General features: G+C 36.8%; 1 protein-coding gene across 1 annotated transcript; it reads left to right on the forward strand.

The window, feature by feature from the left end:
- Positions 1-26086: 26086 nt before the first annotated feature.
- Positions 26087-35412, forward strand: LOC102582917 (probable adenylate kinase 6, chloroplastic). The gene is made up of 4 exons (XM_006340490.2): positions 26087-26565; positions 28875-29015; positions 34020-34292; positions 34987-35412. Exons 1-4 carry the CDS (start codon positions 26314-26316, stop codon positions 35131-35133), a joined length of 813 nt encoding a protein of 270 aa, XP_006340552.1. The 5' UTR covers positions 26087-26313; the 3' UTR covers positions 35134-35412.
- The last annotated feature ends 36677 nt before the right edge of the window (positions 35413-72089 follow it).

Consider the following 72089-nt stretch of genomic DNA (forward strand, 5'->3'; position numbering starts at 1 on the left):
TCTTGTGCAAATTTGAGTGTCAGTTGCGATCAATACCGATGACTTAAATAGTGCTCTCAATCGAACAAACATGAATGTGCGGCTACGATAAGGACAAATGAAGTTGCATAGGCAATATGTGAACTCTTTGCATCTCGTTGTGACTAGTCGATTATCAAATTGAGTCTCTTGTGATGAACGTTGCACACTAGCGAAAGTGTGGAGTCTTGTTTGACATTGGTCGTCAATGCCTTGTGTGATAAGCTTACCGTGAACCTTGTGTGATGACACCTAGAATTTGCCCCGTTGGTCTGGTCGACTAAGTGATGCAAGCTCTTGAAATGATCTTAGGCAACAATTTTAAAGAGTGAAATAATTTGACATTATACCTCTTTTGTGGCATACCTTGTGAATGTGTGAACTTTGCTGGAACACCCTTTGAGCCTTGCTTTTTTCTTGGAAGAAACTTGATGAAATTGTGACCTTTCTTTATCCCTTCAGCCATAATCCTCATGAGATGTGGTTTGTTGGAATAGCCGACTTAGGCCAAAAGCTTAAGTTGGGGGTGTGGTGAAAAGAGAAGGTAAGTCAAGAAGTGCAAAGAAGTCCCATTTGATCTATAGTTGTGAAAAAGATGGAACCCCTCCATACAGAAAAAAAGAGAAAAAGAAAAGAAGAATGAAAAAGAAAAAGAATGAAAAAGTTTTGAAATAAATTTGTGAAAGTGCAATAGAAATGGGGTGTCCGGTATTCCATGGAAAGTGAATAATGGGGTGAATTTTGAGCATGAATAAGAATGATAAAGAAAAGGAAAAAAAGTATTGTTCATACCACATTTCATGAGGATAGCAGCCACTGAGCCTAAATGACCATACCTTTACACTCAGCCCCGTTAGAAGCCTTGAAAAGACCTTTTTGATATTGAGTGAGCTGAAACAAGTGTTGATTGGAAAATAAGGGCAAACCTATGGGTGAAGTCATATATATGTTCATATTTGTGAGTGTGAGAGTTGCATGTGATTCTGGAACTATAAATTGTTGGACCATTGTGTGTGAATATGGAATCATTCTTTGTATGAGCATTTGAGTACCTTTGTTGAGCTTGAACTTGCATTTGAAGCAAGTATGGTGAACTTGAGAATCTTTGATAATGGGGAGTCACAACTTGAATCTTTGAGTGCACAATTGATCCTTGCATGAGTAAGTTGAGTCTTGTCGTGTGCATTCATGATTGAGTCTTGTGTAACATTGTTTGAGACATCATTTTTGAACTGCTGAACTTGAGTTTTACTTGAGGACAAGCAAAAATTTAAGTTGGGGCTTGATTTCCAGGTATATGGATTGAGGAACAAAACATGGACACTAATTTGCAAAAAGGAACGAAGCGAGCTGAAAGAAAGAAGAAAAGAGAGCCTGGTGATCGCCAAGTCCATTTGGTGAGTCGCCGAGTGGCCATTAGACCGCCTAACGTTCCAGTGTACCAAGCCCTGAAAGAGAAAATCAAGTTGGCGAGAGAAATAAGCAGTCATCGAATCGCTGAGTGGTTCCGTGATGCAGTGTTGGATCGCCCAAAGTTACAGAACTTGAGAAAGCTGAAGGCCAAGGCAAAAAGGCGAGGACATTGACCAAAGGGCAGATCGCCGAGCTGATCGGCGAGCCCGACTTACTGCGCCGAATGGTCTTTCACAGCAAATTTTTGGCGATTATAAACATGTATTTGAACATTTAGTTTAAGAGTTTTTGGGACATCATATTATTCATTAGAGTAATTTTTCAGTTTGAACTCTGAGTATTGAGACAAGTTTTCCTTAGCTTTGAAGAATTGAAGTTTTCCATTTTTTAAGAAATTGGAAGTGGGTCTTTGAGATTCTTTAATTTGGACTTTGTAAAGATGAAATCAATCGTACCTAGTTGATGGAAACACAATTTGGTAACAATTTTTATCTTTTTAGGATGTCTAGCTAAAACCCCAATTCTTGGGGTGTGATTATGGGCTAATTTAGTTTATGGATATTGCTAATTGTTAGTCTGAGTGCTGTTTACAAGTGATTTCAATCAGTAATTGTGGTTTAATTTAAAGAATTGTAGTTGCAGATGCAGTTCTACCTTCGTGTTTTTGGCTTGCTCGAGAGAGAGGTTTTAAAACCAAGATTATTGATTGATGTTTTGTGGGTATTGGGTTGGCATGGGTTCAGTTCGAGAGAGTGAATCCTAAACCCTTTTCCACACATTCAGCTCGAGAGAGTGAATGGACTAAGGCGTAGGTTGTGCTTATTTGCATGCTTGTTGATGTTCGAGAGAAATTGACTTGATTCGGGGTAAATTGTTCGAGAGAAAATTTACCTCCTCTATAGTTTAGCTTATTCACTAATTTACAACTATTTCCTAATAGTTGCAAGTACCCATTTGTCTACATTAGCCTATAATTGAATCACTTCCGAAGAACCTGTCTCATTATTATTAATTTTGTGTTAATTGTTGCTGTTGTAGTTGATAACTAAAACCAAACCCCCTGTTATTTGACATTCGTGTCACCCCTTAATTTGAATTATGTTTTTATTCGTAAATGTTTATTCCTATGATTGACTTGAACATTTTCATACTTTCCTATTGAATCTTAAGCATGTACCACTCCCTGTGGGATTCGACCCCAACTCATTTAGTTGAACCCCCTGTTATTTGACATTCGTGTCACCCCTTAATTTGAATTATGTTTTTATTCGTAAATGTCTATTCCTATGACTGATTTGAGCATATTCACACTTTACTCTTGAATCTTAAACACGTACCACTCCCTGTGGAATTCGACCCCAACTCATTTAGTTGGGTTATTATACTGACTAACGATCCTTGATGCTTAGAACTGGATTAAGTATCCTTGAAACGTTAATCATTACTCTTCAACTCACGACTTAAGTTATTCCCCAGAAAACTAAGGTCAAAATGGAGTGGTCATTTCGAAGTGGCGAGGATGACGCAACATGATCCTGTTGAGCGTAAAGGTAAAAATGCCCCGTCGTTCTTGGTAAATGGGCAAAGGGTCAAGCACTACTTTGGTGAAGATGTGGATCGTGATCGAGAGGCTCTTAAGCTTAATGATGAATGATCCAAGCTGAGTCAAGTTGCGATGTTAAACCAAGAGCTCCACGGGAGGCAACCCGTGAACGATATGTAATAGATAGTTAGCTTGTTTAATTTTGATCTTTTTTGTAACTTAGTTTCAATTCCTAGAATCTAGTGAAGTTTTATTATTTTTAGCATTAGATAGTTAGGATTTCAATTATTTGTAATGTATTTTGTAATAGATATGTTCACCAAAAAATAAAAAAATTGGTGTAGGCGTATTGACTGGCGCGCCGTGCTAGGACGGAAACTACAGATAAAGTTTCATAGCGCACTGAGTGACGCGTCGCGCCAGGATGATAACTACAACGCTCCTCTCCTAGCGCAATGAAGGCGCAAGGTGCCCTATCGCGCCTGAACGCAGATTTTCGAATGGGTTGGCCCAAATACCAGATTAAACCCAACCTACCCCATTCCACCCTTTTAATTTCCCAAAACCCATTCTTCCCCTTTCTCTTTAAATCCCCAACTTATATTCCCTTCAACTTCTCTCAAATCCTCTTCTTCTTCTTCACTTATTCTCCTAAATTCCTCCATAAAAACCCCCCACTTCCCCATTATTCCTTCCCACAAAACTCTTTCACTCTTTCCTTCTCCATTTTTTTTTCTTCCTTCTTACCATCACTGCCAACCGACAACCCTCTTCTTTTTCCATATTTTTTTTCTTTTTTTCTTTTTTTTCTTCATCTTGCTAGTTATAATGGCACATAAGGGTAAGAATGTGGAATGGGGAGCAGGTTCTAAGCGTGCTAGGAAGGGTGATGCTGTCGGGTCTTCTAGTAGTTGCACTCTATTTCAAAATTTTGGCAAGAAAGTGGTGGAACAATATGTCAAAGAATTGTTTGAATGCCAAAAATAAGACAAATATCTCGGCGATGAACTTGTCAATGTGGTTCACTTACAATCTGAATTTTTGTTGATTCATGATACTGTGTGTAATTTGGGGTTACACTTTATGTTTGAGAATCAAGGGGATTGTAATATCACCTTGGTGAGAGATTTCTATGCCAATTGGATATTGAGACCTGGTACAATAAGTCGGTTCTAATTTGGGATAAGACTGTACGCTTTACTTATAAAGTGTTGAACATGTTTTTGGGTACTCCTCATTGTGATGCGGATTATTAAAATAGACTGAAAGAAACCCCTCCATATAGAGACATTAGACATACTCTGTGTGGGGTAGATTCCACGGCTTGGTGGGACCGCAGTAAGTATACGGTAGACACCCCACTCTCCACTATGCCAATTTGAACCAAATGGCGAGAGTTTGGCTCAAAATCGTGTGTAGTGTCTTCTTATCGGGTAAGAACACCTCAGACGTTATTAGGGAGCGGGTAGTATTGGTGTATATGTTGATGCAAGATATGCCAATTAATGTTGGAGCAGTGTTGCGGCAAAACATGATAAAGTTTCGCAACAATAAGCGGTGGAGGTTTTGCTATAGTGGTTTGATAACCCAATTTCTCTGGGCTGAGGGTATTGAGTAAGAAGAGATTGATATGACTGTCTCTAGAGCCCTCGTACCTTGTCTGTAATATGGTGGATGTCACACGCACCAAGGCTCTCGACACGTCCTATTGACCTATCTTATCAGCTCAGGAGAGGCGAGCACGAGATGACAGCTAGATGGCTTGCATGTTTGGCATGGCAGAGTTGCAGCTTAGGATCAGGGGTCACCCCGTTACTGATGATGAGATGGGGATCTTAGCTGAGCGCTACCTGCTGACGGATAGTAAAACCTATTTGTGTAGAATGGGTTCGGTATTTTAGGAACCTCTTGATGATGATGAGGCCACCGTTGATGAGGCAATGGATGAGGATGACGATGATGCTAATTTGGATGAGAATGTTATTGCATTGATGGTGTTTGATGGAGCCACTGATATGGCGGGTGGTCGTAATGATGACGACGAGGCCAAGATGTCTAAGAGAGTATCTCTAACACCATACTTTGTGTTATTTGTGCTCCCTGGGGACAATGCTATCTTTAAGTGTGGGGTGGGAGATGACTCTCTTTGTATATATTTTTACTACTATTAGAGTATTTTTTCTATTTAGGTTCCTCGGCTTGTGTTTTTAGTACTTTTCATGAGGATAGTCTTATTGAACCGACTAGGACTAGTTTTGTTTTTCTGTTGAGTCTTAGAGTTTTCATAGGAGTGATAGTTTCCAATTATGGATGGATGACGATCGTGTTAAGGGAAAATTAGTCACTAGGAGTAGAGAAGTAGGAAACCAACATGTTGGCATTTTGAAACCTTGTCCTAGAAAGTTAGCCAGACATCTTGGGTAGTCACAATTGTGTATGCAACCTTGGAATGGTAACCTTGAAACAAACATGTGTTCGTTGTTTTGACTCGGAATGAATCTAAGTGGGCATAATTGAGTGGAAAAACCGTAATGCAATTTATATGAGCATGCTAGAAATGATGTTTTCCTTATGTGTGTCGTGATGCCATGTGTGGTGAGTAATTGCTTGGTTCTTGCTTTGATAGTTATCTAGAACTTGCCCCATGTGTGTTAAATGAGTAGCTTGTATGACTTAGGGAAGGTGATTGAGGAATTTCTTTGAAAAAACCAATTCTTGACTCTATTGTATGCCTCACAAAGAATTATCCCTAGTAAATCCCCATTGAGCCCTTAGCCTTGATTTTTTTGTTAAGTCACATGACTAAGACGAATCCCTTTCTATTGATATCAATGTATTTGATCCTAATGTAATCCTTAATGCACTATGTTGAGAAGAAAAGTTGAAAACATTGGTAGAAGTGGAAAAAGGGTGAAAATTCTTAATGTATGAAAAAGAAAAATGTGAAAACTCTGTTTTGGCCCTGGTCCCTAGTGGATATTGTGCACCTCAACTAAGTCAAGGGTGACTATTTCAAATTTATGCTTAAAACATTGGCCCTGGTCCTACCAAGGATATTGTGTACCTCACTAGAGCCTCAATGCCTTGAGTTGGGGTGGCCAGTGCAAATGCATAAGAAAAGAAAAAGAAAAATATAAGAATAATAAAGAGCAAAAGGGGCAAATCTTGAAATGTAAGAGGGAAAAAATTCATGAAGCTGTACTTAGAAAATAAAAGAAAGCTAGCGAAAATGTGTGACCGGTAAGTGATAGCATGTGCATTAGGGAGGTGTAGTCACTAAATATATCCAAAATATTCCATCCCTTACCTTAAGCCGGCATTACATCCAAATAGAAGTCCTCTTGATTCCTTGGGAAATCCGTAGTGAAAGTGAAAATACACTATGGCATGTTATGAGAAGTAAGAACTTCATTTGTGAGAGTGAGTGAAATGTTTGAAAAATAGGCCTTGTCTAAAACATAATGTGAAATTGCTTAAGTGAAAGGCTATACTAAATACAAATGTGTGAGTTTGCATTCCTTGTCTAAAAATAGGCCTTCATCTATTTGGTGTGTTTGTATAAGTTTGCATTGGCTCGGAAATATAATAAAAGAGTCATTCTTTGAGCATATGTGTTGTTAATTGGTATATCATGGTGAGAAAGTAAATTGTTAAGTGTTGTATACAATGTGAGCTACAAAAGAATGATTAAATGTGCTTGGTTAATTTTGAGGTGGGTTGATAAGTCCAAAGGCAAGAAAAATGAGTTGATGGTTTAAAAATTGTTCGAGGACGAACAAAGGTTCAAGTGTGGGGTGGTGATCTTAGGCGTATTTATATGCCAAAGTTTCCAATAAATGCCTATGTTGGGATTGAATATAAGAATAATCTTGAGACAATTGTGCACTAAAACATGTGATTAGCTGTTGTAGGAACTTTCAAGGTGAATGGAGTCGATTTGAGGAAGGGAGAAGCAATGAAGCACAAAAATAAACTAAGGAGAAAATCAGCATTGAGTGGCGCACTGTCTAGCGTGAGGCCCCAAGGCTAGAACTACAGGCAACCTTCCTAGGTGCATTGCCTGGCGTGAGGCGCTAAGGCCTCGACTACTGAAGCAATACTCAGATGCACTGTTTGGTGCAGCACGCCACTGCCTAAACTACTGAAGGCTTTTGCTGACGCACTGTCTGGCGTGGCGCCCTAACCTGTGTCCGACGTGCCCAACGAAAGTTAACTGAATTAGGACTCCTAGTTAGGCCAGATTTATAAAATACTTTTCCTAAACACTATAAATAGAACTCTAAGGCTATTTTGTTAGGGTTCAACTTCTTTTTGGTGTGCAAGAGCAATGATTAAAGTTTTGTAATAGGTTTCAATTCTCTAACTCTTCTTTGTTTCGGAAATCGCATGAACAATATTATTTTGTGGTTTTAAAATATTATGAGTGGCTAAACGCCGTTGTTCTGGGGCTGTAGCTACGGATTGATTGTTCAGTATTAATGATTTTTGAATTAATTCATGGTTATCGTTCTTAAGTTACTTCTATCTTCTTCTTTTAGTATTTCTTTACTGGCCATCATAGAGATAAATCTCTTGTCTACTCTTAAAATCGGGAGAGGCTAAGGTAGATAGACCAAAGAGTATAAAAAACTTGATCATCCATTAAGTTGAGTTGATTTGTGTTTAGGAGTGACGCCTGGACGAACACCTAGCTTGGTTATAAAACAGGATGAAAAGTAAATGCTCACCAATTAGGACTGTCTATCCCCGCTCAACGATGTAGTTAGACAGCTAATTGGAGTAGGCGACTAGAGGTCGGGAGATCATAATCATATAATTAACCTTGTGAATCAGTAATTAGTCCATTGCTTGTTATACGATACATGAAATCTAACGCATGTTGCACCCACATAATTGTTTTTTACTTGCTTAAAATATCACCTTGAAGTCATTCACATTAGTTATTTTATTTATTGCATAAGTCGTAGTAGTAATCAACAACGTTCAAACTCTTTTAATAGTTACTTTTATCGAATTGTGGAATTAAGATAGTGAATATAAGTTGATCATAAGTCCCTTGGAAACAAAAAATCATTTCTAAAGAAACTATATTACTTGCGCGACCGCGTACACTTGCATGTGCAATTGAGAACAACACATAGCCACAAGTAGAGCTAACTTCATCATTGTTAGTTACCCTATTTACATCACAAAAACCTTTTTAAAACAGTAAGAAATTTATTAAAATGCCAACACAAACCCATAGTACCTCTCAAATACCTTAGCAAGCGATAAAGAGCATTACAATGTTCACTACTGAGATTATGAGTACATCTACTCAATCTACTAACAACATAAGCTATATCAGGATGAGTGTAGACTTTACATTCCCAATTATTTTTGTATATTCATCTTGAGAGACACTAGATTCTTTATTCTTTCTCAACTGTATGCTAAGATCATAAGGAGTTTGCACTGAAACTACATTAAAATAATTAATTTTTTCAACATCTTTTCAATGTAATGAGACTGACACAAACAAAAATCATAAGCAATTTTTTTATTATAACTCCCAAAATCACATCTGCTTCACCAAGGTCTTTCATTTTAAACTTAGAATACAAAAAGTTCTTAGTGTCATTAATAACATTCACATTAGGGCCAAATATTAACATATCATCTACATATAAACATATAATCATACAATCTTATCCTATTATTTTAGAATAAACACAAGTATTAAATGAATTTACAACAAAGTCATTACTCATTTATGTGACATTAAACTTTTCATATCACTATATGTTTGTTTTACAAGGGCTTCCTCAATTTTCAAACTTTATCCTCTTGTCTTGGAATCACAAATCCCTCAAGTTGAATCATATATATCTCTTCCTCTCAATCATCATTTAGAAATGTTATTTTGACATCCATTCGATATACCACTAAATTATGAATAGCGGCTAAAGCAATAAAAGCCCTAATGATTGCTATTTTAGTCACATGAGAATAAGTATCAAAGTAATCAACACCTTTCTTTTGGTTAAAACTTCTAATCAGAAGTCTAGCCTTATATTTATCAATGGTACCATTAAGTCTCAATTTCTTCTTAAATATTCACTTACTACTTATGGGTTTACAACCTTTAGGTAAATCATACAAGTCCCAAGTGTGATTAGAAACTATAGAGTCTAATTCACTTTTAATAGACTCTTTTTAATATATCATATCTATTGATATCATTGCTTCATCATAAGTCTTAGGGCCTTCTTCTATTAAGTAGATAGACATTAATTCATCACTTAAAATATCAATATCAAGATTTTCAGTGAAGAAAGTAGTGATAAAATTAGGATAAAAAATAATCTCAATTCTACGTCTTTTACTCCTTCCAAATTCATTTTTATGTTCATTAGAAATAACATCAAAAGAAGACACAACACGAGACAGACATAGATGTAAAAACATTATTTTGTACATCAGTGGGCACAATATTTTTCATAGAAAAAATATGTTCAACAAATTCTACATCTCTAGGTTCACAAATAGAATGATCATTTAAACATATAAATCTATATGCAGGACTATTTTGAGCATAACCAATAAAGACATTATCAGAAGTCTTAGAACCAATATTTACTCATTTAAAATCAGGTAGACCAACCTTAGCCAAACACCTCCACACTTTCAGAAATTTCAAATTAGGAGGAAATCCTTTTCAAAACTCATATAAGGTCTTGTATCACTTCTTACGAGGGACTCTATTAAGAATATAACATGTAGACAAGACAGCTTCTCCACACATATTGTCAGATAGATCAAAGCTTAAAAGCATAAAATTTATCATTTCTTTAAGGGTTCTATTTTTCCGTTCGGCTATACCATTTTGTTGAGGAGTATAGGGAGCACTAACCTCATGTATAATAACATTGTTCTCACATAAATCCTCTATAATTTTAGTACTATATTAACCGTCCTTATTAGATCTAAATTTCTTGATTTTTTTGTGTAATTGATTTTTCACTTCTGCTTTATATTTCAAAAACATGCTTTCAATCTCATCTTTAGACTTAAGAAGATATACCTTAGTGTATCTAGAAAATTAATCAAGAAAAGTAATGTAATACTTTGTTCCACCTTTCCTAACAATGTTCCTGAAATCTACTAAATTTGAATGTATTATTTCAAGTAATTCGGTCTTTCTACTAATAACATATTTGAAAGGTTTCTTGGCATGGTTTACTTCTACATATCGGACGTATAAAAAAATCAGCAATTTTATTATAGAAATAAATTTCATTATTTAAGTCTTTTAATAGAAGCAATATTAACTTGACCTAGTCAACCATGCCACAAATTAATAGACTCAACAATATAAGCAAAATGTTAAATATTTGCATTATTAACAATCCGTTAAACAATGTTCAGTATAAATAAGCCTCCACAAAGATATATCTTCCCAACAAAGTCTCCTCCACAAAAAATAATTATTTTGTTAGTTTCAAAAACAAGTTTAAGGTCTTCTTTGTTGAGAAGTACGCCGAAAATTAAGTTTCTACGGAGGGAGGGAACATTCAAAATATTGTTCAAGGCTAATGTTTTTTTATCCATTACTACAAAGTTACCTATATAGAAACACTCGCCATTAGTGTGACTCCTCAAAGTCATGGAATAATTTCTTATTGGCATAATAATACCTTGAAGCGACTGTGTCTAGCTTTCAGTCAGTTTTATTATCCACCATATTTGCCTCAACGGTTACAACATCGATCACTTCATTATCCTCAACAAGATGAGCTTGGACATCACTTCGTCCTTCCTGCTTCAAGTTCTATCCTTTTCCTTGATAGCATTTGGTAGCCTTGTGACCAAGTTTTCCACAGACATAACAAGGACCTTTAGATTTTTGAATTTGACTCTCTGGATTGTTAAATTATTTTTTCTTCTTCATATGTTCCTTTTTCAGGACTTTCTTTTGTTTGCCTTTGAACATGTCTTTCACAACAGTACTAGAAGATTCCACAAGATTAACTTTAGAAGAATTAAGAGAAAATGATTCTATCTTATCTTTGAGACGGTTTACCTCTTCAGTCATCATATGACTGATACGTTGGAGGGTTAAATTCTTTTTCTTATGTTCTAATTGACTTCTATAATCACTCCATGATGGTGGAAATTTTCAAGCAGAACATTGGCCTGAAAAATCTCACACATCTTCATGTCTTCATCAAGATCACAGTTAAGTTCTTATATTTATGAACTTGTTTCATTATTGACTTATTATCAACCATTTGAAATTTAATCCACTGATTGATAATATATTTTTTGTTTCCTGCATCATTAACATCATATTTCTTTTCTAAACTATCCCATGTTTTCTTAGCAAATTTATAAGTAAAAAATAAATCAAACAAAGGGTTAGTCATATGGCTTAACAAATCTCCTCTCACAGTTACAATATCCTTTTCAAACTTCTTCTTAACAACATCATCAAAAACCACAACACTGCTAAAATCAGTAGTAGTGTTAGAACCACCTATAGAAATTTCGTTAAATAAAGCATAATCAACATCTAACTGTTCAAAGAAGATTTTTAAAAAAATTGTGACTAGCGTTTAAAGTTTATTCCATTCAAAGGCTCAAACTTTAACAAATCAGAAAAAGTTTTGTTCAAAGAAATCACCATTTATCAATATTGTATGTAAGGATATCACTTTCAAATTGTTGGAAAAAATACTACAATATTGATATTGGTGTGGAATTATAAAGTAGTAAATAACGTATTACAAACACTGTGGCGTGGCAAGCCACTGCCTTGGAAGTGATTTTGACCTGACTCCGGTGCAAATAGTTGTAGCCGGTTGTTGCCCAAGGATCCGCAGTTACTCTCAAAAATATATTCTAAGAATAAGCTAAGAAGAACGGAGGAAAAATGTTTTTCTCTTCTTTTTGTTGGGATTGTGGTGTTCACAAAAGACACTACTTATATAGGATATTTCAATAGGAATTATTGAAAATTCAAAAGTTAATTTTGATAACTCATTGTGAATGTTAATGACATTAAAGGACATTACATCACATTCTACAAAAACTCTTCTTTTGTTTTGAATCGAAAATATTAGTCTATTTGCAATGTATTTTACGTTGTCTTCTTTGCATTACACAAAATGAATAAAGATGAAAATGATATCACAATAATTACGGGAAAGGTATTTGTAACACCCTGACTCTTCGGAACTCTAACTTAACTCGTATCTTCGTGGAAAAATGAAGCGTGATTAATATATAAGTAAGGATGTGGGTCATATTTTATGTTCTTGAGGATCACATCCTAATTTTTAAAGTTAAGCGAGTTTAGTAATAAAAGTTGGCAAAAGTTATGGCAAGTTTCCTTTTAAGGATTTCTCTAAACATTTAGTGCAAATGTCTTAGAGGGTTTTCTCCCAATACAAGAAGAGTTAGAGGGCCCACAAAATATCAAATCTAAGGTCTACGAGTCTAGTTTCCAACACATCAAACCGTTAATTCATACAACATTATAATATTGAGATATTCATGTTTTCGTACCGACTGCACAACAGAGGCAACTAGTGAGTCCCCTAGGACGGTGGAACCTTATAAGATAGCATCTTCTATATTTTTCTTCATTTCAGCTCGTAAGAAACCCATAAAAACCAGAGAATTTCTCCTCCAATCATCCTTGTGTGTTCATGATCTCTTCTTGGCTCTTTATCGAAAATTTCCATACGTCGCGAGCTCATCATTTTGGTATAGTTTTCATGGTGAATTGTATGGTGTAGCTCCGTGGAAGTTGTGGCAGCAGGGGTTTTTAAGTGGTTTAAGTTTCTTCAGGTGTTTTGGGCGTGTAAAGAAAGGTAGGAACCATCTTTTATCAATTTATGGATACCTTAGGTCTCGGATAGTAAGTTACAATAGGAATCCTTAACGAATGTCAAATGTCGTAGTAATTTTTGTCCTTAATAATTGATTGAGTTTACCTTTTTTTGTGTTGTAGTGGTGAGGACATGGGTATTATTCATCATAAACTATAAATAAAAAGGTATGTTAAGGCTATTCCATTTGTTTGGCATGTTTCCTTAAAGCTTGAGAGTGATATAATAGCGTTTTTAATGTTAGTGATCTCGTAGATACAATTGTTAGTGGTTGGCTGATTGAGTGGTTATAAACCCTCATTTTAGGGACTCTTTTTAGGGACTCATAATCCTTTGAGAACAGCCCTACGTTAGAAACGACTAGGACACCATTCATATATATTGTTTATAGCTAAATTGCTTGTCTTTAGCCTATTGAATTGTTGGTTATCGCCCTTGGGGATATTGTGGTTAGCTGCTGAGCTATGAATTGCCTACAGGGGCTATGATGTTGGCTAAGAGGACTATGTTATTGCCTAAAAGGGCTATGTGTTTCCTACAGGACTATGTTGATGTCAAAGAGTGTTATGTGTTGCCTACGGGGATACTTTGACGCCAAAAAAGGCTATGTGTTGCCTACGGGGTTATGTGGATGCAAAAGAGGGCTATGTACAGCCTACAGAGCTATGTCGTTGCCTAAGAGGGCTATGTGCTACCTACGGGGTTATGTTGTTGCCTAAAAAGGCTATGTGACTTCTTACAAAGACAAGGGGCTATCTATAGGGGTATGTAGATTAATTTGGCACCTTCTAGGCTTATGGGGGCCTAGGTATGTGGTATGTTGTTTGTACCTGCCGAGCTTATGGGGGCTTGGTTAGGTTGATGTTTGATTATTTTTGTATCCTTCGATTCAGTAGTGGGTTAGCATGCTGATCTAAATTTTGATTTTCTTACATGATTGTTTTGGGTATAATATGATACTTGCTTATTTAGTGTATTGCCTTTTATACTTGGTACATTATTTCGTACTGACACCTCATTTCCCAGGGGCGCTACATTCATGCCTGCAGGTCTCGAAAGATAACTCGATAGACCTCCCTAGCTGCATAGTTGAGTTCCATTAGGTTGGCTACCCCTTTTCCTCTAGAGCTACCAGAGTTTAAAGGTTTGTTGGATTTTGTTGTATATATTTTTGGGTAGGTTGGGGACTTGTCCCAACAAAGCTTTACTACTCTTAGAGTCTTGTAGACTAGTGTATCGGGTTGTATAGCCACGTTATTATCCACGCTGGCCTTGTTTGTTTGTTGGCTGAAGTTTGGTGATAATTTGTTTTATTTTCTTGATACATAGTATTTCTTCATTTCTGTATAGAGATAATGGCAGCATTGACAACCCATATAGCATTTACATTTTCCTAGATATCATGGTGGCCTCGACTGCCCAAAGAGGATTTATTTGCTAGCTAGTTTTTTTTTTAATTGTAGGAGTAGTTATATTCTTTATAGGGTTGTTGGCAGGGGCCTTGCGGCCAAGGGGGTACTTTTTAGCCGAGATATACTTGTTTGTTTTCTTAAATGTGTGTGGCTTCTCTGTGCCATTATAAATGGCTAAGCAGGGTCGACTTAGGCCCATGTTTTGGCATTAGGCTCCAGTTGCGCCCCTTGAGTTGGGGCTTGACAAACTTGGTATTAGAGCAACGTCGTGTCCTAGAGAGTATGCAAGTCGTGTCTAGTAGAATCTTGTTTATAAATGTGTTGTGCACCACATTTTATAAGCAGGAAGCTACATGGAATGTTAGATTGGTTATCCTCTTTTTTCTCACCTCGTGCTATAGAGTTGTGTCTTATGGGTTGAGTTTTTGAGCTTATTATTGATGTTTGTATATAGAAAGAGATGGGTGACACCAAAAAAACTGAAATTAGCAAGGGGCTAGACGCAATTTTAGGTGAGGGTACTGGCAAGGTACCACCGGCGGACATAGCCTATTTTGAGACCCAGAAGGAGACATCTTCTCAGCCCGCTATAGCTTCTCCACCAACTCAAGATCCTTTGAGGGCTACAGGTTCCCCCGACACCACCAGAAGTACCACCTCCAGCTCCTCCTAGTACCTCTGATCATGATTTCAAGAATGCAGTGTGTATGTTAGCACAGTTAGTAGTTGTACAGCTCCAGCCAGTTGCGCCACGAGTTTTCGTACATTTCGAAGGTCCTGGAAGTTCTAGAGTTCGAGAGTTTATAGCTTTAAGTCCTCTAGAGTTTACACGGGACAGATCATAGGGAGGACCCTTAGCATTTTGTTGATCAACTTCACAGGATCTTCAGGGTCATGCATTCCTAAGCGACTAAGTCGGTTGAATTAGCAGCATTTCGACTGTTTGTTGTTGCAGTATTATGGTACGAGAGTTAGGACTCTTGGGATAGCTTTACTGAAGCTTTCATAAATCATTATCTGCCTTGAGAGATTCAGGATGCCCGGGTAGATCAATTCCTAAATCTTTGACATGGAAGAATGAGTGTCCTAGAGTATGGTCTGAGATTTGATTCATTGGCTAGGTATGCACCAGATTTTGTTGATACAATGCATGACACAGTGCGAAGATTTATGGGAGGGATTGATTCAGACTATATCGATGCTTGAACTACCGTTGTCTTAAATGATAATATGGATATCTCACAAATTCAGGCCTTTGCACAGAGCACAGAAGAACATTGACATCAAAAATATATGAGGAGAGGGTTGATAGAGAGAAGCAGAAGAGGGATAGTCCTGCTAGTTCATAGGGAGAGTTTCACGGTGGTCGCATACCTCAATATCCTAGTAGGCCACCTAGACCTCTACTACTGCAGCTCCAAGGTAGTAGACTTGATCATCGGGGACAGTTAGGTCCAGGTGAGGGTTCCCGACCAGCAGGTTCTCAGCAGCAGATGCGTTCAAGACAGGCCAGGTCAGACCCACCGCATTGTGCTACATGTGGTAGGATGAATTTTAGGAGATGTAGGCAGGGTTCCACAGGTTGTTATTCTTGTGGGCAAGAGGGTCATGTGTGGAGGAATTTCCTGACCAAAGGTCAGGGTGGTATGGGTCAGTCGATTAGGTCAGTAGTAGGTTCTTCCTCCTCAGCACATTTTGCGGGGCATGTACCTCAAACTTTAGTAGGTAGAGGGGGAGCATCTAGTTCTGGTAGTGGCCAGAACTGTGTGTATTCACTAGTTGACCGACAGGACAAAGAGTCATCACCTGACGTTGTGACATGTACATTGATTGTTTGTTCTCATTGTGTTTGTGCTTTGATAGATCCATGCTCTACCCTATCCTATGTTACTCCATTTATTGCGGGGAAGTTGTGTATAGAAGCAGAGTCATTACATCGACCCTTCATTGTGTCTACCCCAATTGGTAAGTCTATTATTGCCAATAGAGTCTATCGAGGTTGCACAGTTGAAATTATCAACTGTCAAACCTCTATAGACCTGGTTGAGTTAGAGATGATCGATTTCGATGACATTATGGGCATGGACCGGCTAATATCTTGTTATGCAAATGTTGAGTGCTGGACAAAGATTGTAAGATTTTATTTTCCAGGAGAGGCAGTGCGAAAATGGAAAGGTAATACAGCAGCGCCGAAAGGTAGGTTTATTTCCTATCTTAAGGCAAGAAGGATGATTACTAAGGGTTGCATGTATCATTTTGTTCATGTTCGAGATATGGATGTAGAACCACCGGTTCTCCCATCTATTCCAGTGGTTAATGAGTTTCCAGATGATCTTCCTGGTATCCCGGCAGAACGAGAAATTGATATTGCTATCGATATGCTACCAGGTACACAACCCATATCTATCCCTCCTTATAGAATGGCTCCTGCTGAGCTAAAAGAGTTGAAGGATCAACTGAAAGATTTGCTAGAAAAAGGCTTTATCAGCCCTGGTGCTTCACCATGTGGTGCACCAGTATGATTTGTGAGGAAAAAGGATGGCTCACTGAGCATGTGTATCGATTATCGATAGTTGAACAAGGCTACTATAAAGAATACGAATCCACTTCCGAGGATCGATGACTTGTTTGATCAACTACAAGGTGCTAAGTACTTTTCGAAGATTGATTTGAGATTAGGGTACCATCAGGTACGAGTTCGGGAGAAATATATTCTGAAGACAACTTTTAGAACTAGATATGGGTATTTTGAGTTTTTGGTGATGTCTTTTGGATTGAACAATGCCCCGACAATGTTTATGGACCTGATGAATAGCATATTCAGGCCGTATCTAGACATGTTTGTGATTGTATTTATTGATGATATTTTGGTGTATTCGCATTCAAAAGTCGAGCATACAGATCATTTGCGAGCAGTCATTCAGGTTCTTTGAGAGCAAGAACTTTATGCAAAGTTCTCTAAGTGCGAGTACTGGTTGAGCTCTGTGGATTTCTTAGGCCATATTGTATCAGATGCGGGTATTATGGTTGATACACAGAAGATTGAGGCCGTAAAGACTTGTCCTAGAGCCACAACTCTGACAGAGGTTCGTAGTTTCTTAGGGTTAGCTGGTACTACAAAAGGTTTGTAGAAGGGGTTTTTTCACTTTCAACACCACTAACAAAGCTGACTCAGAAAGCAGTTAAGTTTCAGTGGACTAAAGCTTGTGAGCATAGTTTCCAAGAGTTGAAGGATTGGTTGACATCAGCACCAGTCCTAGATGTTTCTCCCCAGTATACACGCAAGTGTACGTGGTCACGCAAGTAATATAGATTCTTTAAGAAACGAGTTAATCGTTCCCAAGGGACTTATGATCAACTTATATTCACTTAATTCTACAACTAAAAGTAAAAAGTAACCTTTTCAAGAGTTGATGATTTATTATTTATCTACTAATAATTATGCACTAACTAAAAGTAATTAATTACGAACGACTTTGATATAATGTTTCAAGCAAGTTAAAGACAATTCCAGGGCTGCAGCATAAACTGAATATCATGTGCCATATTATTGGCTTAGAATTAATTTCAGTTGTCAAGTTACTGGTTTATAGGGTTGATGATATGATCCAGGTTATACACCTCTCGTTGCCTACCCCAGTTAGCTATCTAACTACATCGTTGAGTGGTGATAAATAGACTAATTGGCGAGCATTTATATTTCATCTTATTTTGTAACCAAGCAAGGTGTTCGTCTAGGCATCACTCCTGAACACTAATCACCTCAATTTAATGGGTGGACTGAGCTCTTTATATTCTCTTGTCTATCTAACCTCTCATCTCCCGATTTTAAGGTTAAACAATAGATTTATCTTATGGTTCGCAAGCATAAAATACTAAAACAAGAATATAGAAGTAACTTGTATTGACAACCGAAAATTAATCCAACAACCAAAAATAGTCAACAATCAATTCGTAGCTACAGCCCCAGAACTAGGGCGTTTAGCTACTCATACTATTAGAAAACAAGAAAATACAATAGTTCATGCAATGTTCGGAAATTAGAAGAGTTAAAGGATTAAAACCTATTACAAACTTGAATTCTTGCTCTTGCACACTAAATCAAAAGTTGAACCCCTACTAATGAACCCTAGGGGTCTATTTATAATAATTACAAAAACTAAGACGCAATCCTAAACCAACAAGGAGTCCTATTTAGTTGTATTTTCGCTGGAAAAGTTAGCATCATGGTGGGGCGCCACGCCTAGCATCGCGCCTGAAGCTTGCCTCTGAAGTTTCCTCCTTGGCACGCCGCACCTCTCAGCACACATGAGGAGAGACTTTGAAGTGTGGCCATTGGCGCGTCGCGCCTCAGTACGCCACCCAGTGCACCAACCACTGGTGGTTTTTGCCTTGGCCATTTTCTTGCACATCTTTGCTCTGTCTTTCTTCGTTCCAACTCCACTTCCTTTGAGAGTTCCTGAAACAACTAATCATGTGTGTAAGTGCATAATCATCACAAGTATAACAAAAATCAAGCTAATAGACTCGAGATTATTCCTCAATTCAAGCACTTTATGGGCAATCATTGACAACTTAGGCATATAAATATGCCTAAGATCACTAGCCTTGCCAGAAGGTTCTGAGGGCTATGTAGTATACTGAGACGCTTCTAGTATTGGGTTAGGATGTGTTCTAATGCAACATGGTAAGGTGATCACATATGCTTCAAGGCAATTGAGGAAGCATGATAAGAACTACCCAACTCACGATTTAGAGTTAGTTGCAATTGTACATTCACTGAAGACCTAGAGACACTATCTATATATAGGCATTTTCATAAATCATAAGAGCCTTCAGTATATCTTTAGACAAAAAGAATTGAATCTGCAACAACGTCGATGGCTTGAGTTACTGAAAGACTACAACGTAGATATTTTATATCATCCAGGAAAGGCAAATGTGGTAGTTGATGCCCTCAGTCATAGATCAATGGGAATTTTATCATATTTAGGTATTGAGAGGTGTGAATTAGCTCGAGAACTTCATCAAGTAGCCAGTTTGGGATTCAGATTAGAGGAGGCAAGTGATAGTGGAGTCAGAGTTCAGAACACAATTGTATCATCTTTAATCGTAGAAGTGAAGGCACAACAGTATGAGGATCCCTACTTAGAGCAGCTCAGAGCTAAAGTTCATGATAATGATTCATTAGCCTTTGATATAGTAGGAGATGGAGTCCTCAGATATAGAGGTCGATTGTGTGTTCCAAATATGTTAGGGCTTCAACAACATATTATGGCAGAGGTACATTATTCCCGATATTCTATTACACCAGGATCGACAAAGATGTACCATGATATTAAAGAGATCTGTAGGTCGCACGAGATGAAAAAGGATGTTGCTGAGTTTCTGGCACACTGTCCTAACTGCCAACAGGTGAAGGTTGAGCACCAGAATCATGTTGGGCTGGTCCAAGAGATAGTCATTCCTTTATGAAAGTGAGAGGTAATTAATATAGATTTTATTACTAGGTTACCTCAATCGCGGCGTAAGTTTGACTCTATTTGGGTAATCGTTGATAGGTCAAAAAAATCATCCCACTTCTTACTGGTCAAGACTACTTTCACAGTCGAAGACTATGCAGGGATTTACATCCGGGAGATTGTTAGGTTGCACGGCGTCCCAACATCTATTATCTCATATAGAGGAGCACAATTTACCGCTAACTTCTGGAAGTCTCTCTAAAAAGGACTAGGGACACAAGTTAATTTCAGTACAACCTTTCACCCTTAGACAGATAGCCAAGCTGAATGCACCATTTTAAACTGGAGGACATGCTACAAGCATGCATCCTGAACTTCAATGGAAGTTGGGATGACCACTTACCTCTTATTGAGTTTGCATACAACAATAGTTATCATTCTAACATCAAAATGGCACCTTTTGAGGCTTTGTACGATTGGAAATGCAGATCCCCTATTGGCTGGTTTGAGGTAGGTGAGTCAGAGTTGGTTGGACCCGACCTGGTACGATAGAAAATGGAGCGGATTAAGCTCATTCGAGAACTTTATTGACTGCTCAAAGTCGCCAAAAGTCATACTCAGATGTGCGGCAAAGAGATTTAGAGTTGTGTCGATGACTGGGTATTCTTAAAAGTCTTACCTATGAAGGGTGTTATGAGATTTGGAATGAAGGGAAAGCTTAGTCCAAGATTCATTGGGTCATACCGGATCCTTCGGAGGGTAGGATGAGTGGATTATGAGTTAGAGTTGCCATCGGGGTAAGAATCGGTTCATCCGATCTTCCATATATCGATGCTATAAAAGTGCATAGAAGACCCTTCTCGGGTTGTCCCTGTAGAGGATGTTCAGATCATAAAGGAGTTAACCTATGAGGAAACTCCAGTTGCAATATTAGATCGACAGGTGCGAAGGTTGAGGACCAAAGATGTGGCTTCTGTAAAGGTATTGTAGAGAAACAAGAATAAGGAAGAGGTTACGTGGGAAGCTGATGATGGCATGAGATCCAGATATCCTCAATTGTTTTAGATCCCACAATGGTAACAATATCAGTTTTGATTAGCGTAGTGAGGTAGGATACCCTTTTAGTCTTTTTATTATTGCTTATTATTGCTCGTACTATTATTGCAGAGCTATGTTGCTTAGTTATTTGTATCATCCTGTGAAGTGCTTAGGTTGGGATCTTTTGCATTTTTGGTTGTTGGATATTCATGACTATAGAGTGCACTTTGCCAAAAATTTTGCAACTACCAAGGACTTAACCGCGTGGCTTAGATTCTTCATTCGAGGACGAATGATTCTAAAGGGGGAAATATGTAACACCCCGACTCTTCGAAACTCTAACTTAACTCGTATCTTTGTGTAAAGACGAAGAGTGATTAATATATAAGTAAGGATGTGGGTCATTTTTTATTTTCTTGAGGGTCACATCTTAATTTTTGAAGTTAAGCGAATTTAGTAATAAAAGTTGGCAAAAGTTATGGCAAGTTCCCTTTTAAATATTTCTCTGAAAATTTAGTGCAAATGTCTCGGAGGTTTTCTCCCAATATAAGAAGAGTTAGAGGGCCCACAATATATAAAATCAAAGGTCTACAAGTCTAGTTTCTAAAGCATCAAACCGTTGATTCATACGATATCAGAATAGAGAGATATTCACGTTTTCGTACCGACTGCGCAACATAGGCGGCTAATGGGTCCCCTAGGTCGATGGAACCTTATAAGATAGCATCTTCTTCATTTTTCTTCATTCCAGCTCGTAAGAAATCCATAAAAACCAGAGAATTGCTCCTCCAATCATCCTTGCGTGTTCATGATCTCTTCTTGGTTCTTTATAAAAAAATTCCCTACGTCACAAGCTCGTCGTTTAGGTATAGTTTTCATAGTGAATTGTGTGGTGTAGCTCCGTGGAGGCTATGTCAGCAGGGGTTTTTTAGTGGTTTAAGTTTCTTCAGGTGTTCTGGGCGTGTAAATAATGATAGGAACCATTTTTTTTTATCAATTTATGGATACCTTAGGTCTCGGATAGTAAGTTACGATAGGAATCCTTATCGAATATCGAATTGTCGTAGTAATTCTTGTCCTTAATTAGTGATTGAGTTTAGCTTTTTTTTTCGAATTGTCGTAGTAATTCTTGTCATTAATTAGTGATTGAGTTTAACGTTGTTTTTAGTGTTGTAGTGGTGCAGACAGGGGTAATATTCAACATAAACTATAAAGAAAAAGGTATGTTAAGGCTATTCCCTTTGTTCGACATGTTTCCTTAAAGCTTGGGAGTGATATAATAGGGTTGTTAACGTTGGTGATCTCGTAGACACAATTGTGAGTGGTTGGCTGATTGAGTGGTAATAAACTCTCATTTTAGGGACTCATAATCCTTTGAGAACAACCCTACGTTATAAACAACTAGGACACTATTCATATAAATTGTTTATAGCTAAATTGCTCGTCTTTAACCTATTGAATTGTTTGTTATCTCCCTTGGGGCTATTATAGTTAGTCGCTGAGCTATGAACTACCTACAGGGGCTATGATGTTGGCTAAGCAAACTATGTTATTGCCTAAGAGGGCTATGTGTTTCCTACGGGGCTATATTGATGCCAAAGAGTGTTATGTGTTGCCTACGGGGCTATGTGGATGCAAAAGAGGGCAATGTGCAGCCTACAAAGCTATATTGTTGCCTAAGAGGGCTATGCGCTGCCTACGGGGCTATATTGTTACCTAAAAGGGCTATGCGACTTCTTACAAAGTCAAGGGGCTACCGATAGGGGTATGTAGATTGATTTGGTACCTTCTAGGCTTATGGGGGCCTAGGTAGGTGGCATGTTGTTTGTACCCGCCGAGCTTATTGGGGGTTGGTTAGGTTGATGTTTGATTATTTTTGTATGTTTAGATTCACTAGTGGGTTAGCATGCTTATCTAAATTTTGATTTCCTTACCTGTTTGCTTTTGGTGTATTATGATACTTGTTTATTTAGTCTATCGCCTTTCATACTCGGTACATTATTTCGTACTGACGCCCCATTGACTAGGGGCGCTGTATTCATGTGTGCAAGTCCTGACAGACGACTCGATAGACCTCCCCAGCAGCACAGTTGAGTTTCGGTAGGTTGGCTAGCCCCTTTCCTCCGGAGCTGCCAGAGTTTAAAGGTTTATTGGATTTTGTTATATATAGCTTTGGGTAGGTCGGGGCTCTGTCTCAACAAAGCTTTACTACTCTTAAAGGCTTGTAGACTAGTGTGTCGGGTTGTATAGACACGTTATTATCCACGTTGGCCTTGTTTGTTTGTTGGCCGAAGTTTGGTGATGGTTTGGTTTATTGTACATAGTATTTCTTTGTTTCTGTATAGAGATAATGGCGGCTTTGACAGCCCATATAGCGTTTACATTTTCCTAGATATCATGGTGGCCTCGAGGGCCCAAACAGGATTTATGTGCTAGCTTTTTTTTTTTTCTTTGAATTGTGGGGGTAGTTATATTCTTTATAAGGTTGTTGACAGGGGCCTTGCGGCCAAGGGGGTATTTTTTTTAGCTGAGATATACTTGTTTATTTTCTTAAATATGTGTGGATTCTCCTTGCCATTATAAATGGCTAAGTAGGGTCGTCTTAGGCCCAAGTTTTGGCATTATGTGCCAGCTGCGCCCCTTGAGTTGGGGCATGACAATAGCTTCACAATTCAAAAATACATAACGAAGATAATGAGGGAGAGATTTGAGTTCTAACCTTGGTTCTTTCTCAACTAAAGACTTGGCGGGTGGACTCTATATTTTATTAGATTTTTGGGATAAGTCCCCAACCCGGTAAGAGAAACTACAACTTCATCATAGTCTTGAATCTTCTCACCATCATAACTGAGCAAAACAACTGCCAATGATTCACTTATAAATATCACTTCTGCAGTGCTAGATACAACCTCATCAATGTTATAAATTATCAAAATAACTTGAAACTCACTTGATTGTTTCATTGACTTGCACACGTTGAATGTAACTTTTTCATTGTTCACTCAAAACTTCAATTCACCACTCTCTAAATCAACCAATACCTTTTCGATAATCAATAATGGTCTACCTATATAGTTGAGACTTCAAAAATTCATTTCACAATAAAGGATAATAAAGTCTACAAGGAATATTAATTTATAAACTTTGATCAAGATATCATATATGTGATATAACATTTTGATAGGCTTTTTAATTGACTTATCCCCATGAGAAACTCTTTTTGAATAGGACAAAGGCATGAGATTAATGTTTTCCCCAACATCCCACAAAGCCTTTTCAAATTGATACATTTAGTTACATGAAATTATGAATGCACCAGAATCTTTCGTTTTAACCACCATATTGCTTGACATAATCGCACTACAATGACGCAATATTTCAACCCTTTCAAAATTCATGCTCAGTTCCTTAATCACCAACTTTATCATAAATTTTACATAGCCAAAAATCTTAAGTAAGACATCTACAAATGGGATGTTCATCAAACAAATTTTGAATATAGAGAAGAATTTATTAAACTTGACATCTTCATTTTTCTTTTTAAATTTTTGAAGGAAAGGTGAGAGAATTTTCATTGTAGGTCAGAACAGATGAAATTGCATCATTCTTTTCACTTTCACCCACTTCAACATTCAATAGGACCTCACTCTCTGTTTCATCATCGACCAACATCGGTCCATCAATTTTCACCCTATCAAAATTAGACTCCTAAACTTTGGATTTTTGTTTGCCCTCCACCCCAAGAGTCTCATCCTCCTTCCTTACCTCTCTCCCAATCGTTTTACCACTCCTTGTAACAATAGACATATAATGAGCATTATTATCTTTTGAATCCGTCACGATATCACTTAGGATACCTTCTTTTTGTCTTGAATTTTAATGAGCCAAAATTTGTTTTATTTGTGCCTCTAGTTATTTAATGGGAACACAATGAAAAGTGATCATTTGGTTCAAAGAACAGAAGTCACTCATTCATTTCTAAGCACTTTATTCGAACCTTCAACTTTATGTAAAATTCGAGAAAGCACATCTTCCGTCCAATAACTCTCAAGGTCGGCATTGAATTCCTTAGGCTTGGACCTATCACGGGGAGGCACATATCGATTCCTCTCTTTGCCATTCACTTCTTGTTTTGCTTATAATTTTTTTTCAACACACTAACATCTTATATAAGCCACCTATATTTAGATGATAATGAAATCATTTAGTTATAGATATTTACTACTCTGTATTAACTTCAAGATGTTTTACATAATGACAAGTCCCTTCTTTGTCGCAGGTCAAGACAAGAGTAGACCCTTAGCTAATAGGTGTCTTCGTCGGAAAATGACATTATATATAAAAGTCAAATTTTAATTTATATATATAAATTAAAAGTATAGTCTAGTAATTAAAGGTTATAAAAATTGTTGAGTTTTTGGCTAAAATCATCCCTGAAGTATGACATAAACTTAAAGTACATCCTTGCGTTATATAAGTGAACAAAAAACATCCTTGAACTATCCAAAAAATTGCAAGATTCACTCTTCTGTCTATTTTTTTAAGAAACTCACGCCACCAACAAAAATGTGTCAAGTCAAATAAATATATGTACACATGGTTAAGCTAGTCAAGTTAAGTGATTTTTTTAATTTTTAAAAATTGTGGGTTTTAATCACATTCAAACAAAATATATTCAAATTCTAAATATTCTTTGTAAAAATATGGCCAAATACTACTCCAACTTTAAAATTTTCGAATAAAATAATTATTTTTTTATTTTCATAACTAAATGCCTACGTAATTTCACTAAATTTCCATCATTTCTGTACATTGTATAAAATGCAAATTGCATTGTATATATAGTACATACGCCCTAAATATTTTATTAAAGAAAATCTCTAAATAGTTGGACATAATATTTTTAAAATGATTTTTTTTTACATAATTTTTGTAACCATCGAAACCTACTGTAGAAATATTTCAAAACTTATGTATTGTTGCAAGTCAATTTACTTGATGATGCAAAAAATATATAAATTAACAACACACAAAATTTAAATTCCGAGAATGAAAGATTCATTTCTTATCCATATCCTTATTTATTTTAGGTAACTTTGATCTTCTCGTCGTGGCCAAGACATGATCAATTTTTTTTTTATATTGGTTCAATCAATTTCTTAACAAAAATAGATTGAAAGATGATTCTTGTTATTTTTTGAATAGTATAAAGATGTTTTGTGCTCATTTTAGATAATATAAGGATGTACATGAGATTTGGAAAGGGATAATTTTAGCCAATAATTCAAAATTTGTTTTGACATTGTGCTCCATAACTATATAGGCCCTAAAACACGAGTGTATGTATTATTGTTGGAAGACATAGATCCCTAGTCCTCTCGGTGCTGCGTTGAAACCCATTATGCTTGCTGACATCTTTCATGGTCGGCATTGTCAAACCCCCATTTCCCCTTTTCCCCACCCACCTGTTTCATTTTCCTCTTTTCCTTTCCTCAAACACTCTCACTTCAATTCAATCATTAACCTCACAAAGGATAAAGATCCATTGATTAACTATGGTGGTTTGGACCCGTGCAGTGGTAAGAACATGGCGATGTAGACCCACCAATTTTAGCAGGGCTTTTTCTGAAAAATTACCTACACCGGAAGCTAAGGGAAGAAATGTTCAGTGGGTATTCCTGGGGTGCCCTGGTGTCGGAAAAGGGACCTATGCAGCTCGACTTTCTAAGCTTCTTGGCGTACCCCACATAGCTACTGGTGATCTCGTCCGTCAACAACTATCCTCTCATGGACCTCTTGCCTTAAAGGTCTGTTCTTCTTTTTCTTTCTGAATAATTTCGGGTTTCTATTAAATTATATCTATCTGTGAAATTCATGTGATCTTTTGCCTAGTTCCCTCGGATTTCCATATGTTTGGTAAAATCTTGAAAATGTGTACTCCAGGTAATTCTGGGGGTCTATTAAAATCTCCGTATCTTTGAAATTTATGTGATGGAACGGTAAAGTTCCCATCTTTTAATATAAGGACCATGATGCACTTAAAGGATTCCAAATGATTGACCAAATAAGGGCTAAGTTGGAGATTTGCTGGTTACCCTTGTCCTTTGATTCGTTAGACTGGAAACTTTCTTAAATACAGTTTAATACAAATGCTCTCTCTGTCTTGCCAAATGATGTTCATGGAAGATTTGGCTGAAGTTTTTATTTTTTTTCCTCTTTTAGGATAGTTTGGTAGAAATATTTAATTCTTTTCTCCCTCCTCCCCTGCTACCCTCTAAGTTGCTCGGACTCTTCACTTTTGGTGCCGCACCCGTGTCGACACGACATGGGTGTGGGTGTGGGATCCGTGTCCGATTTGGCCAACCAATTTTGGGTACTTTGACCAAAATCGATAGTTTTAATTAATTTTGTAATCAATACCAAAGCTAAGGTGAAATTGAAGAAAATGCAAATACCTTTTATGTAGAAATTTCTATGTCACTCTTTTTCCTTTAATCTCCTTCGAGGATTCTCCTCAAGTTCTCCACATAATATCTCATAATTTAGGTTTTATAACTCTATTTCTAGATATTTTAATTATTTTTAGGTGAACCCCGGCACCCGTATCCATACATGGATCCATATCCCCGAATTTTAAAAATTAGATCTTTCATGACCTGACCACTAGATCCGCACCCGTATCGGACACCCGCACCCGAGTCCGAGCAACTTAGGCCGCCCCAATGTTTTTGTATGTGACTTACTCTAGAAAGTTGGATATAATTTCAAGCTCACTCAAATTGTAAGTTAAAAGTTGCTTTATGTAATAATATTGTACCCATGAGCCAATGAAAATGTTGCAACAACTCTTATGGCATCTTATAAAGTTATGCAATAACTAAATAATAGGGAAAGTATTTGTAAGTATGCTTGTATTTGTGGTGTGAGAGATACATTTGTCAATGTTGTGAGAAATAAATATGGTATTCTCACTTTTAGATGTATGTATTAGGTCTTTTACCATATAAAGAGATTTTCTTTCTTAAAAGTCAATGTAAGCTTATTTCAATGATGTTAAGATTGATTTTCCTGACTTTGGACAAGGCAACCATTTTAGGAGTATGTTTAAAAAAGGATTATCATTTGGAAAGTTCTTAACGTTCACATAGTTAATACTTTTGTATCTTATTTGGACAATAAATGAAAACCAGAAAAATCTTTTTGTCTGGATATCTTGTTGCTTTCACATGTTCTCCTGAAAAAAGTTACCAGTACTACAATAACAATTATGATGATTCAACCCTAAACTAGTAGGATGCGAGGCGTGACTTGGTTCCCTTTTTTTCCCTTCATATATAGGAGACATAACTTGGTTCTATTCTTTCTTTTGGGTCCATTATTTCATTGCTCAGTAAATTTTATTTTAAAGTACCTAGTAGTTTTCCAAGAATAGAGATTCTCTAAATTTCAATTATCACACTTGTTCCTACACCAAATATAAATTTTAACCAAACTAAAAATGTGTATTGGCAGACACTGGACCAAAGGTAGACACTGGACCAAAGGTAAGTACCAATAACCAGTTAATCTTAATTCCAACTAGTTGGTATTGCCTATATGGATCTTTGCTTCCATTGTATATGCTCTTTAACAAAACCACATATTTGAAGAGATTGAAGGTATTTTGAGACAACTTTGTTCCATGTGGGATAGCTCGACTTTCTGTAATGCCTTCAATCATCATAGTGTTACACTAACAATCAGTGCAATTTGAAGTACATAGGACATGATTTGACCATCATGCGTTCTTCTCTCGTTATCTCCTCTATATGTGCTACTTGCATCTTTGTCAGATATGATTATTTCTAATATCATTTATCCATCCATCTTAATTTCTATTAAATATTTATGTGTTCATATTTCTGCTTTAGTGCCTTCTGAATTGTATTGTAATAAAATAATTGTTTCTTTGATAAGTTGAAGAAAAGTCTAAATCTTAAGCTTAGATGTGAAAATATGAATTTGTATTTATCAACTTTGTTGATTATGCTCTTCATTTACTCCACTGTGCCTTTTTTCCCCCTAAAGTCGTGCTACTAATTTCTTTTCTGAACTTATTTTGTGCCTTCTGTTGCAGCTTGTAGATATTGTTAGTCAAGGGCAATTAATTTCAGACGAAATTGTAATAGATTTGCTATCTAAGCGTCTTGAAGCTGGAGAAGCGAAGGGTGAAATAGGATTTATTCTTGATGGATTTCCTCGAACTATACGGCAGGCGGTAAGCAGTTGTTTGTATAATGGATTTCCTGTGTCTAGATTGATTATTGCGCTTCTGAATAAATACTTCCCCAGTTTTTTCTAGGTAATAGCTTACTAATCTAACGGAAATCCGTACATATAAATATGCATACACACACACATCTGTATAAATGTGCTATTATCATGTTTCTTACATGTGTGTATTATTTAATTTGACGGTTGCACCTGTTGACTGGGACTTAATCTTGTGCATCTATGTACTTTAATAGGCCAATATTTTCTTTCACAGTCTGGCATCTGGCACACAGAGGCTTGCTATGGATATAACTTAGCAAGATAATTTATTAACGTTCTAATATCAGTACTTGAGGACTGTTTCACAACTAGCGAGGATGCATTACTATAACAGGTTAATGGTTATGGGCTTATGGCTGGACCTGCAATTGGAATGCCGCTTGCTCAAGAAAAGTTGAATATGCTGTTGAACGAAATGAATGAGTAAAGTACAAAAAATTGAAATCAACAGCAAAGCCCGATATGATTCTCTCAATAGACTGTGCGGTCTGAGAATTAAGCTCTTAGTTGAGGTGATTAGATCCTAACTAGAGTAGGTAATACTTCATCTTACATGAGATACATTTTATTTGTATGTTACGTCAAAGTTTCTGCAAAGAGCAAAACTCTGAACTGCATAATACGTTCATCAGATATATTAGCCAATTCTTATGTTCATATGTAGATAAGGGAAAATGTCTGAGCTAATAAGAGAAAATATCTGGCCTAAGTGTGTCATATTAGTTGTTTCTTGATTTCTTCTAGTGACACCTGTTAATTGGGAGAGACCTTGTGAAACATTGACCAAGGTTAACTAGTCTTCAACTTTTTACAATTAGTTTCAAAATTTGTGGCATGTTTGAACAGCCATGTACATCATCTTATATGTTCTCTTCAATTGCTACTAGAAACATTTTGATATTGCTTTTTTTTTTTTTTTTGTATGTCAATGCAAGTAATGGCCTTGAAAGTTCTAAATTATGTCCTCGCTAGGTTTTTCATAACTGGGTAGTCTTCACTTTTTCTTTTTTTTTTATAACTGAGAAATCCATCCGTAACCCGTCCTTTGGACCAATCACAGCCTTCTAAACTCGGTGGATAATGAACTGGGTAGTCGTTACTGACATTAGACTTTCCTCAGATGTACCTTGTTAAAAGGCTTTACTTAGCTCTCAGATATCTTCCACAATTGCCTCTACTTAATTGAGCATCATGTACATGCTTTGATTGTTTGACTGGCATAAAGTGTTGTGTCGCTACTCCTCTATGAGTATAAGCTGGAAATTTTGCTAACAGTTATAAAATAGTAGTTTATATCCTGTCCTAGAGAACTGTCTCCTGGTAATAAGGATGGAATTTACAATGTTAAGGATACATTCTAATTCTCTTCGACAGTTAGCAATTTCAAAAAGATAAAATTATAGTCTTTGAGGCATGGGTTTATTATCTGCTTCTCTACCTTTATATGACTAGTATGAGAGCACAGGCAAAGTACAATCTAAGAACTAAATGCCCTTGCTTTGGTAGTTATGGACAACAGGACAAGGAGAAATATTTGGATATCACCTTGTTATCAATGTTAACTAGTCTGGGAGCTTTTTTCTTGGGTTTTAGCTTTAATGGCCATACAATTGTGGATACTTCAGTTTCGAAAGGCTCATGTGATGTATTTCAACGTATTGTGTTAGTGATTTTAACAGTCACAACTTTAGGGTTTTCTTGGACTGTTGGGTCTGTTATATGTTCCTCTGTTTTAATTAGAAGCTTAACTTCTTTATTTGGTAGACTCTTTCTATTGGTTCTTAATCAATATTTTGTTTGTGGATTGCTTTATGTGATATTATGTTTTCTGTATTATTTGTTGCTGCACCAATCGTTCGTGGGATTAGACCAATTTCTAAATTTGTGGAAGCTGCCAATAATGGCAGGGGATCAATTTATCAAAAGTTAGAAAAATGAACTATTAGAGGATGTAGTCAACTTCCTGCCTAATGTAGGATTGCAAATCTTGTAGCCTATATCAAAAAATGTAGCTCCCCTTCAAAAACATACAACATGTGCATCTATCAGTTGCTCCTATAAGTAGTCTAAAACATCAAAAATGTCTTCTGTTTGAGCTATTAGTTTCTGTTTACACCAAAAATAAAAAAGCGAGACAGATCATCTTAAAGCCCTGTAAGTTGCTCTGCTTGTCTTCAAAACATCTCCTGTTCCTTTCCTCCCAGACTAACCACCAAATGCAAGCAGAGACAATTTTCCATCTCTCTTCTTTCTTTGCTGCATTCCTCACCTTGTTCCAGCAGTTAATGTTCCTTGGCTTCACCCATTCAATCTTCCTCAGACTTATGAACACTCTCCACAACTGATCTGTCCACATACAATGTAAAACGAAATTGTTGATTGTCCCAAGGCCTATTCTCTACACAGGAAACACCTAGAACAGAGGTGAAATCCCCTCGTGTTCAGGTTCTCACGGGTCAATGCTGCTTCTTTAGCTTAAATCCATGTAAAACAGTTCACTTAATATGGAATCTTTGATTTCCAAATCATCTTCCTTGGTGAATCCTCCTCCTGAGTCTCTGTTCAATTTAGATCCTTATATGCTGAATTAACTGAGAAAATACCTGTGCTGTCCTTCTGCCACTCCAGTCTATCCCCTTCCTCTACTAGATCAGGGTAAAGTTGTTGCAGGGGGTGTTCCCAATCCATTTATCATTCCAAAATGGGACCTTCAGTCCATTTCCAACGTTGAACCTGATTCTGGATTGTATTAATGGCCGCAGGTTCCTAATTGCTCTCCACTCAGTGCATTCATATGGTATTGTTATCATGTTGTCATCCAGTTATCATCCACTCCATACTTAGATACGATAACCTTCCACAGCATGGTTTCACAAGATGTAAACTTCCATTGCCACTTCATCCTAAATTTTGATTCTGCTTCTTTGAGTTTCTGATTCCTGTTCTTCCTACTTCCTTGCACATGTTAACTCTACCCATTTCACCAGCTGGAACTTTTTCTTGTCTTCACTACTTCACAAGAAATTTCTTCTCATTGCATCCAGTCTCTTGATCACACTAGCAGGGATGGGAAAAATGGACATCACGTAGGAGGGAATCACATCCAGTACTCTGTTATGAGAGTCAACCTACCTTCCCTGGAAAAATATTGACTCTTCCAATTTGTTAGCTTCCTTTTACATTTTTCCACCACTCCATTCCATATCCCGTTTGATTTTATTTTGGCACCAAAGGCATGCCAAGGTATATGGTTGGAAGTTCCTCTATTCTACACCTAATATCTCTGCCAGATACCTAATTGTGCTACAATGGGATAGATGAAACTCTTTCCCCAGTTAATGTAGAGTCTAGACACTGCTTCAAAAGTGATGAGTATCATTGTCAGCATCAGAATTTGTTCCTCCTCTGCTTCATGAGAAACTCAAGTGTCATCTGCATATTGCAGATGTGTTATCTCTTGACTGTCTTCCTCACCTGCCTGGAATCCCCTTATCCATCCCCTCAGTTTTGCTGTGTTTAGCATGTTTTTCATTCTTTCTATTGCTAAAATAAACAGGAAAGGAGAGAGGCGATCCCCCTGCCTTAGTCCCTTCTGAGAAGGAAAAGAAACCATTTGGAGTCCTGTTGATTAAAACTGAGAATATCACTGTGCTGTTGCAATGTTTAGTCCACACAATCCATCTTGTGCCAAACCCCATTCTTTGAAGCATATGGATGAGGGACTTCCAATTCAAGTGATCATATGTTTTCTGGATATGTAGTTTGAATAAGAAACCTTGATTTAGGCTTCTTTGTCTGTTTTCCCCACACTCAGTGACAATTAAGATTGCATCCATGATCTTCCTCCCAATGTTAAGGATTTTATATTTTTGTTTAACCCTACTCCTTTTCTTCAAAAAGTTAATATGAAAGGAAGTAAGGAACATGTGTATCCTCTTTCCCCCAAGGGTAGGGAGAAACTGTTGGTAACATTAAAGCTGATATCCCTTAGTTGTGTATCCTAAGGAGAAGATCATCATGCTCTCCTGATGATTGTTTTTTGGTTGATGCACAAAGTTTGAATCGATTATCTGAAGGGCAAAAGCTGAACATCGATGAAGATTAATGTAATAATTTACTGAAACTTCAGGAGGCTGTAAAGGAGAGGTACGGCCAGTTATCTTTTGGCAATGCTTTATGCAAAGTCAGGACATTGATGTCTTCAGTCTTCACTAGTGAAATAAGGTTTCCTGTACTAGGGTCTAGGGCTGCTTGCTGGAGTGTCTCCACCAGTTTAGAGGATCATCTTTGTTTCCCTTGTTCTTGGGACCAAAAGTTTCCAACACAAGCATTCCCCTGTCTTTCTTTCCCAGCTATGTCTCTTCTATTGCTTGCTTTCTCCCTCCGGCGTAGTAAAAGTCTGTTTCATGTGGTGTCATGGACCTGTATGACTTCTCAACCTCTTCTACTTTTTGATACTACGATGTGGACCCTTGCTCCCCGAATTTCTGTTATTTTTGGCCGAGGCTGGTCAGGTCATCTCTTTTGTTGCCATCAGAATAACTGATATGATTGCCAAGTTCTGGTAACAAATTAGAATCCAAGAGCAAACACTGAAACTTATGGTCTAGTGTTTGAAGGCTAAATTATTAATATATCTTGGGTTCACCTTACTCTCTGTTGTATAACATTTTGTTTTTATGCCAAGCAAAACTTTTACTATAATTGAAACTCTCTGCAGCCCTTGGTTCCTATATTTGGAATTTTATTTCCCCTATAATTGGATCTAGAGATGAAACAGATCTGATATGTGTACAGGTCCAAGCAATGAATTATCAACAGTGTAAGTACTGCTCTCTGATAGTGGCTAAGCTGCTTTGTGCACTGAAATTAATCAATTTTTCTCCTTCTTTAACTAGATAGACGACAGTTTCTCTGATCCTATTATATGTGTTATTTGGTTATTTAGGAAATCTTAGAGGGAGTGACAGACATTGACTTGGTGATTAATCTGAAGCTTCGGGAAGATGCGTTGATCGCCAAGTGCTTAGGAAGAAGGACTTGTAGCGAGTGTGGAGGCAATTATAATGTTGCATGCATTGATATGAAGGGTGATGATGGCGAAACTAGAATGTACATGCCTCCCCTTCTCCCTCCTCCGCATTGTGAAACCAAACTTATTACACGGTCTGATGACACTGAAAATGTTGTGAAGGAACGCCTCCGCATCTACCATGAAACAGTATGATCTACTTCTCTCTTATTTATAATTTCTCGCTTTGTGCAAGTATTCTCTTCATGTCCCATTCCTACATTACAACTTCTTCACACTTCCATAGACAACAAAAATCTGTTCCATTCACAACTCAAGAAATAATAATTCTAAGCAATTATGATGTGTTTTGCAAGCAGATCATCGAACCATTTACTCAAATTCTATGTTTTCTTGTAGTACGTCAAATCGGAAGATAATCACTGTTTTTGACATCTGTATACAGTCAAAAGTGGCATTGAGATACTCTATAACCGTTAGTTTTTTTTTCCTCTTGTCCTTTATTTAGCCGGTCTCGACTAGTTTGGGGTTGAAGTATAGTTGATTGGTTGGATTGCGCTGGAGCTGCTATTACATGTGATCCTTCCAAAGTGGCCTCTTTTGTCAATATGTGCATTTCTTTTGTGCAGTGGTTACTAACCTATTGTTGTATTTCCTGTAACTGTGTTTTTTTCTCCCCAGACCCCAGATCCTCATTTGTTTTAGGACAAGATGGTACAAACTTAATTCTCAGTTAGCTACTGTGGTACATCCACATTCGTAATTTACTTTTCTAAATGCTTGCCCACAAAGATAGGGGTAAAGTCTCCGTACATCCTACCTTCTCCAGAGTTACACTAGGTATGTTATTGTAACATACTAACTGCTTATGTTGTTCCTGCAGAGCAAACCAGTAGAGGACTTTTATCGCAAGCGGGGGAAGCTGTTGGAGTTTGATCTCCCTGGAGGAATTCCAGAGTCTTGGCAAAAGTTACTTCAGGCTTTGAATATCTATGACGACGACGAGGATAAGAAATCTGCAGCAGCATGATAATTGATTACTTGTCTTGTCGGTATGTTTACTATTGTTGTAGGTTCATTCTTTGCATACATGTTGGACATGTGCGAGCATCTATTCGATTTAAAAAGCACGATAATGGGGCTCCCTACCCCTTTCTCTTCTCTCCCTCACTATTGTATTATATAAATAATGCTCAGGCAACTATAACAATTGTATGGAGTATTTCTTGTCCATGTTTGTTCATAGAGGTCAGCAAACCATGTGATTTCATTAAATATTTTGATGATATAGTCGGGGAAATGTTATTTAGTTCTAATTACATAGTTTGGCATGTTCATATGCTTAAATAATCAGTTGGTTAGTAGGAAATTGAGTCTAATTAGGATAGAGTAGTTGCACACTAATTCTAAGGTGAGGTGAGAATTGCGGTAATTACATGGTGTAACTATAAGGCTACTTTTAATTTTTTTTTTTTTCTTTTTATTTATTTTTTGTTTCTATTATTTTAATAACTTTCTTATTTTTATTTTTTTAAATATGTTTTTCATTTTTTATAGATATCTTCCATTTTTTTCCCGCATTTTCCAGCCTTTTACTTCTTGTGATTCCCTGTAATTGCTTGTTTTTTTTTCTCCATTTAGCACAACTGTGTTGATATTCTAGTTTGTTTTTTTTTTAATTCTGGAATTTCATTGTTGAACGAGTGTTATTGACTCATGTTTTCTTTTCTTTTGAATTATATTTGATTAAGTTAAATTGAAACATATTTTATGTTTTGATGGAATTTGATATAAGAGTATTATGTTAATTTTTGATTTTTTTTTTTGAATTTGTTATATTTCCAGTTGCAATTTATTTATTTTGGTAGTATTGACTTGTTATTTCACATTCATGTCATTCATTTTTCAATTAGAATTGATAGATTATTTTTGTCAAACATTTGAATAATTTTATGACATTATGATGACGACAGCAACATACTTAGTGTAATTTCATAAATAGAAAAAAAAAAAGAAGGGAAAATTACACAACAAGGCAAACATGTGATATGCATTTACGATAAACCACTGTGGTTTAAAAAATTACATTTCATAGCTATATGTAGGGTTCTATAGCTAATTTCTCTCTCTCTCTCCCAAAAAACATTCAACATAAATGACAATTGTATTTTGTATTATGTATTAAATGTATTTGTATTCCATATCAATTGTATTTTGTATTATATATCAATTGTGTACTATTCTATATCAATTGTATTATGACAATTTGTATCTTCCCAATTGTGTTCGTTAATACGATTGATACAATTATATTCTATATATGATACAACTCAATTATATTCAGACAATAATATTTGTATTCTATATCAATTGTATTCGTGATACAACAAATATAAATGTATTCATCCTCTCTCATCCCTCTCCCGATCTTGCTCGCCTCTCTCCTCCTAATATGTAGCTAAATACATTAGTTATTTTAAACAATTACATTCATTTTGATACAAATAATTTGTATTCGTGATACAATCTGATACAACGAATACAATAGGCAATCAACCTCTCTTTTCTCTCCCAGATTTCACTCGCTTCTCTCCTCCCTCTCCTAGTCTCGCTTGCCTCTCTCTCGCTAAACTTTACCTGCACAATCCAAAAGCCAAGAGAAATAATTGAGGAAATTAAGCCTCTTTAAGCAATTAAATCAAGTTAGTTCCATCATTTATTCATAATGTTAGGAAGGCTTTAATACACAAAACATGTTAAATATCTAAAATATTCTTATAGCTGCTAAGTTAACTCCAAGGACAGATAATAATTGTTGTGACAATTTTATTTTGTGTGATTATCAAAGTTCAACTCTCCCTCTAATATATTAGTACAAAATTTCCCTGATTTCTATAAATCTTTTTTTTTTTTTAGAAAACGGATATATTATATTATATATTAATATGCATCATTACAAGATAGCGACATCATGCTGCTAGTTAGGGGTATACATAAGTCGGTTTAGTTTGGTTTTTCATTAAAAAAAACATAAATCAATTATGTCGGTTTATTATATCTAAAAACCAAATCAAACCACGCAAAATCGGTTTTTTCAGTTTTGATTTTAGTCGATTCTTTCGATTTTTTTCGGTTTTTTACAACTATATGGTGTTTGAAAAAGAGATCAAATATATTTTCACTTACCTATGTAATAAGCTAAACTTAAGAAATGTTAAATGAATAGAATTTTTTGTAAAGACAGTAAAATTCACATGAGTACAAATTATTATTTTTTGAAATATCAACGTTCATTATGTTAAATTAATAAGATTAAAGGATACATTCAATTGAATACAAAATGAAATATTTACAAAGTAAATTGTTAACTTCGAATTTGAAAAAATATAGCAATATAATTGTAACTTTGGATCTTAATACAAAATAAAATATTTACAAATTTTACAAGCCCAAATTTGAAATAAAATATATAAACATTGAAAACTATAAAGTAACTAAAAATATATTAACAAAATAGTTTATAAATAATATTTTTTTATCTATAAATAAAATAAAATTATATATATAATATTTACAAAATTTTACAAGTCCAAATTTGAAATAAAATTTATAAACATTGAAAATTATAAACTAACTAAAAATATATTAACAAAATAGATTACAAATAATAGTTTTTATCTATAAATAAAATAAAATTATATATATAATTTGTCGGGTTTTTTTTCAACCGCCAAACCAATCAAACCAAACCACAAATCAAATTTTTTTTTCTGTTTAATTTAATTCATCAGTTTGATTTGACTTGTACACCCCTACTGCTAGTACTACTCAAGGTAGGGGATTTTACTACATAGTAGGTACTACAATTTCGTTAGTAGTAGTCGGCATTTTTAGTCATACAAAAAGAATTCCTTCTTACCATTGACTCATCATGTGTTTTTTCTATGGAAGAGATGACAAAAATATAAACTCTTCCTCCAATTTTGTGGTGCTGGATTTTATGGTATTTAATTTTTGTTAAATTTTGTGCTTTATAGCTTTATACTAGAAATATTTGTTGAATTATGAGAGATACATTTATACCAAATGGAATATCATAAAACACACTTCAAACTATGATAATTTTTGTGATATACAATAATTTCCAATAATACTTTGTTATACATTAAGGATCAAAATCAAGCATTACCTATATATTAAGGACCAGTTTGGTCATTTCCTCTTTTTAAGGCTGTCAATAATTCAGCAACAAAATTAATACTTTACATCGAGTTTAGGGATGTTTTCATTACTTCTTTCGTTCGGTTGGTGAAGTTTGAAATGAATCAAAAGAATATATATAACTGGTCTGGTTAGATCATTGCTTGGTACAGATGGAAGTGGCATATTTTCTATCTTGTCAAGGTACAAGTCGTGGTCCATCACGTGAAATATCCAAAAGCAACCAGAGAATTTAGATGCTACAATATCTACCCTAACCAATGTGGTGTATTTTTTAGGTTCTAGGGGACCAAAACACTAGATATCTTGTTAAAAGATGGAATATTACCACTTTTTGTAGGAACTTGGGTTGAGAAGTACTAAAACTGAGCCATAAAACATGCTCAAAGATGCACCTACCTTTTGCTTGTCACAATATTATGCTATATGGGGAGATGCCATAAAAAAATCTCAGTCTCACTTAGTTGACATGACGTGTCATATTAAAAGTGTGTTTGCATTTTTTTCTAACAAAATAAATTTCTTAAAAAATTGAGGAATTTTTTTCCCTATTAATTATCTATTGGATTAATCATGTTTCAATTGGCGTATTATTTTGTATAAAAAAATTGTAGAAAAAATATCCAAGCACTCGACTATTTCATTAAATACCTTTCCTTGCTCTACTTATTAATCATGCAGAAAGATGAAGCCCAAACTATTATGTATTTGTATAGTTTAAAAAAAATCTCATACTGTTAACAACTAATTACATTCTATCCCTACTATTTTTCAAATTACAAAAAATCCTTAAAATTTAAGGATTTTGGATACATCACTCAATGTCCCGATACATTGCGTCTCGATTTTGGATACATCACTCAACATCCCCATACATGGCGTTTTGATTGCGGATACATCACTCAACGTCCTATACGTCGCGTCCCGGTACATACATTACCTTTGTTGATACAAGATACACCTGTTTCGATACATCGCTCAACATCCTGATACATCACATCCCGATACACTACCTTTGTTGATACAAGACACACCTGTGTCGATACATTACGCAAGAATGATGTATCCGAGAGTAGGAGAAGTAGAAAATTTTATATGATTGAAATTTTAAAAATTATGATAAAACAAATTGTGTATTTAAATAACTTTTCCTATATTTTATTGCACAAAGCTGTCCGAGATTATTCAATAGAAACTAATCCTGATTTGTATTGAGTAATACTGCACAAATCCGAAAGCCCAAATTATTATGTATCACAATTACTCAACTTTGTGTGATGAAGGGAACGCCTGTGGACTATTATACATTAAACATAAGAACTTATAAGAGATAACAAAAGGAAAAATTATGTAACAAAACAAACATGTGATATGTATTTATGATAAATTATCATAATTTAAATAATTATAAATCGTAGTTATAAGTAGGGTTTTATAGAAAACTCTTTCCCTCTCTCCCTTGCCTCTCCTCCCACACTGTTCTCTCTCTTTCGCCAATAAGAAGAAATCCATTCAAATGTATTATGTACCAATTGTAGTAAATCAAATATAGGTGAAAATTTTGTATTTTATATCAATTGTATTTGAAAAACTATATTTGTATTTTGTATCAACTGTATTTGTAATCATACGAATACAATATGCATTCGTCTTTTCTGTTAAATGTAATATGTATCAATTGTATTCAATCAAATATAAGTGAGAGATTTGTATTTTATATCGATTGTATTCACAAATTTAAATTTGGATTCTGTATCAATTGTATTCAAAAGACAATGGATACACCATGTATTCATCCTATTTCCCCCTCTCTCGATCTCACTTGCCTCTTTCGACCTCGCAATCTTACTTACCTCTCTCAATCTTGCTCGCCTCTCTCCTCATAATATGTATTCATTTTCATACAGACCATTTTGTATTTGTATTTTTCCCTCCAAAATCCGTGAAAAAAATACAACGAATACAAATGCATAGCAAATTAAAGTGTAGGTACGAATTATAATTAGTGAAACGGTAGTTAAGAAGTCCTATTTATGGCCTGATGTTTGCTGTTTCTGAAAGTTCCCCAAAACAAAACTAATAGGACAAGCAAATCGCAGAAGGTTGAATAAGGCTATTATTTTTTCCCAACACACTTTTTCAACAAATATAAAGATTGAGGAATATATAGTAAAATTTCACTAAATTAATACTCGATAAATTAATAATCTCTCTAAAATAATATTTTTCTCTGACCTCGGTTTGAGTCAATAAAAAAAATCACCAATTTTGATAAGATAATAAACTAATATATTTTCAGAAAATTGAAGGGTAAAGGTAACACAACACTCGTTTATAAATTGGCAATGACAAGTTTACCTACGTATGGCTGTAGTGTAAAAACAGGGTATTCACACAGAAGCAACAACTAACAAGCTAAACTATTAAACATATCATTCAAGAGAAGCATGGAAGAAGATGTAGATATCCTAAATTAGCTACTAGATTACATGCTTTGAATATGTACCCGTAAAGGGTAGCTAGTTTGATATGAATACGGATTTTTGCAAGGATGGAGCTTATGCTGATACCTGCTCATTTTCCTGATGTGTAATGTTCACTTGGTAAATTAAAAATTTACTTACCAAAAAAAATAATTAAAAATTCAGAAGACTCATATATAAATATATGGTCCCATTAATAGTATAAATTAATAATCTTTTAAAACTACAAATATATCTAAGACAATTTAGTGAAATATGATTCTATCGTCTTTTATTTTTTGTTAAAATTTAAATCTAGTTGAAGCTCATCTCTAACTTTTCTGTTGCATCCAAAAGTTTTGGTGTTGTCTTTTCGAACTACATCATAAAATTATGAAGAATTCTAGATGTGATAAGTGTTTCCTTAGGTGTAACTGGTTCCCAAAGTATTGTATCATCATCAACAATAATGTATTTATTATACATTATGTATAATAAAACTTTATGTGTAATACATTTTTTTTTAGGTGAATTCAATAAATATGATATATAATTTAGTAAGATATATTGATTTTGATGTAATCAAATTAACCTTTATTGAATCTTAAAACACTCTTTAAATTAATAAATATTAATTTATCAATTAAATAGTACCTCTAAATGATATCTCATAGTCATACCTATATTAATTTAGTGAGGTTTTATGGTAGATGAAGGTCAAGCCTGTATTTTATATGCAATCCGCTAGGAAACTTAAAATGTTGTCAACTATACTAGGAAAGTTTACTTCGTTATGTAATTTTTCAATTTATATTTGAATGTGTTTTATAAGTAGTAATATGTGGTCGTGATTGGGAAAGATTAATAATTTTAACATCTCTCACTTTCTCTCATTTTCTTTTGTTTTTACATTTTATATGCTTTAGTTTTGAAATTGGTTAAGTGTAGTTCCTTTGTTTTATCTATTAATTATTATATATTGATTTTACTTTAGGCATTTTGCAGATGACATTTTGAGAAAAAGTTTAGAAGAATTCAATATCGGTTGTTTTGTTTATGTAAATCTATTTCTTTTCTCTTTTCTTGTAGTGTACTTTTGTATTTGATTTATTCTCTACCTTAGTCTTAGTTAAGTTTAGATGTGTCTTTGGAATTTCAGTCATAGTCTAGGGATACTTATGCCTTATCCCTTTTTTTTTATAGGGAAAATTGTATATAATAACAAACTATTAATTCAAATTAAATGCTATAACCACAGTTTGATTTAATTGTAACCCGTAGCAAATTGTTATCATTCGCCTCTCTCCCTGATATTCTCGCTCACCAATCTCTCCCTCGCTTCTCACTTTAGCAATATGTAATATGTGTTAGATAGATGAATATACATGTGCATTTAGAGAATATTATTATAAAGGAACATATAACATAGAAGAAAGTAAAGAAATAAGAAAATTATATTTTACAAAATTACCAGAACCTTTTAATTCAAAAGTAATAAAAAGTTGGAATGAAGCAGAATTAACAGACACCTTAGGAGCTAGAATAAAATTCTTGCAACGATGGTTTATGGAACTATATAAATTGTGTTTCTGTTTGTATAGAGCGAGAGAAAATTGTATATACACATGCAAATACATATATCGTCGTCCTATACACTTATAATTATACAATACAAATCTTCCCCTGCCCAGTTCTCTTTTGCCTTTCTCTCTTTCCCGCTTTATACAAACACATATTATACAAAATACAATGTATAATTTGTGTTTGTATAAAGCGAGAGAGAGAGAGAGATTTGATATACAAACGTTTTATTCCGATTCAATTGTATACAAATTCAAATTTTATGCAGATATACAAACACATAAAATTGAATTGAGAGGCTACCAACGATTTATACAAACGAGAGGCTGTCGGTGATTTATACAAATGAGAGGCTGCCAGTGATTTTATACAAATCTGATGCCCTTGTGATTTATACAATATGATGCTCCATAGCAAATATAAAGTTTGCTATGGAGCGCAATTATGCAAACTATAGCTATAGCATACAAGTATGATTTTTATGTTTGTTAAATGTGAAAGTTGCTCTTTTCTATATTGATGTGATTTTTTTCATCGGATATGATATATATATATATATATGAGAAGTTGAAGATAATTTCACCAGATATAAAAAAGTGACATTCGATTATTGTAAAAGAGATCAATCAATATTTAGAAGAAGATTAGTTTTAAAAATAAGTATTATGATTTATGATTGTAGAATATTGAGAAGCAAACTAGTTTCAAAAATAAGTAGTATGATTGAGGAATATCGAGCAGATAAAATAGATCGAGGGTAGTATTTCTTCAATTATTTTACATTCGAGCTTAAATTCTTAAGATGTGTAAAAGCAAAATCTGCCTACTTTCGCTATATTTATAAGTCAAATAGATATTTTTAACCCTATACACAAACATATACCACTAAGTTATGCTTTAGAGGTATCTTTTACCAAATCAATATTTTTCCATCTTATATTATTTTCCTTCCGCTAGAAATAAATGTTTTAAGCTAAATATAAGATTAATTGGATTGGATTATGTAAAGACCTTAAATTGGAGAAACTCTCGGGACAAATGAATACAACATTTATACAACTTTTTGAAAATTAAAATCTACTACATCTCTTAGACTATAATTTTAATAGGATATTCTCCTTTTTTTCTTCAAATTTTTGTCCTTTATTGTTTTTTTTTATTAAGTAAATTAGCCCAAAAAGTAAATGTCACTTATATGTTTTCCACTTCATTATGTTCTTTAAATCACACTACTTAGAAACATTAATGTGTCCTGTTAAAAAAGTTAACCTCTTAAGTGGGCGAACCAAGGAACTTAAACCCCAACATATATCAATAATTCAACTCCGAATAACAATAAAATGCGGAAGCTCAAAACTTGTCCAAGTAACCAATCAATTCAACCTCTAAAGTCTATTACACCTTATCCCCAAAACTTGAAAGTCATCACATCAATGACATCTAATCTTCAAATACTAAGTCTAAGAGTATCAAAGACACCGAAATAAATGATATAAAGTAATTTGTGTCCGAAAACTAAGGACATCAGGTCATGACCGAGAGAATCCAACACAAGCTCGAATGAATAGCTCACCCTTGAACCTGATATGCTGAGACTGGCTAGAGCTGAGGGTGAGTCAAAGTCGCTGGTACACTCGCTGCACTCCACAAAGGTAAAATAAAGAAAAACACAAGTAGCGCTCAGTACAAGGCAACATGTACTGAGTAGATATCATCGGCCAACTCAAAATAGTAACTAATATGCAATGAATAATAGTATAAAATCAACTATAACACTTAGCAGGTGATAAGCAACAAACAACATGAACAAGTGATAATTGAAGCAAGTACGTAATCAATCACAATATCAAGCACACACACAAGGACTCATGCCTCCACACCATGCTCGTTTGGGAAATGGGTTCTTTGAGATTGAGTACGTTCAATTAATTCAATATGTTTTTCCTTTAATGTTACTGTTTCGAAACGTGACACTCCGATTCAATTATACCTTGTCGGAACGTGACACTCCGATCCAATAATACCGTGTCGGAACGTGACACTCCGATCCAAAAATACCGTGTCGGAACGTGACACTCCGATCCAAAAATACCGTGTCGGAACGTGACACTCCGATCCAAAAATACCGTGTCGGAACGTGACACTCCATGTCGGAACGTGACACTCCAATCCAATTATACCATGTCGAAACGTGACACTCCGATCCAATAATACTGTGTCTGAACGTGACACTCCGATCCAATAATATCATTAATTTATTATTTATTATCACCACTTTTCAATTAATTAACAATATTTCATCAAGCCTTGTTTATTAAAAGCATCACTTCGATAGAGAGGGTTCAAGATTATAAATTCCACGGTCTCAGGATTTTAGACCAATCACAAACCACACAACCAAGCTACACAATCACACAATCAAGTACATAGAGAACTTCACAATATCATTCAATGCATATCAATCATTATTAAGAGTCTATCTATCAAATAGAATAAACCATAACCTACCTCCACCGAAGAATCGAAGTCGAGCAAACTACTTCTCCAACGATTTTCCTTTCCTCAATGCCTCAAAACGTTTCCAATCTATCAAGTATACAATATTCGTAAACAAACAATTTCATGGACATCCATCATGCTATACTTCTAGCCTAGATTCGCAAAAATCATCAAGCACAAATCTATATTCAAGTTCCTAATCTTGAGGTCAATTGGTATATCAAGTCTTCTATTTCTTATATTCAAGCTTAAGGTTAAGTCTTAGTTCCTCCAAAAAAATTAATATAATGACATTCCTATAATATAGTACACATAATATTTAATTACCTATACCAACATATCAATACTTGAGTCATAATGTGATAACCATAAGAAAATTCCATACCTAAAACCAAAGGCATAACCTGTAACTTCAACACTGAAATAACGCCTAAAGCCTTGACCGAAATTCCAAATTCATTTTACAATTCTAATTAACTCTTAATTGATCACCAGAAAATCATTAATTAGTCATTAACTTCCTTAAAATAATGCTTAACCCAACCATCCGTAGTAACAAACTAGTTGGTTTCTCAAATGGGAATGCAACACTGAATCTTATTATCTGAACATGCCATACAACTGATAACTCTTTTAGTAGTTAGTATTTCCACTTGACAATCAACGTATTCATTTCCATATAACACTAGAACCACATCATGAAAGTCTGTTAGATCCACCACACATCATACCTATCGAGAGATCTTACCCAAATAGCTCACATAATTCTACCCATTGAATAACTATAAAACATTATCAAATTTGTTCTCTCTCTAGCCCAAGCAATTTGCTTTACTTCTTAGATCAAGTCAATAACAAAAGTAATACACTTCATAACTCTAACCACATAAGCATCGATGACCCTCTCTGACATACCCTCAATCTATGAAGTCATAGTAGAGATTCTGACCTCAATTAGTGCAACATAATTTATTCATTCATCAAGAAACCCATACATATTATGAAAAATTTACTAAGTGTATTTTCCAAAGTAATGACGTTCATTATCTAGTCGTCCTTTACGAAACTTCTTGAATGTTGTAACATATCTAGATAAAGTACAAAAATTGACCTCATAGGCTGCAACACATATCTCCATTTCTCTATATTCAGGACACCATATCTCCTCCTATTGCTCAAAGTTTGGGGCATATAATTGGATGAAGAAGCTAGAAAATGCTGCCTTAAGTCATAGGTAGTGTGCCTTTACTAATCGGCACTCAATATGAGACTACCACCACATTTTGCGTCTCCCCGAAACTAGTATGTCACAAACTCAACACTAAGCCTCTCCACTATATTCATTTTATGAAGTAGGTCAAAACAATCAACAATGAAAGCATAAGCATCTTCATAATCAATACCCATGAAGAATGAGGGTTTCAACTTTATGAACTTAATAAAAAATAATCATGTTGATCAGTAGTCATTACAGGCCCTGTAGTCAATCGAGAAAATATACCTATTTCCATGGACACAAACTTGGTTTATCGAACCCCACATCCACTGAAGTCAACACTCTTAATACTAACAAAACATCATAACCACACCGATCATCTACCTTACTTCCAAACAATCATTAGTATCAAAGTATCCTTATCCAATACATGTTCAAACTATGGCTATCTCTCTTTCTATTTAAGCATTTCATGACAAATACGAGTCCCAAACAAGGATAATAGCACTAATTTCAAATTTGATAGTACCTTTCCATCGAGATAAAACTATTAAATCACACCCAAAGTCAACTTCACACCACTTCCACATAACATGCTTTAGCTACCATTATAAATCATCACATACCTCATGTCAACACTTAGGGAAATCTTGGTCACTCAAATTATTTTGTATATTGTAAGCTCATAACCTCTATTCACCATCAAATGTCTATGTAAAGCACCATAACATTCTATGTAGTCCCATCAATAGAGTAGTATTAATCCAACTCTAAATTCTTAATAACCATGTAGAATTATATCTCACCTTGTACATCATTCTTAAGTCATCTATCATAATTTGAGCAATCTAACCCCACGTAAAACTCTAAATTCTCCATACCTCACTATTTGTCACCCAACCCAAAACTCAATATTTATAAAAGTCGATGATAAACTCCTAGTAAGTCTGTACTGAACCATTTCAAATCTCACAGTCATATCTAAACTCATAGGCAAAAAATCAATACAACCTTGAACTACACCCCAAGGGTCTATACGAGAGGTCTTATTCCTTCACTTTTCTCAAATTCGTCTCATGGTGCAAAATTCTAAATATCTCAACCCTTCACTAAAAATTCAACCATACTCATTACTAAATTCAACACTACAACAGAACTTATCATCACACTCGAGCTGAACGTCTGTAGACTCCTTTCTTAAGTTTCATCCAATAGCTTTTAACCAATCTGATGAACCTGTGACACTATTACCATAAAAGAGCAAAATGGATGAAATTAACCTCCTAAGTAAATTAATCATATCTCTAAGATAATACTTTCCTCTAGTTTTGACTTGGGCCAATGGAAAAAGGAAAAAGGAAAAATCACTCATTTTGATAAGATAATAAGATAATATATTTTTAGAAGTGCCCTATATTAAAATATAAGGTCCCATTGTTATTACAAACTAATAATTCTTTAAAAGTACAAATATATCTAAGACAACTTAGTGAGTTTGATTCTATTGTGTTTTATTTTTTTGTTAAAGTTTAAATCCAATTGAAGTTCATCTCTAACTTTTCTTATTTCATTCAAAAGTCTCGGTGTTGTCTTTTTGAACTGTACAATAAAATTGTGAAGAATTCTAGATATGATAAGTGCTTCCGCATAATTGGTTCCAAAGATATTGTATCATGCATCTTCAACTTCATCATCAACATTGATGTATTCATTGTACTTTATGAATGATAAATTTATTTCTTATGTGAATTCAATAAATAAGATAAATAAATTAGTAAGATATAATGATTTTGATGTAATCAAAATTAAATTCAATCTCAAAACACTCTTTAAATTAGTAAATATTAATTTATCGATTAAATAATACCTCTACAAAATAATAATTTCGTAGTCCCATCTAAATTAGTTTAGTGAGGTTTTTACTGTATCCTTTTTTTTCCCCATCTATTCCATATGTTATGTTTGATATATTCGATATTTTATTTATCAATCATTTGTCTTTATCTAAAATATTTCCAACCCTAACTTTTGTTGCAGCTAGAATGTTAATGTTTATGCATAATAAGTAGTAATTCCAAAGTTTTGTAGTCGATACTATAGAGAGTGAAGCGGCCATATTAAACATATTTTTCAACTAATCTATATGATCTACCATAAAATAAAGGAAAAAATATGCAAATTGACAAACATTAATAGTGTATTATTTAATTTAGCTATAGTTTCACATAATTATGATTCACGGCTACATATTAGTAAAATTTGCTATCAATTTCGGGACCCACAAACATATTTGTTTCAAGAGAAAAAAATTCATACATGTCGGATTTGTATGCTTTTTATACAAATCACAATTTATCTCTCATCTCTCCACTAACTAAATTTTTTCCTAAAATCTCTCATCCACATCAAATTTGAATTTTGAATTCTCTTCTTCTCCCTCATAATCTAGTTATATAATACTCAGGTAACCACCCAAACTGTTTCAACCAACTCTTTTTTCCACTTGCTACTTGCTTATGTTTACAGTAAAATATTGGATGATCAAACTCTATCAAAGAGGATTACTCGAGGTATACAATTGCATGACAAATTTTTTGATGATCCACCATCTTTTTCTTTGGATCGAATACAAGGTTTGAGAGACATTGTAGGTTCAGTTGCCTAATATATAACATTGAAGATATTAGATCTAATGAAGAGTATAGATCCAAGTACAGAAACGACCCAACCCAATGCAACAAATTATCAATCAATAAAAGATAAACGACATCAAAATATTTGAGGGAGGAAATAAAGATGATGTTGAATCTGGTTTTAAGAAGAAGAGGAAAGTAAAAGACATTGCTTCTAACAATGATCAGTGAAGAACAACTGAAGTGTCACGATATTCTAGACCGTCGTGAGTGACACCCACACTAAACCACCGGGTGGGAGAACCAACTACCAACCTAAACCTTAATCCAACACATCATTTCTAAAATCAAGTCTTTATATAAAATAGTAAGAAATTTTTTAGAAACAACTAAATAATTGAGTCCCCATAAAGTCAATAAATAGTCAAATATTTTGCGAAAATAAAAAACCCTAAGAACTGAAAGCCATGGTATCAAAATCTACGATAATCAATAATGGGGATGCAACCCCGAAACTAAGTAAATACAAACTAATAGTCAAAATGTTTGTGTTCGTAAAGATGGATAAGAAAATATAGAAGAACCCATGACAATTTGGAATTGTAGGTCACCCTTAGATTCGAAGCCATGCTTCCTTAAACTGAGGTATCAAATAAGTCGATCTCAATAAGTCCCATACTCAACAAGGAAAGAGCAAGTGCAATATCAGTACACAAGCATAGTGTACTGGTAGGATCACACCGCCAACTCCAAACTATGAATGTAAACAGAAAACTACAACATAGTAAACACATGCCAACATATATAACAACAATTATGAACACATAAACTCCTAACCACAATATCTTGAACCAACCAATAACTGAAGCATGCCCCACATGATTTTAATTTCAATTACCCAGTCCTCTCATGGAACCACGAAACACATACCAGTCATGTCATGGAACTCACACAAATTGTTAGTGTACTAAGATGTTACATGAGCCAACCAGAGTTAGTAGTCATACTAGGCGTGGTACCTGAGTCAACCGTTAGTATTCCTGTACCACCGTGGTACCCAAGCTAACCACCAAACACAAGCAATCATGCATAATCACAATCATAATGAACAATAACACTTGAAAACCACAAGTAACATACCATGTTCATTGCATGATATTATCAACATGATGTCATTTCATTTCCTTCCCTATGGTTTCCCCAACATGCATTGCACACGTGATACTATAAAACAGTAGACATGCATACATACATACATACATAAATTGGACAACATACAACCATCACCTACCTCGAATCAAGCATCTTGGAAACTCTAACGAACTAGAGCTTTGTCAAAACCCAAGGTAGACCCTAGGTGTAACATGGAGTATAAGACCCTGAGAGGCCCCATACAAGCCACTTAGCATACATCATACAAGATACTAGGAAACCAAGAGATTTAAAAGATAATTTCAAAACATAAGAGTTTTATAAAATGAAGCAGAAGTCTAACAATGTCTCAAAGCCATCTAGCACATAAGAAGGATCGGGACGTAACCCGTATATCAAGTTCAAAACTAAAATATAAAGACAATATGAAATAAATGCTTGTCCTCAAAACATGAGGACTAATCAATCTTGAAACTTCTACTATGAGATCCCTAGCCACGGAAATGCGAATTTGGAGAGTCGGACCCTACATTTGGGAGAATATAGGCAAGAGTATGCATTAGTACAAAAATGTACCAAGTATAATAGCAATGCATGAAGTGTGAAAATAATCTTAAAAAGAGACCTTTTTATGATATGCAAAGACCAAGCTAAAACATGAGATAAAAGAGTTAGAAAACATAAGTCATAAAACATGGTCAATGCAAGCCAACATCTTTAAAACATTCGTGAGATACTTCTTGAAGTCACCTTGATTCATTAGTGTGGGAGATTTAGCTTTTAACCGACATGTAAGACCATGTGAGCTATTAACATGGAATCCGATATCTATCCCACATCGAAAAGGGGTGTCCTACATGCCAAGGTAAGACGATGAACTTCTAGCATAGGTGGATCAACTAGCTAATATCTATGTAAGACAACATTCTATGGTGGCACATATTTATGTTACAAGGAGATTGCTACTAGAAACCTGACCTCTACTAACAGGAGAGCTTCCATCTCAATATCCTTTTGGTGCTAAGAGTAAATCCCTCGAATAGTCATTATTACATACTTGTATTTATTATCCACGGAAGGGCACGTCATATTTCCAATCCAAGCAAAGTCATATATAATCCATGGAAAGGTACGATTAAGCAACCAATCCAAGCTAGGTTTCATTACAATAACTCCTTAAATCTTGATTCAAAGTCTAGTTTCAACACTAAGAATCCTTTATGTGAGAAAAACTTTCACAAACAACAACAACAACATGTATGCTTTACTCTCAAAGAAAATCTTAAATCATTTTCACCAATTTCATAAGAACATGCATATCTTCATAATTTCCTCTTTCATGATTCAAAACCCACATTATATAATCATAGCTTGGAAAGCATGAGGTATGCATGGGTTCATGGGGACTCATCTTAAAATATGGAATTATCTCAATTCATGCATAATAGTTCATAAAACAATGAAATAAATAAATATTTAAAGGAACCTATGATGTATAAGAAAACCCTAACTTTAATTGGAAATTTATAACTTTAAAATTGAGAGATTTAGGAACTACATGGAGGAAAGGGCTCCTTGGATGAAGACTATCATACCTTAATGCCAAAATCTTGACTTCAATGGAGGAATTTGAGACTTGACTTGAAACCCTAGCATTCTTCTTTAACTTCTAGAGAGAGCAATATTTGGAGAGGAAGACTTTGTTCTTCTTTTGAAAGTTTGAGAGAATGAATTGATTTGAAAGATTTTAGGGTTAAAAACGTTTATATAGGGCTTCTAGTAGAGGGTAAAACAACATAGTATTAAGCTAGAATAATTAGGAAAGACCCAAAAGACCCTCTAAATATAACTGATGACCCCATCGATGATGGGGACCTACAGTCCGTGGGTCCACCTACGGATTGTCTTAGTCTACTGTCGATGGGTTCAGAAACTGATTTTTTTGGATCCCCAACGATGGACCCATGTGTCTACCTATGGGCCATAGTTGCCCAGTCGTGGGTCTCCACTTTTGGCTCTAAAATTTCACTAAGTCTGGGACTCACCTATGAAACCTACATATGATTCATGCATTGGACAACATACCGTCCTGGTGAACCGGTAGAAAGTACTGGAACTTGAAAATTTTTGGGAACCTGGACTGGCTAACCACGAGCCTACCTACAGGTGTGTCAGTCCACAGGTCGTGGGTGGCTTCATCGGTACTGGCACCAAATCCTGTAAAAGCTGCAGCTTCTACCCTTTGTGAATCCGAGGTGTTACATTACCTCCCCCTTGGGAACATTCATCCTCGAATGAGATTCAAGACATCATAAGGAGGGTAGGTACTTAGTCTAACAACCCAACATAAATGCAATTACATAAATGCACAATTTCGAGGAGGAAACCTCAACTCCAAGCTAAATCTTGTTCAAAGCATCAAATCATGAAGTCTATATGCAACTCAAATGCACATAAACATGCAGAAATCAATCAAGTGGATCCATTTTCTAAAAAAATTAAGCTTTTCATGAATGATGCATAATGAGGAAATCATGGGAATATCTAAGACACATGAGACCAAAGGAGTAAACCATGAGGAATTCAATACCTTAAGCTAGAGTAGGGATAGAAGGAAAGAGACGAGGATAACGGGACATCATATCGGCCTCGGCCTCTCAAGTGGCATCCTCAACTAATTGATTCCTCCGAATAACCTTTACGGAAGCAACTTTTTTGTTTCTCAACTTCTTAACTTGTCGGTCTAAAATCTCAACCAGAACTTCCTCATAAGAAAGATTCTCTTTAACTCCCAAACCTTCTAAGGTAAATATAAATGTCGGATCACCAACACATTTCTTCAACAAGGAGATATGGAAAACTAGATGCACCGATGCCAATTCATTAGGCTAATCAAGTTCATAATCGACCTTGCCAATTCACCTCAAAATCTGATACGGGCCCACATAGCGGGGACTAAGTTTCCCTTTCTTCCCAAATCTTATTACACCCTTCATGGGTGAGATTTTCAAGTAGACCCAATCATGAACATCAAACTCAAGATATCTCCTTCTAACACCGGCATAGGACTTTTGACGACTTTGAGCCATTTTCAACCTTTCTCTAATAGGCCAAACTTTTTTCCATAGCATCATGTACTAATTTGGTACCTATCAAGGCAACTTCTCCCACTTCAAATGAACCTATAGGAGATCTACACCTCTTACCATATAGAGCCTCAAATGGATCCATACCAATGCTTGAATGAAAGCTATTGTTATATGCAAACTCAATCAAAGGCAAGTGATAATCCCAATTACCCTTGAAGTCAATTACACATGCTCTTAACATATCTTCCAAAGTTTGGACCGCTTGCCCATCGGTTTATGGATGAAAGGCCGTACTAAGATTAACACGAGTACCAAGACCCTTTTGGAAAGATTTCCAAAACTAAGAAGTGAATTCGGTATCACGATCGGAGATAATAGACAAGGGCACTCCATGCAACCTAATTATTTGTCTCAAGTACAACTTATCATAGTCCTCCACCGAATAAGAAACCTTGACGGGGATAAAATGAGGTGATTTTGTCATTCGATCCACAATAACCCAAATTGAGTCGCATTGCCGCCGGGTGCGTGGTAACCCAATAATGAAGTCCATGTTCAAATCTTCCCACTTCCAATTAGGAATGCTAATATAATGAGATAAACCTCCCGGATTTTGGTGCTCAAATTTCACTTGTTGACAATTAGGACACTTGGCCATAAATTGCGCAATATCCTTCTTCATCCTACTTCACCAATAGATCTCCCGCAAGTCATAGTACATCTTGGTGGATCCCGGGTGAATGGAATATCGAGAACTATGGGATTCTGATAAGATCTGCTCTTTCAAGTCATCAACATTAGGAACACACAAACGACCTTGATATCGAAGCACACCATCTCCCCCTTGTGATAAAGCCTCTACGAACTTTTTAAGCACCGCTTCCTTCAATTCAACTAAAGTTGAATCAAGACCTTGCTTAGCTTTCAGATCTGCCACAAAGGATGATTCTAAACCATTGTGAACCATAACACCACCTTTGGTAGAATCAACTAACCGAACACCCAATCGGGCCAATCTATGAACATCTCGAACTAACTCCTTTTTATCATCCTCAATATGAGCAACACTACCTATCAATAACCGACTTAGAGCATCCGCCACCACATTTAACTTGTCGGGATGATAGAGAACACTCATGTCATAGTCCTTTAATAACTCAAGCCACCTTCTTTGGTGAAGATTTATATCCTTCTGATTAAACACATATTGCAAACTTTTGTTGTCGGTAAAGACATTGAAATGAACACCATATAAATAATGCCTCCAAATCTTATAAGAAAACACTACCGCCACTAATTCAAGGTCATGAGCAGGATAATTCCTTTCATGAATCTTAAGCTGCCTCGAAGCATAGGCAATAACTTTCCCATGGTGCATAAGGAAACATCTTAATCCAATTCTTGAGGCATCATAATAAACAACAATTCCATCGGTTCTTTCCGGTAAAGTCAACACCGGAGCGGAAGTAAGTCTATCCTTTAATTCTTGAAAACTCTTTTCACATGCTTCAGACCATATGAACTTAACCTTCTTTTGAGTCAACACCGTTAATGGAGAGGCAATAGAAGAAAACCCTTCAACAAACCTTCTATAGTAACCGGCTAAACCCAAGAAACTTCTAATATCCGAGGGGTATAGATGTCTAGGCTAACTCTTAACCACATCCATCTTCTTAGGATTTACCTCAATACCCTTACCAGAAATAATATGACCAAGAAAAGACATGGACCTTAGCCAAAACTCACACTTGTTAAACTTTGCAAAGGGTTGTTGGTCCTTGAGGACTTGCAACACAATCCTCAAATGATTGGTATGATCGTCTTCACTCCTTGAATAGATCAATATATCATCAATGAACACAACCATAAACATATCAAAGTATTGTCTAAACACCCTATTCATCAAATCCATAAATACGTCTGGAGCATTAGTCAAAACAAACGACATTACCAAAACCTCATAATGACCAGACCAACTTTGAAAAGCTGTCTTTGGAATGTCATCTTTCTTCACCCTAAATTGGTGATAACCCAACCAGAGGTCAATCTTAGAGAAGTACTTAAAGTTGATCAAACAAATCATCTAACTTGGGAAGAGGATATTTGTTCTTAATAGTAACCTTGTTCAATTGCCGGTAGTCAATATACATACGAAGCGAACTATCTTTCTTTCTAACAAACAAAACTGGAGCACCCCATGGAGAGATACTTGGTCGGATGAAACCCTTATCCTACAAATCTTTCAATTGCTCCTTTCATTCCTTAAGTTCTGTTGGAGCCATTTGATAAGGAGGAATAGAGATAAGTTGTGTATCTGGGAGAAGGTCAATACCAAAGTCTATTTCCTTTTTGGGAGGAATACCAGGTGAATCATCTGGAAACACTTCTGGAAACTCATTTACAATGGGGACCGACTCAAGAGTAGAGGTTTCAGAATCCATATCCCTCACCCTAACTAGATGGTATATGCAACCCTGAGAAATCATCTTTCTACCTTTAAGAAAAGAAACAAAATGACTATTAGGCATATAATTTCCCATTTTCCACTCTAGAATGGGTTTATTTGGAAACTGAAACCTGACTACACGGGTTCTACAATCAAACCTGACTACACAGGTTCTACAATCAATAGAAGCATAGCATGAATGCATCCAATCCATACCAAGAATAACATCAAAATCTAGCATATCAAGCTCTACAAGATCAACATGAGTGACTCTATGGGACACTTTCTATAGACCCTCTTAGTCACAATAGAATCACCAACAGGAGTAGAGATAGAAAAAAGATCTAACAACACATTCGGAAAACTATTGAACCTCGTAGCCACATATGTCGTCACAAAAGACAAGGTAGCACCGAGGTCAAGTAAAGCATAAACATCAACTTGGAAGACTTTCAACAAACTGGTAACCACATCGGGAGAAACCTATTGATCATGATGAGTCTGAAGTACATAAAATCAGTTTTGCTTTGGAGCATTTGAAGTCGAACCACTAGGAAGAGCTTGCTTACCTTCTTTTACCTTAGCCATAAGCATTGGGAAATCCTTCATCTTATAGCTACTCTTACCACAACCATAGCAACCATCCATGCCGGCTAAGCATTTACCCTCGTGCTTCTTTCCACACCTAGCACAAGTAGACATAGTCAATGAAGATCCACCACCATTTCATCCTTGAGGCTTAGGGTTAGACACCCTGTCTTTGTTGAACTTAGATGGATAATTGGAGGAACCTTGAATGGAAAACCTTTGTCGTAATTTAGAACGACCACATCCATCGGACCTTGAATATGAAAAGTCACCATCATTGGTTTAAGCCCTTTTGCCTCCCTAGTCCTTTTCTTAAGTTTCTCCTCTTCAATTTGTTAAGATTGTACTATGAGATGAGAAATGTCCATATCGTTGATAATCATAGTGGTACGAAATTCTTTAACCACCATTTCAGACACATCCTAAACAAACTCACTCATTCTTGCCCTAGGGTCGACAACCATAATAGGAACATATCAAGACAATTGTGTGAATTTTAAAGCGTATTCCTTCACACTCAACTTCCCTGATGAAGTTTGATGAATTCGAGCACCTTTGCCTCCCTCATCTTAAGGGGAAAGAACCTATCAAGGAAAACGACTTTGAACTTTTCCCAATCAAGAGGACCCGCATCTTCCGCCCTCTCTTCTTTCCATTGGTTGAACCATATTTGAGCAATACCCTTAAATTGATAAGTGGCCAATTCCACCTTTTCCACTGCCATCACCGCCATGATCATCAACACCATATACACTTCATCAATGAACTCTTGAGGGTTTTCCTCGACCCTAGAACCATGAAACTCCAGAGGATTTATTCTAGTAAAACCCCTCACTCTAGATGCCACCGTACCCACATTTGGGTTCACGGGGACCACAACCTCCATATTGGCTTGAGCCATCATAGCTTGATCCAACACTTGGAAAGCAGCCCTAAATTCTACATTAGTCATTTGCCCGGCCAAGGGATCGACCAGAGCTTGAGGAGCTTGATGAGGATCTTCTTGTTCCACATTCTCATTCACATTCCTCCTAATGTAAGCTCTTTGAGGTGCCATTTCCTGAAAAGCATCAGATACGAATTAGGAGAAAGGACACAATACTTACACTCTATTGCACGACTTAGAGTAATGAAAGCAGAGGAATTTTCCTAAACATATTATAGCTTCTCATTCATGAATGTGGTGCGCTTCACACTCATGAACAAGATTCTACTCGACTTGGCTTATGAGACTTCCTAGGACCTTTCTAAACCTTGTGCTTTGAATACCAAGTTTGTCACGACCCAAGGTAGACCCTAGGTGTAACATGGCATATAAGACCCTGAGAGGCCACATACAAGCTATTTAGCATACATCATACAAGATACTAGGAAACCAAGAAATTTAAAAGATAATTTCAAAACATGAGAGTTTTATAAAATGAAGTGGAAGTCTAACAATGTCTCAAAGCCATCTAGTACATAAGAAGGATCGAGATATAACCCATACATCAAGTTCAAAAATGAAATATAAAGACAATATGAAATAAAGGCTTGGTCTTCGGAACATGAGGACTCACCAATCTTTAAACCTCTACAATGATATCCCTAGCCACAAAATGCGAATCTAGAGCGTCAGACCCTACATTTGGGAGAATGTAGGCAAGAGTATGTGTTAGTACACAATTGTACCAAGTATGATGCAATGCCTAAAGTCTGAAAATCATGTTAAAAAGGGACCTTTTCATGATATGCAAAGACCAAGCTAAAACATGAGATAAAAAAGTTAGAAAACATAAGTCATAAAACATGGTCAATGCAAGCCAACATCTTTAAAACATTCGTGAGATACTTATTGAAGTCACCTTGATTCATTAGTGTAGGAGATTTACCTTTTAACCAACATGTAAGACCATGCGAGCTATTAATATGGACTCTGGTGTTTACCCCATACCAAAAAGGGGTGTCCTACTTTCCAAGGTAAGACCATAACTTCTAGCTTAGGTGGATCCACTAGCTAATGTCTATGTATGACAACATCCTATGGTGGCACATAGTTATGGGACAAGGAGATTGCTACAAGAAACCCAACCTCTACTGACGGGAGAGCTTCCATCTCAATATCCTCTCAGTGCTAAGGGTAAGTCCCTCCAATAGTCATTATTACATACTTGTCTTTATTATCCATGGAAGGGCACGTCATATTTCCAATCCAAGCTAAGTCATATATCATCCATGGAAATGTACGATTAAACCACCAATCCTAGCTAGGTTTCATTAGAATAGATCTTTAAATCTTAATTCAAAGTCTAGTTGAGAAAACCTTTCAACACTAAGAATCCTTTATGTGAGAAAACCATTCACAACACAACAACAACAACATGGATCTTTACTCTCAAAGCAAATCTTAAATCATTTTCATCAATTTCATAAGAACTTGCATGTCTTCATAATTTCCTCTTTCATGATTCAAAACCCACATTATATCATCATAGCTTGGAAAATATGGGGTATGCATGGGTTCATGGGGATTCATCTTAAAACATGGAATTATCTCAATTCATACATAATAGTTCATTAAACAATCAAATAAATCAACATTGCAAGGAACCCATGATATAGAAGACACCCATAACTTAAATTAGGAATTTCTAACTTCAAAGTTGGGAGATTTGGGAACTCCATGGAGGAAAGGGATCTATGGATGAAGACTATCATACCTTAATGCCAAAATCTTGGCTTCAATGGAGGAATCTGAGACTTGACTTGAAATCCTATCCTTCTTCTTTAACTTCTAGACATAGTAATAGTTGGAGAGGAAGACTTTGTTCTTCTTTTGAAGTTTGAGAGAATGACTTGATTTGGAAGATATTAAGGTTAAAAATGTTTATATAGGGCTTCTAGTAAAGGGTAAAACAACATAGTATTAGGCTAGAATAATTAGGAAAATACCCAAAAGCCCCTCTAAAAATAACTACCGACCCCGTCGATGGTGGGGACCTACGGACCGTCCTGGTCAACCGCCGATAGGTTCAGAAATAGATTTTTTTGCACTCCCAAAGACGAACCCATGTATGGTCTATGGGTCCACCCCTAGGCCGTACATGCTTAGCCTTGGGTCTCCATTTTTGGCTCTAAAATTTCACTAAGTATGTGACTCACCTATGGGACCAACCTATGATTCGTGCATTGGACAACGGACCATCCTGGTAAACCATTGGAAAGTAATGGAACTTGGCAAATTTAGGGAACCTGGATTGGCCAACCACGAGCCTACCTACGGACCGTGTGTTAGTCCACGAGCCATGGGTGGCTTCGTCGGTAGTGGCACCAGATCATACAAAAGCTACAACTTCTACCTTTTCTGAATCCAAGGTGTTACAAGCTTTCCCTTGTTCAATAAATTGGTTTGTTCTTGATCTTTACTAGTGAATTTGGTTGAAAAATGACTGCAAACAACCCTAAATCGCTCCTCTCAAATCCAAGAACAATAATACAGAAAATAGGAGATTTTGAGATTTTTTCTGCATAAAATCCTGACTTATCCCTCTATAGTGGCTGTCACCCCTCTATAACGCATGCACATGCCTGCTATGGCGTTCGCCTACTGATATACCTCAAGTTTTTGGTATTTTAAATATATTTCACTTAAGAGTTGTGTGTGTCTAGAGCCATTTTGTAGTGGTATTAATATGTTTTTATCTTGTTTGCAAGAAATAAGTTTGGACGTGGGAGTTAGGATACAACTGAAGAATTGTGCAGAAAAGGGCATCAATGAAAGTGATTGACGGATCGTAGGGTCATTCATATTTTGTATGTTGTGATCGTAGATGAGCAGACAATGCATGAAGAAGAAATCAGGGAATTCTTGACTAAGTGTGGAACCACGAACTCAAACGACGGACCGTAGGTGGACCTATGGGCTGTCCTGCAAGTCCATCAAATGCTTCAGAGAGGGGGTTCTAGTACCTTATTTTGAAGATTATAAGTATGGAGCTACGGAGGAGGACCCACGGACCGTGGATCTATCCACGGTCCGTACTGTTGGTTCGTCGATTGAAGTTGAGAAGTGGAGATTTTGAAGTTGAAAAAAATGCCTAAGTCCTGAGTCACGGAAGGGACCTACAGGCCATAGGTCAGTCCACGATTCGTAGATCAGTGTCGTAGATCGAAACCGCGTCCTGAAACTTTATTTTCTTATTTCGTTTCCTATTTAGTTGGGACTTGTTTTTCTATATATAGGGTATGTAAACCTCATTTTTTAGGGTTAGACTTTTTTATTTTAGTTCTAGTTTTTGGCTTTGGAGATTAACTTACAACGTTAGCAATTCTTAATTTCCTAAGTTCGTTTTGAAGATTTTGACTTCGAAATTCAAGTTGAGATTCTGGGTTTATTCTTCTCATTACGTAAGTTCATGATTTTCTTTATCTAAAAATATGAATTGTGTTCTTGCTACTATGGGTAACTAAATCCACAACTAGGGTTGTGGGAACCATGAGCGATTAACAAAGTATGAATAGTAACTAAGTAATTCTTGAATAGTATTATTGCATGCATTAATAATTCTTTCGTTTAGAAGTCTTTTTAACGTAGTGCACGCGTTAGAACTCGCCTTGTTGCTACTTGCTGGACCAAGGAGATAGTTAATAAGAAAATAATTATCAACATAGATTTAGTGTGATACTATCTAATAGTCTAATGTCAATTGGTGCGAGGGTGAAAACTAAGCCATACATCGATGTGATGTCTAATATAAGGTAACGGTAAGGGTTAGTAAATTATACACACGTAGCTGGATCAAGGTGCGGGGTGATATTCTCTATTTGTCGGACCAAGGAAGTAGAGATACCTAACTTATCACTTTATATGTAATACACTAGGAAAGGATTACTATTACTACAATTACCACGTTATGAGCTTATGGGGAACACGTACACCCTAGTTTCTCTCTTATCTTGATAACAATAAAAGTTTGAATCTTGCTTACTAATTGTTCACATAACTTTCAGAATTTGTTTCACAAACCCCCCCTTTTAATTACTTGTTTCGGAATTACGTTGACTAAAAGAATATAATCGTAAGCTGAACTGAAGTCTAAACCATACTCCTCGTGGGATCGACCCCAACCTCCAAGTTGGGTTCCTTACTTGATTACGATTACTTACGCTTCTTTAGGGAGGTGCAATTTGAGCTTATCAAATTTTGGCGCCGCTACCGGGGAATACGACTTTTAGATTAAGTTTAATTACATTATTGAACTTTTATCAAATATTTCCTAATTTTACTTTTTCTTTTATTTTTTTTTCTCTCTGGTTCTTACTCTAGTGTATGCCAAGTACACGGAGCCAAGGTGAACCACTTACTCCTTACGACCCAGAATTGAATAGAACTTTGCGATGAATGAATAACCAATGAGTCCTCGTCAATCCTATTGGAGGAAACTTAGGTGATAGAGTTGGGTTGCAGCCTTCGAGGGTTGGTGATGAGAATAATCATGTTCAAGCTGAGAATCTACTGGGAGATGCATTGAGGGTACATTATCCACCAGGACAAAGACTGTGTGATAACTATAGGGTCAACTTTAATGCCGCTGAATCTGAAGGACCTCTTGTCCTACCTCATCTACCTCCAGGGCATACATTTATGGTGACTCGCATTTTGATGCAGATGCTTACAACGAGGGGTTTATTCGTCGGTTTGGCATCAGAGGATCCACATGCACACGTAACTAAGCTAAGGAGTGTTTGTAAAAGTTGTGTGGGTCGATCGGACTTAGACATGGATGTCATTGGATTGCGAGTATTCCCTCTATCATTGACCGGTGATGCTGCTGTGTGGTTTAATAAGCTTCCTTATAACTCAATCTACACATGGGAACAATTAATTGAAGTGTTCCTGGCAAGATACTTTCCCGTGTCAAAGAAGCTGAATCATAAAGATAAACTCAACAACTTTGTAGCACTACCTGGAGAGTCTGTGAGTAGTTCTTGGGATAGGTTCACTGCTTTTATTAGAGGTGTCCCGAATCACCGCATTGATGATTAATCGCTGAAGAAATACTTCTATCGAGGTCAGGATGACAATAGTAAGGCGGTGCTTGATACGATCGCTGGAGGTAACAATAAAGCATGGAGCACTAGAGAGTCGGATACAGGGAGAAGCACGTTTGCAGTCTAAGCTACAACTAACCAATCTGCCGATGATATTCGTGAGGAGATGGCTCAGATGAGGACCGAACTGGGGTTGGTGTTGAAGCATGTAAGCGGAGGTACTGAAAAGGTAAATGCTATCAATTATTTGACTAAAAATTCACCACCGGGTGAGGAATGTTATTATGAAGAGGATACTTATGTGGTGAATGATCAGATGGGGGTTTTCGAGCCAATGTCAAAGGTTCCAATATGGATAATTGGCAACAAAGTCAAGGAAACCAAGGTTGGAACTATGGTAACTACAATCGAGAGGGTCAATATGTCCGGGATGGGAACTACAATCGCGACAACAACTACAACCAGAACAATTATGGCAACAAAAATGATCTGGTTGGGCCTTATGTCCCTCCTCAAAATTGGGAATCTGGTAATAGGGAAGCTGGAGGTACTATGTCACGTATTGAGGATATGATGTAAAAGATGATGAAGAGGTTTGATGTGACTAATGAGAATGTGAAGGAGATGCGAAATGACTTGTCTGGTATTGGTCATAAAGTTGATGCCCATGCAGTGTTGATCAAGCATCTTGAGCTACAAATGACCCAGTTGTCTACTACAGTGAACCCACGTCAACCTGGCACACTTCCTAGCAACACCATCCAAAATCCAAAGAATGATGGGCATTGTATGACAGTCACTACTCGAGGGGGTAAGCAGACCATTGATCCACCGATGCCATCTGGGGTTGAAGTTGAGGTTAGTAAAGATAATGATGTGATTGAGGTATATGAAGAGCTCGAGAACGCAACAGAGAAAAAACCGGAGATAACTTAGAAAGTTGTTCCCATGCCTAGACCTCCACCTCCCTTCCCATAGAGGTTAGTGAAGAAGACTAAAGAAGGCAAATACCACAAATTTATTAGTATGTTGAAGCATCTTTCCATTAACGTGCCGTTAATAGAAGCTTTGGAACAAATGCTTGGGTATGCAAAGTTTATGAAGGATTTGGTAAATAAGAAGTGGGCCTTGAGTTTTGAAGATGATGATAAGTTGCAACATTGTAGTGCTATTGTTACAAGGTCCCTTGTGTAGAAGAAGGAAGATCTTGGGGCTTTCACTATTCCTTGTGCCATTGGGTTGCTACCTTTTGCAAAGGCGTTGTGTTATTTGGGTGCTATTATCAATTTGATGCCATTGTCTATTTAGAAGAAGTTGGGTTTAGGGGATCCAAAACCAACTGTGATGCGACTGCTTATGGCCGATAGAACTGTGAAGAAGCCCATTGGTGTGCTCCAAGATGTACTAGTGAAAGTGGAGTCTTTCGTCTTTTCGGTGGATTTTGTGATACTTGATTGTGATGTTGATTTTGAGGTTCCTATTTCCTTGGGAGACCTTTCCTAACCACTGGGTGCGCCTTGGTTGATATGGAGAAAGGTTGAACAATGAAGAGACAACTTTCAATATCTCTAGGTCCATAAAGCAGAGTATTGAGCTCAAATCGGTATCTATGGTGACACATATTGTAGAGAGTGGTTCTGAGGTACCTATTGAAGAGAGGTTGGGTGTTGATGCACTAGCAACAGTATTGATAAACTTTGATGGTGATTGTATTGAAAAATATGATGAATTGGTCGCCGCACTTTATAGGTTTGAATTCCGTTCAAAACCAAAGAGATTGGAATTAGACATGAAGAATCGCGACTCTTCACCTGCTAGACCGTATGTTGATGAGGCACCAAATTGGAGCTTAAGGCTCTACCATCACATTTGAGGTATGTATTCTTGGGGAGAGATAGACTTTAACGGTCATCATTTCGACAGATTTGAATGTGGCACAAGTTGAGGAATTGTTTTCCGTGTTGAAGTGGTTCAAGCGAGCTATTGGGTTGACTATTGCGGACATTATTGGGATTCCTTCTGGTATTTGTTCTCATAAAATTCAACTCATGCCGGATCACAAGCCTAGTATTGTGCACCAGAGAAGACTAAATCCGCCTATACAAGAGGTAATTAAGAAGGAAATCATCAAGTGGCTGGATGCTGGAGTTATTTATCCCATTGCAGATAGTAGTTGGGTGTGTCCTATTCAATGTGTGCCCAAGAAAGGTGGGATTACTATGGTACCTAATGAGAGAAACAAGCTTGTTCCGATGCAGCCTGTGACTGGATGGAGAGTCTGCATGGACTACCAGAAATTGAATGCTTGGATAGAAAAAGGACCATTTTCCTATGCCGTTCATGGATCAGATGTTGGACCGACTTACGGTTAAGGGTTGGTATTGTTTCCTTGATGGTTATTCGGGCTACAATAAGATTTCTATAGCTCCGGAAGACCAAGAGAAGACCACATTCACTTACCCTTTTGGGACTTTTGCATTCAAACAGATGCCATTTGGGTTGTGCAATGTTCCAGCGACCTTCCAAGTTTGAATGATGTCGATATTTTCTGATATGGTGGAGGACACTATTGAGGTATTTATGGATGATTTCTCTATGGTAGGTGATTCTTTTGATCATTGTTTGGACCATTTGGCCGAGGTGCTTAAAAGGTGTGAAGAGTGCAATCTTGTGCTCAATTGGGAGAAGTTCCACTTCATGGTGAAAGAAGGGATAGTTCTAGGTCATCGTATTTTCGAGAAGGGTATCGAGGTTGATAGAGCAAAAGTTGAGCTAATAGAAAAACTTCCACCACCTATCTCTGTTACAGGTGTTAGAAGTTTTCTTGGGCATGCAGGTTTCTATAGGAGGTTCATCAAGGATTTCTCCAAAATTGCACATCCATTGTGCAAACTGCTCGAAAAGGAGTATAAGTTTGATTTTGATGATGCTTGTCTGAGAGCATTTGGAGAGTTGAAGGAGAAGCTAGTTACTGCACCTATCATTATTTCACCAGATTGGGGACAACCGTTTGAGGTAATGTGTGATGCGAGTGGAGTGGCGCTTGGTGTGGTATTGGGACAGAGGCGAGAGAAGATTCTTCATCCTATTTCTAATGCTATCAAAGCTCTAAATGTGGCTCAAAATAACTATACAGTGACTGAATAAGAGCTTCTGGCGGTGGTTTTCGCATTCGAAAATTTCGATCCTACTTGCTTGGTACTAATGTCATTATGCATACTGACCATTCTGCATTGAGGTATTTGATGGATAAGAAGGATGAAAAACCGAGGTTGATTAGATGGGTGTTGTTGCTGCAAGAGTTTGACTTTGTGGTGAAAGATAGAAAAGGGGACAGAAAATCAGGTTGCTGATCAGTTATCTAGATTGGAGGAAGAAACTTTGCTCAAGCTTGGTGATAGGGCTGCAATTAATGATGCTTTTCCAGATGAACAGGTATTGGCTGCTTCTCATGATCTGATTCCTTGGTTCGCAAACTTTGCTAACTATTTGGCAAGTGATCTGGTGCCATCAGATTTGTCTTTTCACCAAAGGAAAAAGTTTATGCATGATGTGAAAAAGTTCACATGGGATGAAGTATATTCTTGTTGCGGTTGATTATGTGTCGAAGTGGGTGGAAGCAATCGCGCTTTCCAATAATGAAGGTAAAAGTGTCACCGCATTTTTGAAAAAGAATATCTTCTCCAGATTTGGTACACCTAGAGCGATTATCAGCGATGGAGGTTCCCACTTTTGTAATAAGTTGTTCAAGGCGTTACTTGAGAAATATGGCGTTCGCCATAATGTAGCCACTCCTTACCATCCGTATTCTAGTGGGCAAGTTGAAGTTTCCAACAGAGAGATCAAGCAGATTTTGGCAAAGACTGTGAATGCTAACAGAACGGATTGGTCAAGGAAGCTTGATGATGCTCTATGGGCGTATCGCACCACATTCAAGACTCCCATAGGTATGTCTCCCTACCAACTTGTATATGGGAAGTCTTGCCATTTACCGGTAGAGTTAGAGCATAAGGCTATGTTGGCGATAAAGAAGATAAATTTGGATTGGGGCACCGCATATGAGTGACTTTGAATGTGCTTGATGAGTTTCTCCTAAGAGCTTATAAAATTTCAGCCTTGTACAAGGAGAAGATGAAGAAGTATCATGATCAAAGGATTGAAAAGCGAGAATTTGTTGTGGGTGATCTTGTGATTCTTTTCAACTCTAGGTTGCGCTTGTTTTCGGGAAAGCTCAAGTCCAAATGGACCGGGACATTCTTAGTCACACAAGTGCTCCCACATGGAGTGGTGGAGCTTGAAAATAGTGACGGAACATAGTTCAAGGTAAACGGGCAAAGGATTAAGATCTATCTGGGAAACGCGGAAAGTGTGCAAGAAGTTGTTAAGGCCTATTATCTTGATGAAGTCTGAGTAATCAAGTGTCCTACATCGTGCCACAACGTTAAATCAAGCGCTGCTTGGGAGGCAATCCAAGATATACAATCTAGCCAACTATAGGTTTTTCTTTTCGGTTTGGTAGTTTTCTTTGTTTATTTGCTTTTCTGTATTCCTTTAGATAGGTGCTTTATTTTTGTTTTAGTGTTGGATAGATATAGCAAAGGGTCCGTGGCTAAAAGGTGTCCAGAAAATGTAAAAAAAAAGGCCTAACGGTTGCTACATGTGCAGGGTTGAAAAGCAAAATCTGCAGAAAAAGTCTGTTGCAGAGGTCTACAGACCCTATCGACGGTCCGTGGTTCATTCCACGGATCGTGAATGGTGTCCGTAGATCCCAGGTAAGTTCTCTAAATTTTCCAAGTGTGAGAGTGTCCTACAGATCCCATCTATGGACCGTAGGTCGACCCACAGACCGTAGACATGGTCTCGTGGGTCCAAACCCTAGTTTTGCCTGACCCGACCCGAACTCCTCTTAAATAATACCCCCACTCTTTAAACATTTCCCCTCATTACCAAAATTCATCCCCAACCATTTTTAAACGTTTCCCATCCCATAAATCCCTCCATATCCCTTCCACATCCCATAAATCACGTTCCCCACATTCCCAAACCACCTTCATGTTTTCCAAATTCTCTCATTCCCCATTTTCATAGTTCCGGTGTCCGGGTTCGGTGCGAAAGGCGAGTTAGAGGTTGTTGGAAGTCGAGAGTCATCACACAATCACTCACTTCCTCTGCTTGTAAGGTAATCGACTTTCCCTTCACCATGAATTCCGATTCATTGTTGTTATAGAAAGTCAAGAAATGGTTCTTGACCTTGGGTTGTTATTATATGAAATTGCATGCTAAAATAAACTTAAAAACACCCTTGGGATGATAGATTGTGATTGTGTTGTCATTATAATGTGTAAAATCAGTAAAATAAGAGTCTAAATGCAAGTTTCGACTTAGGGTTCCTAGTCTCATATGCAATACCTGTTGAACATTGAGTAATTGGAACCCTTAGAATTACGAACTAGCATAAATTGTGTTGAAATGCATGATTAGACTAGGGTAAATTGTTGAAATTGGTAAAAATTGGGTTTCAAATTGAAGCATGTCTGATACCTGGCACATACTTGACTCACGAGACCCCTTCTACGGACCGTATAACTATTTATGGACCATAGATTAGGTCTGTGGGTCTGCACACCATAAAAATCTGCTAAGTGTTGAACCACGACAGTAGACTACGGTCCGTAGTTCAATCTACGGACCGTTTTGCACGTCTGTGGTTCACATCAGAGAACCCTATTTTGGGTACTCTGATCTATGGAGGGGACATACGGATCGTGGATCCATCCACGGACCGTAAGAACCCACTGTGGGTCATGAGTTCAGTCACTGCCCTTTTTTTTTCAGTTTTTCATTTTGGTTCGTTCTTAGTTCTAAAATTCTTTTGAGTGTGTTATTGGTTTATTGTGGTACTAATTATACATCCACAGGTACCGTCGCTCCTAAGAAACAAGTGACCTAAACAAAGAGGGGCAAAACAAAATCTGTGGCGCCAACTTTTCGGTTGATTGATAAAGACGTGGATGCGGAGAAGGATTCCGCATATGTTCCACCGGCCACAAGGACATCCCCTACTACACCTCGTGCTACTCGGAATCAATCTCGGCAGGTGGTTACCGACGTAGTCACTGTCTCCCAGTCTGATGAGAAGAACACAGTGATCGGGTCACTAGCTGGTCTAATTCCAGCTCTGAAGATGGTTCTTCTTTTGGCTCTGAGTCTGGTTTTGCTTCCAGCTTTGAGTCTTCCCCTGCTTACGGCTCCGCCGCTGGTTCCGGTTCACATGATAAGGCTGCATCGTTTGATGAGGCTACTAGTTGGGGGAATATTCCAAGTCCACCTAATGCCGACCCTACTCCGGTTGATGAGGAACCCAATAGGTGGTGCGTGGAGGGCCAATGGAAAATCTATAGGGATATCAAGATGTTGAATGAAAAAGAGAACATGGCCCGGCTAATAGCAGAGAAGCGCAGAGTTCTCATAGGGAGCCTACATACTGTACCTGACATCTACTGGCTCTTTCAACATCATAAGTGCGAGTGGATGGGCAAGGAACCAGGAACATATAGCAAGGAGATCCTGAGGGAGTTCTATGCTTCCTACGCTGCCACTCTTCGAGGCTCTATTCAGAAAAAGGCAAATCCCAAAGACCAGACACCACTCTAGGCTACATTAGTGCGCGGGTTTTTTGTGGACATCTCTGAGAACACCATCCATCAGTTCCTCTATGGCCCTAGCCTTGGCCACACTTGGGCACTCAACACGGTTAAATTTGACTACAGATAGGACATCGTGTGGGGCGGGGAGTTCCAGCGGAGTGCCAAAAAAAGGGAGACTGTATTACACTGGCTGGCTCGTTATATTGCTACTGACGGAGAGTGAGCCGAGTGGGTCACCACTCCGGGATTAAGCATCAAGAAGGCCACTCTCACATTTATGGCTAAGTTTTTCTGGCTGTTGGTACGGAATTGAGTTTCTTCCATGAAGGCTGATAATGCACTCACTTGGGACCGTGCGGTTATGGTAGCAACATTGGTTGTGGGATTTGAGATTGATTTTTCCCACATGATCATTGCAGAGATTTATGAGAGGGATTTCAAGGCCTCCACCACTTACCCTTTTCCTTGCCTCATCTTTCAGTTATGCAGGGACTCTGAAGTGCCGATCTGGCATTGTGACAAGTTGATACAGGACCCTAGATGTAGGCCTGATTCGGGATGAGGCGAATGTGGTGGCACCACACCGAGAGCCGCAGGTCAATGTAACCCCTTTGGGAGCAAATTTAGTAGATGATGTAGAGCAGATGCAGGATGATGACCTTGCCTCTCCAGCCCACACTGATGATGCCCCAGCCTCCCCATCTTAGGCCGCTAGTCGAGCCGTTAGGTCGTCCAGAGTCACCCCGCTTTCAGGAGCTGCTGTTGTGCCCTTGGCCCGAGTTCAGAAGTTGGAGGCACATATGGCCACACTACTTCATCATGTGAAGCCATGGATGCATAAGTCTATTGCAGAGTCTGAGGCTAGGATGGAGCGGAGGATGGAGACCACGATGGACCTGAAGGTCCACGCCATTCATAAGCGCTTGGATGCCTTTGAGTTGAGAGTCCTCGAGCGACCAGCCCCTACTATCGATTTGACCTCTTTTCAGACCGAGTTAGAGAGTCTCCTGGCCGACCTTTATGCCATCATTGCCACACCCGCAGATGAGCCAGAGTCTGCATCTACTGCTTTGGTTGATGATACCGTGCTTGATACCTTATTCAACGATCACATAGCACGGCCCGAGCCCACCCGTGCTTGAGGGAAGAGGCACCGCTCTAGCCATATTGCTGGCACCACTGAGGATGCTCGATCTAGGAAGCGGGAACGCCAGTAGAATGAGCAGGCAAGGAGAGCCTCCATTGTAGATGAGGAGTTGCGCCAGCAGAGGGCCCGTGAGAATATTATTGGAGCCTCCAGTTCTAGGTCCACCACTGAGGCCATGACTGATGTGGGAGATGATGTTAGCACCACTGATGGTGCAGTTAGAGTGACTGATAGCACTACTGATGGTGTTGTGATAGAGGATATGGGCACTACTGAGGGTGACCCAAGTGTTGTTCCAGCGGGCTTCGAGAAATCGAACCCACCCACTTGTTGAGGTCTTCGGCGCATTTGCGCCACAAGTTTGCTTCACCTTCACCCTACTCTTTATTGCTTATTTTTGTGCATTGGGGACAATTGCACTCTATTTTGTTGGGGGTGGGGTAAATGGATTAGGAGTGATAGGGTGAAGTCTGAGTAACCCAACTCATATTCCTCTCCTGGGGTTTTCTTGCCTGTGTTCTTTTTGCCCAAGAGACTATTTACTTTCTGTTGAACCGGCATGTGTTAGGATTGTATGTGTAAGAAGTATGTGAAATAATGAAGCATGATGGCATAATTAAGAAAAAAAATGATACCCGTCCAAAATTTGTGGTATGTGCTAAAATCTGTAGGCTAGAATGAGTTGAATGTGTTGGCTCTGAGTATGACATGATACAGAAACAACTTGATTTCATGACTTAAGCTAAAACTTGAACTGGGTAATCTGACAATGAAACTATGTGCCAAGAGTGTGTGAGAATGGTTGATTGTTCAGACCATTTTTTGCCAATCTAGAACTTTCCCCGTTGGTCCTGCTAGGATAATCTAGCCTAGAAGTTAGGAATGATCATAGTCCATTGTTCAAATTAGTCCACTTAAGCCTAAAATGATCTAACCAAATGATAACATTATTCTCTTTTGATCCAAACATTTGAGCCTAAAATTGACCAATTCTTTTGTTTCACCTAACTCACCTTCCCTTAAAAACATTGTCTTATCCCCGGTCCCTCCTTGGACATGTGCACCTTGACTTAGGCCAAAAGCCTAAGTTGAGGGTGGCTAAGCCCAAAAGTTACCTTGATCTTGGCCCTGGTCTGACATCGGACATTGTGCACCTCAACCAATGCAAAATGCATCAGTTGAGGATGGCTATGAAAAAGGAAACCAAATGAAAAAAAGGGTATGAAAAGAGTTGTTTTGAAAAGAGAAAAAGTATGAAAAAGGATGTGACTTTGTGCAAAAGAAGCAAAACAAAAGTGTCGAAAAAATTAGAAGAAAAAAAAGTGAAAGAAAAAGAAGAAAGTGAAAAATAAGAGTCAAAAAATCAAAAGTCACATCTATGTTGCAAAGAAATAAGGGAAATAGATTAAAATGGAAGGATTCCAAAAATAGGTTAAGGAAGAGGTAAAAAGCCAATGTAATGTCAAGGAGGGCAGAAAGTCACAAAAGATTATCCAAATTTACCACACCTGACCCTAAGCCCTACGTTACAAGCTAAGAAAGTCCTATAGTGATCCTAGCAACTAGTTTGGAGATACTAAGCAGTGAAAATAAGGGCAAGCCTATGGTATTGAGCACTAACTGTACTTGAAATTACTTCTGAGCGTGAGTGTTGAATGAATCCTTGTACTCAAAATTATATTCATTGTGTGAAAAAGGGATTTCGTTGGAAGTAAGGGCACTAGTTACATTGTCGGAAAGTTGGTAACTTGGTGATAGCAAAACAATGTATGTTGTGTGTTGATTGGTTGATCTTTGTCATATTTTGATCCGCATGAGTTAGCTTGTTGAGTCTAACAGAAAAGATTTGCACTCAAAAAGATGAGTCGGGATAGAGATCCATGTGATTGGTTGTGCTTGAATGCTTGCTTCTATACAAGTGTTGTTTAGAATCTTAGTGCGTCACTTGAGGACAAACAACGAATTTAATTTAGGGTGTTGATATACCGTGAGTTTACGGTATTTTTAATACATTTCACTTAAGAGTTGTGTGTGTCTAGAGCCATTTTGTAGTGGTATTACTATGTTTTTATCTTATTTACCGGAAATAAGTTTGGACGTGGGAGTTAGGACACAACTGAAGAATTATGCAGAAAAGGGCATCTACGGAAATGATTGACGGACCGTAGGTTGTGATCGTAGATGGGAAGGCAATGCATGAAGAAGAAATCAAGGAATTCCCAACTAAGTGTGGAACCACAAACTCAAACGACGGACCGTAGGTCGACCTACAGGC

The sequence above is a fragment of the Solanum tuberosum genome, unplaced genomic scaffold, assembly GCF_000226075.1.
Source record: "Solanum tuberosum cultivar DM 1-3 516 R44 unplaced genomic scaffold, SolTub_3.0 scf00019, whole genome shotgun sequence".
Taxonomy (NCBI): Eukaryota; Viridiplantae; Streptophyta; class Magnoliopsida; order Solanales; family Solanaceae; genus Solanum; species Solanum tuberosum.

Excerpts from the sequence above, each read along its gene's own strand:
- LOC102582917 (XM_006340490.2), top strand. The coding sequence starts at position 26,314 with ATGGTGGTTTGGACCCGTGCAGTGGTAAGAACATGGCGATGTAGACCC. Across the intron at positions 29,016-34,019 it reads CTCGAACTATACGGCAGGCG|GAAATCTTAGAGGGAGTGAC; the intron begins GTAAGCAGTTGT and ends TTGGTTATTTAG. Across the intron at positions 34,293-34,986 it reads TCCGCATCTACCATGAAACA|AGCAAACCAGTAGAGGACTT; the intron begins GTATGATCTACT and ends TTGTTCCTGCAG.